This window comes from Brachypodium distachyon, chromosome 5 (assembly GCF_000005505.3).
Source record: "Brachypodium distachyon strain Bd21 chromosome 5, Brachypodium_distachyon_v3.0, whole genome shotgun sequence".
NCBI classification, from domain to species: Eukaryota; Viridiplantae; Streptophyta; class Magnoliopsida; order Poales; family Poaceae; genus Brachypodium; species Brachypodium distachyon.
Window position 1 is genome coordinate 14857069 of NC_016135.3, and position 52409 is coordinate 14909477.

The 52409-nt window shown below is 48.0% G+C and overlaps 2 protein-coding genes across 2 annotated transcripts; both read left to right on the forward strand.

The window, feature by feature from the left end:
• Positions 1-16052: 16052 nt before the first annotated feature.
• Positions 16053-17079, forward strand: LOC100830698. The gene has a single exon (XM_003581226.4). The coding sequence runs from the start codon at positions 16177-16179 to the stop codon at positions 16618-16620; it is 444 nt and encodes a 147-aa protein (XP_003581274.2). The 5' UTR covers positions 16053-16176; the 3' UTR covers positions 16621-17079.
• A 21721-nt stretch (positions 17080-38800) lies between these two features.
• Positions 38801-40140, forward strand: LOC106865579 (protein AUXIN-REGULATED GENE INVOLVED IN ORGAN SIZE). The gene has a single exon (XM_024455516.1). The coding sequence runs from the start codon at positions 39532-39534 to the stop codon at positions 39976-39978; it is 447 nt and encodes a 148-aa protein (XP_024311284.1). The 5' UTR covers positions 38801-39531; the 3' UTR covers positions 39979-40140.
• The last annotated feature ends 12269 nt before the right edge of the window (positions 40141-52409 follow it).

Below are 52409 nucleotides of genomic sequence, written 5' to 3' on the forward strand. Positions count from 1 at the left end.
CACGCAGACGTCGAAGATGATCTTTGATTTTGTCATCCAGTAAGCGTAATCTCTCGTGCAGACCGTGGACATCCTGCCAGGGTATCTATCCTCGATGGAGTCCTGTGTGTACGGCTCCCAGACAACCGCCTCAGAGTGCAACACGTCGAACTGCTCGTTGAATGATGGGTAGCAATTCCTGACCTGATCGTGTGCAAAGCGTCTCTGTAAAAAAAAGAAGTTAGCTTCATTCATGGTTTATGTAAACTAATGTATGAATTTCACATTCGACATACCTTGCTACGTGTCCAAATTGTCGCGAAAGTAGGCAGGTCGATGTGTTCTAAGTCAAACAACTCCTGCTCAGGGTTAGGGTGATCACCCGTAACGTCTGGTCGGCCGATAGAAAACCTCTCCCACGACCAGAGCTGCAACAATAAAGGACATCCAAGCAGGGCTGACTTGGGCGACGCAAGCTGGCAAGCGTTGCACATACCTCGGTACGTAGCAGCTAAGATGGCCGAACCCCAACTCCTCTGTGTGATGTCGTCACCACAAGTTGCATTCGCGATCTCCACTGCAATAGAGATGTAGCGTGCGCTAATGGTGGTGACGTGGTTCTCGGTGAACATCATCTTCCCGAGAAGCCACATTATATATGCCTCAAGACTCCGAGTGATCTGAGGCTCAGTCATTTGGGTCTCTGGATAGCCAAACTTCTGAATCTGCATGCAACAAAAACCAAGTGTTAGTAAACCCATGCAAGTATATGAGCTATGCTCTTAGATATATTAACTTAAAACACATCGATCTAACCTGGTAATTGAGCAACCAATCTAGCTTAGGTCCGTGAGCCTCCGAGGTGAGTGGCCCAGCTCCGGTAAGAATACCTTGAAAACGTAGGGCACAAATTAACACATAGTTCCACATAGAGTACAAATTAAAACACAGGGCACGAATTAACACATACCTTGAAAGCGTAGTGCCATACCCTCCTGCCAATCAGCTGGTGCCTGCAACGGTCCTATGGGATCACCCACCAATGGTAGTCCTAGCAGCATCGACACATCCTGGAGAGTAGGAGCCATCTCTCCCCAACGAAAGTGAAACGTGTGTGTCTCGGGCCTCCATCTGTCCACTAAGCAGCTCAGCAGCGAGTGGTCAATTTGTACCCGTGTAGAGTTGAAGCCTCGTCGCTCGCCCTCTACCATTTCCGCACGAGTTGCCTCAACAAGTCGTGCGAAAGGTAAAAGGCCAGCCCATTTCAAACTGCATAAATAAAGTGGACATGCAAGGGATGAATAAATAAAATATAAATGCAAGGGATTATTGAATGAAATGTACATGCAAGGGATGAATAAATAAAATGGACATGCAAGGGATGATTGAATAAATACCACTGAATCCAAGCAGGGTGTATCATCCAATTTTCCTTAGGAGTGCGCGTGACAAGGGGCTCGACACTCCCAGGATGCGCCACCAATCGAGCAGCCCGATGCTTACTCTCAATCTCTGGAGATAGCAATGATACTCTCTCCATTTTGTGCCTGCAACATTTATAAACATAGTTAGACATACAAATTAAAGTTAAGCATAGTTAAACCGAGAGTACATATTAAAACTTAGTTGAACAAAGCGTAAAAATTAACACACAGTTTCACACAGAGTACAAATTAAAACATAGGGCACAAATTAACGCTTAGTTTCACAGAGTACAAAATAAAACTTAGTTCCACAAAGAGTACAAATTGACTCATAGTTTCACGGAGTACAAATTAACACATAATTCCACATATTGTACAAATTAAAACATAGGGTACAAATTAACACATAGTTTCACATATGCATGATAAGCCTAGTTTCTTCCTCTCCCTCGTCGTCCACGTCTCCCTCTTCCACGGGCAGTAGCTCCACCAGTACCGAAAGTTGGACAATAAGTATCCCTATGGCCAAAATGGTTGCATAGAAAACATTGTCGTGACGGTCCTTCGGCTTCAGATTCATCCATATCATTTCGGATGCGCCTGGACGGGCGTCTGCCTATGCTTGTCCGCAGTAGCCCGGGGTCAGGGATGTACCGCCTTTCACCAGGGGTTACCTTGTTGAAATTGCCCATTGCATGAAACCCTAGCATCTCACCCGTCCATGTGTTAAGCACAGACTCTTTCAGGTAATAGGGAGACACAAATGAGATTGCGTCCATCCCTAGCTGCCCGCAAGCAGCAAGTACATGTGAGCAAGGAAGGTGAAGCAACTTTGGTTTGTTGCAGGTGCACTCACACGTTGGCCACGCTTCATTTTAAATCTTCACCTCCTGTGTCCTCAATTCATCTCCAACGCCGAACTTGTCAGTTGGCAAGCGCACCTCAAACTTGTATTCTTGATTGCCGATGGCGACGACAGTATGCGACCTAGCTTTTTCCATCTTCTTATCCATGTACTTCATAATCTTTTCACAGTACGGTGTATTTGGGTTGTTCATGATATGCATTTCAGCTCTCTGGCGTCTTTCTCTGAAATACTTCACCGTGCCATGGAAAATACCCTCGACGATGGCTGTAAGTGGTAAAGCCCTATTTCCCCTCAGGACAAAGTTGTATGTCTCTGCCAGGTTAGTAGTCATGACGCTGTACCTAGTGCCATGTGTGTCGTGCAGCAAAGACCACCGCTCCAGAGGCTCGTGCTCTATCCACTGCTAGAAGTTTTTAATCTGCCTCCCAACCCTTCTCCTAGTGTCGGGTGGGTCAAACCCTGGCAAGTCACAAAGCCCAGCAGGTTCTTCCTCAGATGGTCCTGTTTGAACTGCTGTCTGTGCAGCCACTGCTGCTACATGTGCTGCTACCTCCGCGTTTCGTGTCGCTGTCCTCTCCCTAACATGTTTCTTCGTGAACTCATCAAGATAACCACGTATCCTGGTGTACTTCCATTGTTGGTTCTGTTTGCAGAGTTTCTTGAATAGATTCATAAGTGACTTGTTCCTGAACTGCGAGAAGAAGTTGGCCCCCAAATGCCGCATGCACCAACGACTCTGCATGTCCTGCCATGGAGTCTGTTCATCAGGCCCAGGGTTTGTCAGTGTCCTTATCGCACTGAGTATGCCTGCATGTCTGTCATGAAGGATGCACACATTCGGCTTATCATGCACAACTGCTCTCTTGAGCTGCTTGAAAAACCATAACCAACTTTCAGTGTTCTCCCCCTCCACGAAAGCAAATGCGAGCGGAACGATTTGATTGTTGCCGTCTTGACCAATGGCGGTCAAGATCTGCCCCCTGTATTTGCCAGTGAGAAAAGTGCTATCTACGCATAACACCGGTCGACAATGATGGAAAGCTTGGACGCATACACCGAAAGTGAAAAACAGTCGTTGCAGCACCCTCACAGTTGGATACTCTGGGTGCACGAAGTGTTGGATGTCGACATAGGTGCTTGGATTACGAGCTTGCAGTGTATGGAGGAGGCGGACAACAGAGTCGTACGAGTCGAAAAACGAACCAAATCTTTCCTCTAGAGCCCTCTGCTTAGCCCTCCAAGTCTTGCCATACGAAATGTTGTACTTAAACCTTACCCTGGCCTTATGCATGATGGCCTTCACTTCCATTGCTTTGCTCTCCACTATCTCCGTGTAAAGCAACCGAGTAAGAAGCGTCGACGAGAGGTTACGATGGTCTTGAGGGATATTGGGAATGACACATCTGTGCAACACCAAGTCACTCACAACCCAATCTGTGTCATACTTAGGAACATAGCCATGCACCCTCCCGGGACAATCTATTTGTTCGCACTCCATTGTCAGATATTTTTGTGAAGAGACTGTTGTTTTGAAAACCCTTTGCGTGGACATTGCCCAAGCAACTATGGCATCCTGCAGATGTTTCTTGTCAGGAAATCTGGCACCCTTCGCAATGTTGTTCTGATGATATTGCCATGCAGAGTCATGCCCATCGTTCACGGTCATAGCTGAAGAGAAGTGCTGATTCCATGATGCAGGAATCGGCACTGCCTCTTCGTCCGATTCATGAGACTCATCGTCATAAGAACTACGACCATCTGTATCTTCATCCTCCATCTCGTTCTGCAAGTGACCATCTTCTTCGTCCGCATCTGCCTCGCCAGTGTACTCATCCTCTCCTATTGCCCCGGAGCTCTGGCCTGATTCATAACCACCACCTCCAGCATTTGACACAGAGTTTGCATTGGACCAGTCATAACTTGATTCACCCTCGCCTTCAGCTGGATTGGTCTCATGAGCGACAACCTGGATTAAAGCAACAAGTGTAGTTCCCCTTTTCTCGCAACTTTCTAACCAGCGCACCCACTTTGATGTCCGGTCTATCGGCCTCAAAACCCAGAAAATATTTGAACTTAACTTGGTCCACAATGCTTGCACACGGACGCTGTATGTTTCAGGATTGACCGCTAAACATCCTACCAACCATTCCTGCAGCTGACTAAACGTCCATGTTTAAGGGGCCGTTAGATCCAACTCCACATACTTAAACTGACTCAGATCAGCTCCGTGCTCGGTTGTTACGACAGTACCAGAACCGTAGTAAAAAACAAACTTCACTACACCGGACATCTCTGATGCCTAAAAAAATGTTTAGACGCGTCAAATACTAAGCAGTACGACATATAAAAAATATTAATACGCGTCAAATAATGAGCAGTACGGCATATCAAAAATATTAATACGCGTCAAATACTGAGCAGTACGCCATATTAAAAATATTAATACGCGTCAAATACTGAGCAGTATGACATTTTAAGAATATTAATACGCGTCAAATACTAAGCAGTACGGCATATTAAAAATATTATGACGCGTCAAATACTCACCAGCACGGCATATTAAAAATATTAATACGCGTCAAATACTTACTAGTACGACATATTAAAAATATTAATACGCGTCAAATACTAACCAGTACGGCATATCAAAAATATTAATACGCGTCAAATACTAACCAGTACGGCATATTAAAAATATTAATACGCGTCAAATACTTACTAGTACGACATATTAAAAATATTAATACGCGTCAAATACTAACCAGTACGGCATATCAAAAATATTAATACGCGTCAAATACTAACCAGTACGGCATATCAAAAATATTAATACGCGTCAAATACTCACCAGTACGGCGTATTAAAAATACTAATACGCGTCAAATACTAACCAGTACGGCATATTAAAAATATTATGACGCGTCAAATACTCACCAGCACGACATATTAAAAATATTAATACGCGTCAAATACTTACTAGTACGGCATATTAAAAATATTCATACGCGTCAAATACTTACTAGTACGGCTTATTAAAAATATTAATACGCGTCAAATACTAACCAGTACGACATATCAAAAATATTAATACGCGTCAAATACTCACCAGTACGGCGTATTAAAAATATTAATACGCGTCAAATACTAACCAGTACGGCATATTAAAAATATTATGACGCGTCAAATACTAACTAGTACGACGTATTAAAAATATTAATACGCGTCAAATACTAACCGGTACGACATTAACCGTTATCCAAAATAATGAGCACTATCAAACGCTAAAACATACTTCTGGCATCACCACCATTGCTCCAATCAAAACATATACATTGAAGCAGTACACACGTATCCTCATAAACATATACATTATAGGATAAATACGTCAGAGATTAGGATTTACCCTTGAAGCGTGTGAACCCAACCTCGAGCAGCCTCACGGTCACCGGATGAGCACCACCACCTCCAAACTCCTCCAAACCACCAACATTGCTCAAACATTGCACCACAAAATTAGCTCCTCATGGCCAATGAAAACAATAGATTGAGGTGTCTTTGGGTGCCAACTAGGTAGGGGATGTGATTTTGTGGGTTAAATGGGATTAGAATGCACTAATTTGGGCTAGAAAATGGGGGCATTTGAGGAGGAAATGAAGAACAAGAAGAGAAGAGAAGAAACGAGCAGAGGAGGAAGAAGCAGAAGCAGTGGGCGTGGCTGGGCTCGCTCGGGCACGGGGCAGATGGGAAGGAAAGGGAAAAAGAAAAAAGGGAAAGATTCCCCGGCCCACCAGCGCGCAGTCGGCCACGGCGAGGCCGACTGGCCAGTCGGCCTGGGCAAAGCCGACTGGGCTTCAGTCGGCCTGGGCCAGGCCGGCTGGCTGGTGGGGGCCCGCGCGGTCGGCAGCTGGCCTGCAGTCGGCCTGGCCCAGGCCGACTGGGCCCATTCGGCCTCGCCCTCGGCCGCATTATTTTTGTAAATTTTGAAAAACGCGTATTATTTTCGGAAATGATTAAAAAATTCATATTATTTAAAATAAATTAGCGCTCCCACTAGTGTCGGAGTAAAGGTTCCTTGATCTCTCGGCCAAACTTGCCGCTTGCATAGCATGCCCTTAAATATTATTATCGTCGATTGTTGTTACCATGGCCAGCCCAACAAACAGAGACCGTGTCATAGCCTACCTATCCCACACAATGAGCATGAGATAGGGTTTGCTTCCAAAAAGAAAAGGCATCGACACTCGATGAATAGGCACACAACTAATGTGACCGACTGGCCGGCTCAACAACAGCGTCAGAACCTGTTTTTTTTATTTTAGAAAAAGCCATCATGGTAGCTTACATTGTTCACAAGAAGATTAATTGGTTTTTTTTTCGAAAAGAAGGAATACCTCCGGCCTCTGCATCGATCGATGCACACAGCCATATATTATTAAAATCATCCGACATCCAAAAACATCCAAAATACAAGTAGCCGGTTACCAAAAGAAAATTACATAGAGTGAAAGGAAAACATCAAAATCCTTCCAGCCTAAGACCTGTGCGCCATCCAAACCGGCTGAATAACTCCCGTGCGACCATTTCCAAACGGTTGCACCCAGAATCCATACATTCCCGAGCCTCCGTCCGAAGCAGTAGGGACCACATACAGAGCCAATGGGACGCCCGAAGAATGACCTGCAAGAAGTTAGCCACTCTCGAGTTATGAAAAACCAAATCATTTCTGCAATTCCATATAGACCAACATATCGCACAAGTTCCTACAAGGATGAGCGAGGCAAAAAATTTCTCAACACCCCTAAGCCACCGCCCAAACATATTAGTAACACAAGATGGCGGTGGTAAATTAAATGTTACAAAGACGGTTCGCCACACCAAACGTGCCATCGGACACTGAAAAAAAAGATGTTGAATGGTCTCATTTTGATTACAGAAAACACACTTCTTGCTACCACCCCAATTCCTTTTCGCCAAATTATCCTTGGTAAGCACCACCCCCCGACATAAGTACCAAGCAAAAAAATTTATTTTAAGAGGAACTTTAAGTTTCCAAATAATCTTATGTCGAAATTGGCAATCATTATCAATAAGCGAGTTGTACAGCGACTTCACCGAATATGACCCAGAAGAATTCAGTCTCCAGGTAAAAGAATCCGCTTGATCCACAAGATTTACAGACTTAAGCTTATGACACAACTCCAACCAAGCCATCAGACGATCCCCAACAATTGCTCTACGAAATGCAATATTAGAAGGATCCGCCCCCAACACTTCAGCAACCGAAGCCTTATGGTTAAGAGCAATCCTATAAAGAGATGGAAGCTGCCGTCGAAGAGGAGAGTCACCAATCCATGTGTCTTCCCAAAAACAAACATCGGCTCCACAATTAACCGAAAAAGAAATATGAGGAAAGAAAAACTGACGAATCCGCAGTAATCCCTTCCAAAAGGGAGAATCATAAGCCCTCATTCGAACTTGGGACAAAGAGCTTGCGTAGAGATATTTATTCCGCAATAACTCCACCCACAACCCCTCACCCGAAAGAATCTTAAATAGCCACTTACTTAGCAAACAAATATTTTTAATCTCGAAATTCTCAATCCCCAAACCTCCTTGATCACGAGGCCGGCATAGGATATCCCACTTAGCCAATCTGTATTTTCTTTTTTGTTCATCGCATTGCCAAAAGAATCTCGAACGATAGAAATCCAATCTTTTAATGACCCCTTTTGGAATTTCAAAGAAGGACATCATAAACATAGGCAAACTAGTTAAGACTGAAGTAATAAGCGTAAGACGGCCACCACTAGACAAAAGCTTTCCTTTCCAACAGCTCAGTTTCTTCTCAAAACGATCCTCGACACCTTTCCATTCTTTATTCATCAATTTACGGTAATGGATCGGAATTCCTAGATAACGAAAAGGAAACGAACCCACCCCGCATCCAAATAATCGAGTATACTGGTCCTCACACTCCTTCGCTTGGCCAAAACAAAATAATTCGCTTTTATGAAAATTAATCTTAAGCCCCGACAGCTGCTCAAAAACACATAAGAGCAACTTTAAAAATTTAGCTTGTTGGAGATCATACTCAAGAAAAATCACCGTATCATCTGCGTACTGGAGTATCGACACACCTCCATCTACAAGATGCGGAATAACCCCATTTAAACGACAAATAACCTTAGCCTTCTCAACCAGCACTGCCAACATATCAGCCACAAAATTAAAAAGCACCGGGGACAACGGATCCCCCTGCCTAACACCCTTCATAGTCTGAAAATAATGCCCAATCTTGTCATTCACTTCGACACCAACACTCCCTCCCTTCACAAAATCATCAATCCAAGCACACCACTGCTCATCAAAACCTTTCATCCTAAGAGCCTGCTGAAGAAAAGACCATTTAACCTTATCGTAAGCCTTTTCAAAATCAATCTTTAAAATCAGCCCATCTAATTTTCTGGTATGCAACTCATGAACCGTTTCATGTAAAACGACCACACCCTCCAAGATATGCCGCTCAGACATGAAGGCGGACTGCATAGGTTTAATAACCGAGCTAGCCACAACATTAGTTCGGTTAGTACAAACTTTCGTGAAAATTTTATAGCAAACATTCAACAGACAGATAGTCCTATATTGCTGAATCTGAGAAGCATCCTCTTTCTTAGGCAACAAAGTGATTATCCCAAAATTTAGACGAAAAATTCTATATTGCTGAATCTGAGAAGCATCCTCTTTCTTAGGCAACAAAGTGATTATCCCAAAATTTAGACGAAAAATTGGGAGAGATCGAGCATGAAAGTCAACAAAAAGAGCCATCAAATCATTCTTAATCACCGCCCAAAACTTTTGATAAAACTCAGCCGGGAGACCATCAGGACCCGGAGCCTTGTTGGGCTTCATCTGAAAGACCACCTCACGCACTTCCTCCTCCGAAAACGGCGCAGTAAGAATGGTATTTTCCTCCGGACGAACACGCTCAAGGTCATCCAACATTGCTTCATCCATAGAAACTGTACTAGCCACTGATGGACCAAACAATTGCTTGTAATAATTTGTGATATACAGTCTCAGCTGATCATCACCAACAATCGTACCTTCCGACTGCTCAAGCTGAAAAATTTGCTTCTTACGATGCTTCCCATTAGCAACCAAATGAAAGTTACGCGTATTATTATCACCATTACGAACACTATTAACTTTCGCCCTCTGTGACCATTTAGACTCATCATCACGGTACAAAGCCGCTAACTGATCATCAGCGAGGCGCTTAGTCGCCCAATCATCACAGGACAGGGGACCAAACTCAGCCCACACATCTAAATCCTCAACCAATCGCAAAAGGCGATCCCTCTCAAGCTTAAAAACACCGCTAAGATTTTTAGCCCAACCCCTTAAAAATTGTCTAATATGTCGAATATGATTTTGCCAACGTTCAATAGCGGACTGCCCCCGAGAAACCTTCCTCCACTCAGCTGCAATAGTCTCGAAAAAGCCTTCTTTCGACAACAAGATTAATTGGTAAATAAGGTTTTTTAATGGAAAGATTGTAAAGGAAACCTTTACAACATAATTATGATCATCAAGATTTGAACCCTGGTGGGTGGAGTTCTGCATCCACCACTCCACCACCACACCAAGAGGTGTTTCTCTAAATAAGCTTATATTGTTCACAGGAGGATCATAAATAAAACACAGAGAATCCTCATGCCAAACAATATGTTGGAATCCTACCGAATGACGAGCTAAATTATGAGCTACCAAATTACTTTCCCTAGGACAATGATTAAACACGACATGATTAAAACCTCTAGCTAAGAAGGAACATTTTTCATAAGTGGCTGTTGCCGGACCAATGGAGCTTGCCATTGTCGTACATAGTTTGCAGCACCTCCATATAATCTCTCTCCGCCATAATGTTGATGCACCCAAGTTCACCTGCAAGAAGGCCATCCTCGATAATATGTTCCCTCTTTGATGTGCTTAGTGATCATGGCAGATTGGATGCATGTTCCGCTTCTTTGTTCCGATTTGATATGGTAGCTAGGTTGGATTGCGGTTTTGCTTCTTCGTTCCAATTCCACATATATGACACTTTTTTAAATAATGGACAATATAGTTATAGGAATATAATAAATCTCTTAGGTGGTCTAGCCATTAATTCTATGTGGCAACGGCCAAGCCAACGAAAATCTCTGTTCGGTTAAGATGCCACCTAGGCGCAGTGGCGGAGCCAGAAAATTACTTTGCATGGGGCCATTATAGTGTATGAGAGTTAAGAGAGGGTAATTAAGGAAGACAAGCCCATGCCAAGCTTAAAATCAGTGTAATTTATCAAAGAAAAAAGATCTCAAGACCCAGCCACAACCCCCCTTGGCTGGGTCTTGTCTTCGCCTATGCCTAGACGGGGTCGAACCAACGAAATTTGATCAAATAAATCAACAAGTCAAACCATGGCCAAACGAAGAAAGGACAATAGGACAAAAAAGGGAAAGTGGCAAGGGGTGGAGGATAAGAAAAATGGTCTACCATAAGGTATTGATCAGTTCCTTCTTTGTCCTCACTTTCCCCGTCCTAATAAGGTATAATCCCTACCCCATGAAAATCGAGATAGAAAAAAAAACATCACTAGGTTGGTTGATCACGAGCAGTCGCCTGAAGACACACCCACAAATATTATTACCAAGACTAATGGGCCAAAGTTGTGTTTAGATGATATCGACATACGAAACGAGTAAATGCTTATTTTCGAGTGCCAGAGGGGCACGTCACGTACGGAGTAGCATAGTCACCGTTCTGCCTGAAGTTGAAACGAATCTTTTCGGTTAAAACGGAACTGGTAGACAACAAGTGCTATAGCGGTTAATATCGACCCAGGATGGCAGGCAGGATCCATGATTTCTCGACCTCTCGAGAGAGCGAGAGGAGAGCGGATTTTCTGTCTGCGGCCCCCGGCCGGCTCCTCTGGACAGCCAGTATGAACTCCACTAGCTAGCAGCGCCGGGCGGGCGGGCCTGAAGGCGTGACGGAACATCGCCACACACGGCCCACACGCAGCTCGCTCTGTACATACGTCTCCCGTGAACAGTGTGGATCGGGCCGGGAAGACGCGATCCAATCGACTTTCGCCAAGCACCCGCGTTCAAAACCTGGATCCTGCACTTTAGTGGCAAACGTACGTACGCTGGCTAGCTCGATCCTCCTCTCAAAAAAAATAAAAAATAGGCTAGCTCGATCCGACATCGCCTTGTGACGTTGCCGTTTCGTTTCATCGTTCAGGCCTTCAGGGTCTCGGCCGCTGCATATGATCAGCGTCGTATGCCATGCCCTGCCCTGCCCTCATTGGTCGGCCTGGCGCGTCGTAGATTGTAGTAGCACAGGGCCGCGCGCGCCTACTGTGACTGTACATTGTGAGCGGTGACAGGACTAAACCAGCGGCACGCACGCATGTACGTACGACGTTTGCTCCGGCCGGCAGCGCTGGCTGTAGCTAGCTGCTGCCATGTGAGACAGCCAGCGCATGCACTCTATACTACCGGCCCCAAGCCCCAGGTGATCGATCCATCGATGTACACAACATGATCGATCTGCAAGGGGATCGATACACGCATTGCATACAGGAACGCATGGGTGGATGTCGATGCCAGGTAGTCTGATCGGAAACAACTGTAATTATGTGTGGCTGTTTATACAGTCAGTTGGCGCTGTTCAAATGTAAACTGGAGCTAGCTCCTGTTAACTTGGCCCAAAAAAAACCGACGAATCAAAACCAGAGCCTGCAGCTATACGTACCTCGTATAGACTACGTTTATGTATGTACGCGCCATGGGACATGCGCATGTTTCGTGTATATCTACGTTGTTCTTGTTCTGCAATGCAATCCAAGAAGTGTGATGTGACAGTACTACTGGATATAGCGGACTGTACGAGCAAACAGATTTGTATACTTTTGAGAATACCGTTTTTTTTTCTGATGTGACGCAGGAGGGCAAAGGCAAACGTACGCTATACATGCATGCATTCCCGGAACAGTAATCGTAGCGGTGTTGTGTATACTACAGTACTCCATATAGTATAGCCACTAGCTAGAAAAGCTCTCTCTAGCTGCTGCGCCTATGCTGCTATAGCTAGTACTGGTATGCTGCATATGCATCCATATAGTATCTGACTCCACGTAGTACGATCGAGATCGACCAGCCCATGTTCGTCTCCATAATTAGCCCGTCCATGGATTCCCAGCGGGTGAGGCGTCCCCTGTTCACTCGCCGTGCAACAGTTCCCGGACTGGTTCGACCGCCCATCCGGCAACTCGCGCGCTGCTGGTGGGACACACACCGCGGCCGGCCTCTCTCGTGCGCAACCTTAAAACCTCCTCGATCTCTACTGCTGCATGCGTCCCGCACCCAACGTTGTACCGTCAGGCCGGCCGGCCGGGCTCTGAACTGTCCTTTCCAGTTTTCCGCCTTCGCATTGCTCTGTCTCCGCAAGTCCGCGTGCGGTCAAATTGTAGCTAGCAGCATGCAGAAACACACATGCATGCGCACAACTAAATGCAACCAGCTACGCGCTCAGTCGCTCTATCCGACCAGTGTATCCACAACCAGCACACAGTACGTGGCTAGGATTACTGTGGTTAACATTTTGAATATGAGATGACCAACGGGCCGTCGTTGGATCTATATATCGCACGGTAAAAGAATGAAAGGTGCAAACAAAAAGGAAATTCTTGATGTGTATGGTAAATAAAAAATCACCAATGTCGAGACCAAAAACGGTGGTGGCTAGGCTCGGTTACTAAGGGTGTGTTTGGAATAGCTCCGACTCCGTGAATTTAGGAGAGCTGGTCTTTCATAGATTTATTTTTTCATGGAGCTAGAGTTGAGGCACCTGAAAGATGTATTTTTCTAGGGAAAATTGGTTGGAGGACACCGTTATTTCGTGGCCTTTATCGAAACACACCGCCGGAATGTGTCTTCGCCTAGTACCATTACAATTTCGTGGACATTTGCCAAAACACATTGTATGGTCCAAAACAGAAAGTTTGACTCTTTTTTCACTTTGAATTATCATTCTACCCTTTAGCAAATGTGTCTAGAATTTTTCAAACTCTTTGTTCGAAGCGTTTCCTCTCATGCAGAGTGCAGCAACACAGGGTACAAATGGCCACCTCAACCAACAGCGAACCCTAGTAGATGTCAAATATCGATTCGTACAAAGGAAAAAAATGTTCAAAATCGGATTTTAGATGGTCGTCGACCAAGTAAAAATGTCAAATTCTCAATTTTAGTCGATGCAGTGTGTTCTAGCAAATGTCCACAAAATTGTAATGGTGCTGGGCAAAGACCCATTCTGGCGGTGTGTTTTGGCAAAAGCCACAAAATAACAGTATCCTCCAGCAAATTTCCCCTTTTTTTTAGAGATCACCGCGGGGGGGGGGGGGGGGGGGGGCATCCCCACCTGGATAAAAGGACAAAGTTACATGGATTGCGAGCCGCGAGGATAGATAGTCACGCCATAGAGCGGCGGCTATCTTTGAATCGGCTTTCCGTAGCCGATGAGACCTAGTTTAAAGTCTTCTAAAATGTTCCTAATTATTACATTGGGTGGTAGAGTTATATTGCGAAAAGCAACACTATTCCTTGAAAGATTTTTAGTAGTCTTATCTTATTATATTCCCAAACAAATTACAACTTTAGCTCCACGAAAAGTGGAGCTATGAATGATCAGCTCCACCAAATCCATGGAGTTGAAGCTCTCCAAAACACACTCCTTTGAGAAAATCTCGATCGACCTAGACTTAAGAAAATCCCAGCGCACTCAGTAATAACAATATTAATAAACCTAACAAAATGGGCATACATAATATTGTCGTATGTGACTATTATTTTTATGGAACACCTCCTGTTAGCTCTTGGTGAAATGGGTTGGAGTGGCATCGCACAGGCATGATATGATGTGTTCTTTATTTTTATCTTCTTGTGTTTATTTATATTATTTTTTTGTCAAGTTTCTCCGACCTCTTGTTTTGCATTGCACACACCTCTTCGTGGCAACTAATAACCACGTACGTGTAATTTATGTGTGTCAACTAATATATAAAAAATTAGTGGTGGAAAACTTTCACAACTCTTTAATTGTAATAACTTGTAATTGTGACTAAGGTGTTTCTGCGGTCTAAAATTTGTTATTCCAGTCCCCCCTTCCACTCTAACAGCCTCTAGGAGAATTCACTTCAAAACATCTTTCGGTACAAGAAATCAAAGTGTGTACATAGTTTTAGATATATTTCCAATATTTATGTAGTCGCTTTGCATGAAAGATGATAGGTGACTGTAAATATGTCAATTAAAAGGGCAATGCATGTTTTTCCAATATATCTTTTTTTTCAATACTCACTCTCTTAGATATAGCGATTCTTTAGTTTTGTGCTTATGGGTCGATGACAGCGAAAGAAAGAGGCATAGTATTAGGCAAACTTTGGAGCGCCGAGGAAGTGCAGTTTAGGATTTTTCGCATGTCAGTCGCGATGCGCTTGCAACTCTCATCGTCAGGACTGTCTCTAGCTGAGTCTGGAGACACCACACTACAGACCAACTCATTTTTTCTGATAGATTACGATTTACCCCCTTTTGATACTCTTTTATCTGGGATGATGTTCCATTATACATCATATATTGGAGTATTAATTAAGGGGTATTAATAATTAATCTACATTCTTACATCAAAGAAAATAGATGGCTCATATTTAGTCCAAGGTAGTTTTTTTTCTTCCGAAAAAGAGGTCAAGACCCCCGGCCTCTGCATCAAAATGATGCACACATCCACTTTTTATTGATTTATTAGAACAAGTCTAGCAAAAAAAAATAGATTGATCAAAGAGCTGTACATTATGACTCAAAATTATAAAACTTACACAAGCAGAGAAGGCTAAAACGACCTAGGTACGTATATATGTGGGCGGATGGAGAGTTAAACTGTTAAAGTGCCCAAATAATTTAGGCAAAAGGGAGGCCTCGAGGATGAGGAGGACAAGGTGAGGTAAGCTAGCTAAGCTAGCACATGTCCGAGAGGAGACAGGGACCATACATGCTTTGCAATGATGCAAAGTCTTTTACACGGTTCAGGGAGCTTTGCTGGGCCTCGTTGCGTACGTAGTACGTACTAGCTAGCTATAGAGCTAGCTAGAAGCTAGACAGATTGATCCAGTGGTGCATTCCTAATAGGACATGAGCCATGTCTGTGCCTCTATGAAAGCCTGCCCCTCGGATCGACCCGTGCCCGTGCTGCATGCACCACGACTACTGCATGCGCAGCCCAGCACAGTGCCATGCACATACACATCGAACAGTTCCGAGGTGAAAGCGCTAAGGTATAGAGCTAGCCATGTCGTGGGTGTAGCTATCTATAGCCGGAGACATGTAGATCAGTCGTAGATCAGTAGCTAGGGTGGCCAACGAGCTGAGATCGGGAGATAGATAGATAGCACCGATCGAGGAGGACCAGGGCCAGGAAAGAGAGGAGCGGATTAACCATCCTCGGCAAGCAAGCACGCATGCATGCAGCGCAGGACGCAGCGTCTCAGGCAGAGTCGGACAGATCGATCACAGTCAGCCGGCCGTTGCGCCGAGTGCCGTCAGTTTCATAGCTAGCTGGGTTTTTTTTACACTGCAAATGAACGTACAGTACGTGTCTTTTTGTGGATGGTGCACTGTTCGGTTTCCGACATGGGCAGCCCCACGGCCACACCAGCCGCGGCCATAATATCACGGCCGGCACCTCTCCGTTGGAGCTGAGCTGAGCCGAGCTAGCTGCGTCACTGATTGATTGATTGCCACATTTTGTCGAACCAGTGACCCAGTGAGCTAGTGTCATTTGGCGCCGGCCGGCCTCTCGTGTGACATGGACATGGGGATGGGGATGGGGATGGAGAGGGAGGAGGGGCTCAACCTGAGCCTGTCGCTGCAGCAGTCGCCCACGTCGCCGCCGAGGTTCCAGGCGGTGTTCGCCTGCTGCTACTGCCCGAGGAAGTTCAGGAGCTCGCAGGCGCTCGGCGGCCACCAGAACGCGCACAAGCTGCAGCGCAACCTGGCCAGGCGGGGCCGGGAGGCCACCACGGCGCTGTCTCTTGCGGTGCCTCCCGGAGACCAGCAAGCAGGCAAAGCAGCCGGCGCCGATGATCCGCCTCGCCCCGCGGATCCCGACGAAGCGTGGCGAGGAGACGGCGGGAGGATCCATCGCCATCGTCTGCAAGGAACTGGCTCAGGAGCAGCCTCCTCTGGTGGTGCGGGAAGGGGCAACGAAGAGCTTGCGGATGAGATGATTGACCTGTCCCTGAAGCTATGATCGATCGATGCAGGAGCAGGAGTTAGCTTGCCCCAGATCGAAGCACGTGTACTCTTCCTCTCTCTTCCATGTGGTTCATTTCTTCGCGTCATTTCTTGTGTTCTCTCCTGCGCTATCTCGTTTATCAGGTTAATTGCGCTGGTCTTCTGATTTGGGCTTGCCAATGTACTCGACCTTCAGGCCAGGTTTCATCCATTATGCATGGATTGTACGCGTTACTCTCTCCGTTCCATAAAAATTGGCACGGAATTAAACTAACTCTAGTTTAAATTCATGTCAATCTTTATGGAACAGAAGAGTAATTAGGTACACTGATCATTAGAAGTCATTTATTTGAACCTGCTTGCAGTAATCTACTTTCTACTACTATCGTATAAGTACCGGCCGGTTTGAGGTTCTTATTGCTTCAAGGGTTCATCTTGAATTCTTGATCTGTGTCAAGAATTCTGGTTTAATTAATGATGCGTTGTCCTGGAACTCCTGTTAATTATTACCACTACATGTTAAAATCTTCTTGCAGTGATGGTTTTTCCGGTAGTGAGCGCCGTCTTATAGACAAACATCTGTATCAGGTAAAATAAATATGTCAGTTTTACGTCTATACTCCCTCCGTTACTAAATTCTTGTCGTGGTTTTATTGCAAATTTATACTAAAACCATAACAAGAATTCTATACTCCCTCCGTTACTAAATTCTTGTCGTGGTTTTATTGCAAATTTATACTAAAACCACAACAAGAATTTAGGAAACCTGCGTATGATGTGCTTTCTATGGCCACATTGTCACATTTGGCTGGGTCTCATTCAGTTGATCTTGGACATAAGCTCGTACTGTCACACTACCCACAGGTTCTGCTTCTGCCACCTGCAAGATGCTACCGGGTAGACGGATGAAGTGCAACACTATACGTACTTGAATATGCAAGAAATTAATATAATAGAAAGACAATTTTTTTGCATGCAGTGCATCTCAGTTCAGCAGCCCGCCAGTGTACGATATATATATATATATAATTATAATTATAATATCATGAAAGTAATGTTTTGGCCGAACAACTCAACTCATATGATTCTGAAATGCGATCTACATATTTTAGACAATCTAGATATATAGTCAAAGTTTTGATTTTTTTTTGGACGAAATGAACACAGCATGCTTTTCATTGGCAAAGTGGTCGAGAAGAACTCAACCAATAAGTAATACAAGATTAAAAAGGAAGAAAAGAAAGCGAACAAAAAACAGACACAATAATCTAAGGAACATCATCACTAGCAGAAAGAAGGGCACATCGGCGCCCTAATCTGTCTGCCTGCTTCCATAATCTAGCGTCATCATGGATGATATCAACAACGGCCGTCGCAGCGTGCCGAGAAGCTTTGACGTATTATGTACTCATGTCGACCCAAGTGTCACCTGATCTCGTGAAGGTGGAGACTGGAGGGAGTAATAACTAATACTACAGTAACATACGTTGATTAACTATCGTGCTAAATTAATGTTGACTTGCTACTGCTCCAGAAAACCCCTCCACTGACGGTCAAAAAATGGGGATGGTGGCGGTGATCACGCCCGCCACCAACTCTGCGTCACTGGAGATTTTGGTACCGGTGGCGGGTAAAATACCCGCCACTGCTGCTCCAAGATCAACAATGGTGGGTAAAATACCCGTCACCGAATACCCACAAACCGCCACTGTAAATCCCTCCGGCACCATCCGAAGAGTGCGTGGAGTACATCAGTGGCGGGTACTTCGCCACTCGAACATTTTCCAGTGGCGGTCTATGGCCACCGCCACTTGAACTTTTTCCAGTGGCAGTCCTGCCTAACCGCCACTGCTATGTGTTCAGTGGCCGTGGTTCTTAACCGCCACTGCTACTATTTTTCCCCAAAGATTAATAAATGAGTTATTTATAAAAATAAATATTCCTGTAGCACAGAAATAGCAGGAATACAGCACAGCACAGATAATAACAGCAACACAATATACAACACCAAAGAAACAGAAATAGCAGCAAATATATTACAAAGTTCCACACGAGTTAAACATTCAAGTCACATGCATGTGTATACAAAGTGTTTGAAAGAATGAGCCACAAATAAAAGTATTCCACACAATTTAGCCACTTTTGGCGACAATCCCGCCGCCGTAGTAATCCCCGCTCGATTTGAGGACCTCCTTGTTGAGGATTTCGCCGATGTCCTTCTGGATCTCGTACACGAGAATTTAAGAGTTGTGCCCTAACTCGGCGTTGGCCAGAAACCAATTCCTCACTTCTTCGAAGGTCTTCTTCCCCTTCGGCTTGAAGTCGTTGATCATCTACTGAATAGTGTGCGTGCAGTAGTAACCGCAGTAGACGGATCCTTCAGGCTGTTGCTCGCAGGGGAAGTTGAAATTGTGCCTGAGGGGAGCGTTAGGATTGCGGCTGAAGCCAGTCATCCCGTACCATTTCACCGCGTCACGATAGGCTGAGTCGATGACATATTTGATGGGCCCAAAGTCGCGTTGTGGTTCATTCCCCTTGCGTCTTAGTGGATCAAAATATGTGACCGCTTCCATATCGAGGCAGATGGCGATTGTCACCCAATGGCCGCTGTTTCACAAAAAGAGCACATTGTATCAGCCAAATAATATAACAAGCAAGTCTTCCGACGGAAAAAGATTTATGTATTCATGCGAATTGAAAACGACTTACTGTAGATGGTACAATATCAATACGAAATGGCGGTCTCTGTGCTTCAAGATGAATTGAGTGAGGTATTCAATCGCCAACCTTCTACTTTCGGCCAACAATGAGTCTGGACCAAGCAAAGTGGCGTTGAAGAGTAGGGGGTCGGCGACGGCCATCCCATATTGCGTCACTCTATAGGGCTCCCTCGTGTAGTGTACACACCACCGTCTTAATATGGCGTTGTCGAGGCACTTGCAGTTGAAGAGGTGAAACAAGTCGAGGAAGTCAATGCCGAAGGTGACGTCGTTTTCCTTCTGGATTTCCCCCGTATTGGAGTCGAAGAAGCCATAATGCTTTGGCACTCGAACCCTGATTTCCAGATTCTGGAGGTCTGCGCCTGATGATGCCACATTCATGTATTTATCATGGAGCTCTTGCATCTCCCGTGGCAGGCGATATAGGTCATCCTGGCTCACCATCGGTTGTCTGGGGTGTAACGACAAAAATTGGGAGAATCGCCTGTCCACGAAGTAAGACCCATCAGGCAATTTATCTCCAACACGGGGGTGGGTGGGCATCTTCAGAATGTCTGGCCGCTCTTCCCAAATCCCTTCTTTCTGCGGCGCGGTCTTTGGTTGTCTTCCCGTAGAAGACGACTCTTTCGCCTCCTTGGAGTAGCCCTTACTTGCCTTGCCGCCTGTCCCCCTTTTGTTTTTCCTGCGTCTCAGGAAATCGGAACTGTCCGGTTTCTGGGGGACCTGCATCCCAGCAGGGGCACTTGGACGGCTCTCCAACGGGGCCGATTGTGCTGCAGCTCACCGAGGGACGGGTCTTGGTACGGATGGCTTCGGGGCTTCGGGTTTGGGCGGCGACAGAGGATTTTGGCTTGCATTGTCGTCGCTGCACTCCACCACAGGTGAGAAGTCTCGTTCCGCGGGCTCGTAGTCGAAAGGACCGGGTGAGGCGCCAAGCGGCGACGGAGATGTCATGCGCCGGGCGGGTGGAGACGGACCGAGGCGGGGGGACGGAGATGGAGACGGCTCCGTAGCGAGGACCACCAACCTGCTAGGCCAGATGAGGTAGGAGTTGATGCAATCCCTTAGGGTCGTCGCCTCTTCGTGTGGAGGATAAGGGACCGGTTCGTCCTCGAAGCTCCTGAGCACAGAGTCCAGCTGCACCCTGACCATGTCATCTCGCAGGGTCACGTGGTGCACCACGGCCGTACGCGGCATCAGCAACCCGCGCCCGCCCAGAGGGTTCCCCACCGTCGGCATGTGTAGCCGGCATTTGACGTCCTTCTGCGCATGACAAACATGGCAACATCATTAATGGATTGGAGCATGATAGTGGTATTTCTCAATTTTTGGTAGCGGGCGAAGACGCTTACCGTGAGGTTCTCGTGGGGTGGCCCAAGCGGGTCAAGCTGGCACTCGGTGCCGGAGCATGAGGTGCTCTTGTTCCCTCGCGGGGACGGATCCGATGTGGGTGGGGTTGGTTGGATGGGCGCCTCCGGGAAAACACCGTGATCGATGAAGTTGTCCACGTCACGCTGGTCCCTTGCAAGCCGCATGAGCTTCCTGAGCTCCTCCCTCGCCAACACCCGGATCTTCTCATCTATGTCCTCTGAGCTCTATTCTTTGCTGGACTCCCTTCTACGTTTGCGGGAACCTTGCTCTTTCGCCATTTGCCTGCGAAAGGGCCCGGAACCGACACCTCGCATATGGCCCCTGTGCTCATTTCGTTGCAGAGCGTAGCTGATGGCATCATCCCACTGTTGGTTGATAGACGAGTGGGAGCCATCCAACTCCCACTCTGCCATTGCACCCTGTATACAAAAAATAACATGCTCGGTGTTAATGTTATATGTGAGTATAAGAAGCCCAACCGATAAAAGAAGATGTCAGGACGAGGCCTTACGAGTGCAGCCTCTTGCTTCTCTGACATAGGCTCCAGGCCCGCCCACTGATTTGCGGTCATGGACGACCACATCCAATTGATGGAGCGCTCACCGCGAAGCAAAGTTGGGACCCTCGGCTGTATACCGGCTTGGTCCAATGCGGCGTTCTCCTTCGCACACACCTTCTCCTTTCCGGGGCGTCCACGACTGCCGAGGCGGTGGTCGAAGGGCCTTTTCTCACGAAGCTCCTTGTACCATTTTTGGCTGGCCTTGAATTCATCTGAGCTGACCCACTCCTTGAACCTCTCCCAGTCCTCCTCCAAGATCCCCTTCCAGTGCTTGTTCACCTCTATCTTTCAGTCTTTGCCGATGAGCTTCCGGCAGTTATACTGCCACGTGCTCTGGCCCTTCCTCATGACTTGGTGCATCCGCCACTCCAACCGTCTCCCGATCTCATCATTGGCAGGCACGAACCGCTTCCATGCCGCCTCGTAACAGTCCTGCTTCACAGCTTCCGGGACGTCGCTCCATCTTTGATAGATCCGAGCGCGTACCCGTACGATGGCATTGCATGTGTTGGAGAATCTTTCTGCGGCCTCCACCGGTTCCTCCGGGTAGTTTTCTTTGTTCAGCTTGGTGACGACCCACGAGTCCGTCGGCACCTTGTTCTCCCCCTGCTTGGACTTCGACTGAGTAGTCGCCTCCGTAGCCTGAGCTTCTTCCTCGTTAGCTGCTCCTTCAAGGAGCAGCTGCTCCTTGGCTCCTTCAAGGAATAGCTGCTCCTCGCTCATGGCAATTTCCGAGCCCGAGGAAGATGCCCCCGCTTCAACGCGAGCCTGAGGTTCCTATCCAACACTTACAAAAGTAATTTAAAAAAACGGAAAAATTCGGCATGACCTATGCTATAAAACAAGAAAATTTTGGTATGACCATTGCTGTAAAACAACAAATGAGTCTACCCGAATGTTATACTTGCATAAAAAAAACTCCCACCCACATATACCCCCTCGGCATGATGGCCGGACCCTTCTCAACGACCCGGCACGATGGCAGGTCCCACATTCCTCATATCAACCGACACAATGGTCGGGATTACATGCATGTATTATTAAACAATAAACAACAATAACATCAATACTTAACCATAAACAACAATATTTAAACCCTAACTAAACATAAACAACAACCCTAATTAAAAAAAAACAGCAAGATTCAACCGTAACTAACTATAGAACTAAACATAAACAACAATATTTAAACTGGGGCGGGGGCCACGGAGACGGCCGGGGCAGAGGGGTTCGGCGGCGGAGTCAGCCGGGGCGGAGGCGGCAGGTGGAGGTGGCGGCGTCGAGGCGGCCTGGCCCGCCCCCGGCGATACGGGCCGGGCGGCGGCAAGGCGGGTCTGGCGGCCAGCGGGGGGGCCTGCGGGGCGAGGGGCTTCCCGCTCCTCGTCGTCCGTTGCGAACCCCCGGCCCCAGATTTGTCTGGCTGCAACATGGCGGCGGCGGGGAAGGGTGGCAGCTGCGGCGGCGGTGGCGGCGGAATTGGGCAGGGCTTCGCCTAGGGTTTCGGGGATGAGCGTTGCTGGTCTGTGAGAATGACGCGTGTCTCGGATACAAAAATTTCGCGAAGTCTCGCCCTGAAATATATATAGGAAGGGTTTCCAGTGGCGGGTATTTCGCGGATACCCGCCACTGGAGACCCTTCCTAGGGTTACCGGTGCGGGAGACCACCGGTGGCGGGTATTTCCAGATACCCGCCATTGGTGAACCACCAGTGGCGGGTATGTAAAATCCCCGACACTGGTAATTGGAACAGGAGTGAGGGTTAGCCACATCCCTGTTCCACGCACCAGTGGCGGTGGTATTGTATATACCCGCCACTAGTTATTATTTTGGCTCTAGTATTATATTTTTATTAATTCTGTGTCTCTCTGAAAATTATGGCACCTGTACTTTCAAGTGTATAATAATTATTTATTGTATTACTAAATATTTCAATGCTAAATACATGGCTGAAATTGAAATATTTATGCTTTTGTAGTGTTTACCGTGGTTAAAAATTGTTATAAATTACAAAATTACTCAGAATGGTCTGATATTTGGCATGGAGGCTTCTCACATAACAATATGCCTGTATATAAAGTTTGGTGTCAAAATTCCAAATGAAGCCCATAAGAGTAACATATTGGAATCATCTAGTTAGATATCTATGATACCTTGTAAGCCAACATCCAAATTGTAACATTATAACAACTTTGGGTTTGATTTTTTTTCCATATGGCTTCATTAGACTGAGGGGTGTTTCCATGCCAAGTTTCAGCTCATTTTGATGAAAATTAATTTTTATGGAATTAAATTAGCATGAAATCCACACATAATGACAGAAATTTGTATGAAAGACTATGAATTAATGTCTAAAACTAGTATTGGGAACAAAAAATATTACTATACACCCAAAAGTACAACTGCTATATTTTTTGAGAACGCAAAGAATATAATAGGATTCTAATAGTGCATTCTGAAATAATTATCAGTGGCGGGTTTCAGGAAAATAACCGGCACTGGTGAGTTGGCTTTGCTCAGACTGTAACACGCAGGTTTGCATCGCGTATATATCGTGCGTTCACCATCCTTGTTTTCCTGCGGCGCCTCTTCCTCTATCGGCCACAGCTTCTCCCTTATCCCCATCCACTGCAGGTCCTTCCGTGCCTTTGGTCCATCTTTTGACTTGCCCGCGTGGTGCATCATCAAGCCCAACAGGCTGTCGCACACGTTCTTCTCGACATGCATGACGTTTATGGTGTGACGGCTCTGTAAGAACCTCCAGTAAGGCAGGTCCCAGAACACGGACCTCCTCGTGTATGTAAGGCCGCCGCCATCTGGACCTGCAGCCGGCTGTGCTTTCCCGGCCATGACTTCGAGGTCCCTGACAATTTCGTATACTTCGTGTCCAGTCAGCTCCCTCGGTTTGTGCCGCCTCTCTGCCCTCCCGTTGAAGCTTTTCTTATCATCCCTCCACGGGTCCTTCATCTCTAGCCACTTACGGTGTCCCATGTACACAATCTTTTTTGATTCTGGCAGGAACAACCCGTCTGTCTCGTCCCCGCACTTTGTGCACGCTTTGTACCCATGTGTTGACTGGCACGAAGAGTTCCCGTTCGCCGGGTAGTCATGCACACATGTCAGGAGAGCTGCTCGAAGGGTGAACTCCTCCTTCTTATGAGCGTCCCAAACCTTTTGACCTTCTCCCAAAGCTCCTTGAGCTCATCCTTCAGCAGTTCCAAATACACGTTTAGATCAGTTCCAGGCTGCTTAGGGCCCTGTATGAGCATTGATAGGTGGATGTACTTCCTCTTCATGACAAGCCACGGGGGGAGGTTGTATATGAACAGGATCACCGGCCATGTGCTGTGTTTGCTGCTCAAGTTTCCGAATGGATTGATCCCGTCCGTACTCATCCCGAACCTGATGTTCCTGGGCTCTGTGCCGAACTCGGGGAATTCGTCGTCCAGAGTCCTCCATGAGTTACATCTGCGGGGTGTCTGAGGACTCCATCATCGTTGCGGTACACGCCCTCAGGATCGATATCCGCCTGAGTCGCGTCGTGGTAGATGAACCACCTGGCCTCCTTCTCGTTCTGGAACCAATGCTCCAGCCTGGTGCCACACGGGAGATACCAGACCGTCTTTGCCACCGCACCACGCTTCAATTCTTCCTCCTCGCCGCCGTCAGGATTGGGGTCTTTCTTCCTGTATCGGGATGTGTTGCATACTGGACAGCTGTGCATGTCTTTGTAGTCGCCCTTATATATGATCCAGTCCAGCGGACAAGCATGGTATGTGATGACCTCTAACCCGAGTGGGCATGTAACTTTCTTCGCCTCGTACGTGCTCTTAGCGAACTTGTTGCCCGGAGGAAGTACCGTACATAGGTAACTCAGAATCTCCGTGAATCCCGAGTCCACGATGTTGTGTTTTGCCTTTATACGCAAAAGCTCGAGTGTCAACACACATTTAATATGTTTACACACATAAGAAATACATGGCACGAACGCTTACACACATAAGCTTAACCCTAGGGCTAACCCCAGGGGCTAAGCTGCCCCATACCAGCTATATAGAGAGAGAGCTAGAGAGAGAGATCTAGAGAGAGAGAGAGGGAGCTCATCCGAGCAAAATTAAAGCAAGAGAGAGAGGGAGGATCATCACTAGGGTGAGGGGGAGCTCCAGAGACAGCGGGGGCAGCCCGGGAGAGCCGCCGGAGAGAGATCGGGGCCGAATTTCCCGCCGGCGGCCAAGACACCATTAATGGCCATTTTGCAAAATTGGAGAAGAATAGGAGGAGGAAGAAGGGAGAGGAAGAGGGAGGAGAAGGGGGAGAGCTACCTTCTGGCAGCCGCCATCAAATTTTTGCAGGGCTTCACCGCCGGTGAGAAGCAGAGCCGCAGCTGGTCGAAGATAGACGCCCGGGCTTGAACAGCTTAGCGCTCGTATAGGGGTTATATATAGGGAGGTCTCCAGTGGCGGGCAAACTGAATAACCGCCAATGGTGACCTCCAGCGGTGGGCGGAGAAATAAACCGCCACTGGAGCCGCACCAGTGGCGGGTAAGATTATACCCGCCACTGGTGATCTCCCACCAGTTCCCCAACTTTAGTCCCACCTCGCTTGTTTACAAACGATCTGACCAGCATAAAAGGGATTCGGCCGCCCATCTTATCGGTGGCTACCCAGTCAACAATGTCTTCCCCTTGCGCTGGAGTACCAAACGCGTTCAGTTTGGTGCTGCAGCGGCTAAGGGAAGATCACTGTTGACTGGGTAGTCCCATAACGTGCCGACTCACCAGTGGCGGTCATTTTATTGGACCCGCCACTGGAAGACAGCCAGTGGCGGTGACAAAGAAACAACCGCCACTGTTGAGAAATTTAGTCCCACCTCGCTTGTTTACAAACGATCTGACCAACATAACATGGATTCGGCCGCCCATCCTATCGGTGGCTAACCAGTCAACAGTGACTTCCCAGGCCGTTGGAGTACGAAACGCGATCAGTTTGGTGCTGCAGCGGTCAAGGAAAGGTCACGGTTGGCCGAGTAGCTAACCCATTAGGTGCGGACTCACCAATGGCGGTTTTTTCAGGTGCCCGCCATTGCTAACATATGAGGCATCCACGAGCAACGCCAGTGGCGGTGATAGTCACTGCCACTGGTGCTACAGCATCAGTGGCGGCCCTCATGGATGCCTCGAGAGGCCTCTAGTGGCGGTGTGTTTTTTGGTCCATTTTAACCGCTACTGGAGGGGGATCACGGATGGGGTTTTCTGTAGTAGTGTGCTGATGGAGACGTGAGAGCTAGGGAGGCAACTAAGCTTGTATATATACCCATGAGGAAACCGCATTGGGGTCCATTAACAATTGACAGTGTTAGATGTAATACTTGTAACCCATTTTTTTTTTTACAAAAGCTCCATTCATTACTTAAGAAGGAGAAAAGTACAAGGAGAGCTGAAAAAAAGAAAATAGAAAATTAAGACAATTAGACAGCACTTCGGATGGACGAATCGCTTGGGACCAGATGCAATCAATCATGGAAACATGGCAGCTCCTTTGAACCAGCAAGCTCCTTGGAACCAGATGCAACCAACAGCCTTCCAAGCAGCACGCTCATCCCAGGCAAGGAGACACAATTGAGAGACAGTCTCTGCGCATTGTTAAAGACTCTAGAGTTTCTCTCAAGCCAAATGAACCAGCAGCCAAGCATGAGGAAAGTGCCAATCTTCTGCTTCAGACCAGCAGCAAGAGATAGCTCAGTGCACCACCAAGAAGTAAGATCATTTGGCAAAGGCGGAGCAAGGGCAGAAAGCTGCAGCTGGCACCACCGAGCAAGTGCATTCGAGAATCTTGTCGAGAAAGAGTAGTGGAGGAAGATATGGCTTGCCGTTTCAGGATGGATCCGACAAAGCTGGCAGGTGGGATTATGCGAGATGCCTTTGATAGCAAGCCGATCAGCGGTGAGGCATCTATTTTGGGTTGCAATCCATAGAAAGAACTTGATTTTGGGTGGCACCCGGGATTTCCAAATGAGCCTAGCGGCCTTAGATCGAGCCCTGCCCAAGAACTGCAGATGGTAAGCACTCGCAGCCGAATAGGAATACAGTGTAGTACACCGATTCCTATATGAGTCTTGTATTGCCACACCTGGGGTTCTTCCTGGCCTATATAAACACGCAGACCGTACCAGACCTAGGTACGGTTACACCCAAAATATTCACATGGTATCAGAGCGGTTCTTCCCCGATACCTAGCTGCCCACAAAAATCGCCGCCGCCGCCGCCCACAAACCCTACCGCCACTGCTCCCTTGAGCCGCCGCCGCCTACAACCTACATATACGACCTACGACAGATCGATTCTCGATCCTCAAACAGCCCAAAACACATCCCAGTTCGTGCCTCTCTTGCCGATCCAAAAACCAGATCATGTTCATCCCGATCCCAAAACCATAACCCAGATCGTGCCTCCCTGCCGATCCTCAACCCAAAACTGCGATTCCATCACCAGATCCTTGCGTCGCCGCCGTCATGTTGTCATCGTCATCCACCGCGGCTCTGGCCACCGCCCTCGGTGCTCCTCCTGCCCAACCCCTCACTCGTGCCAATTTCCTTCTGTGGAAGGCGCTGATGATTCCCGCGTTTCGCGGTGCTCACGTGATGGGGCTTCTGGACGGCACTGACGTCGCCCCCCTGCCAAGATGGAGTCTGAGGATGAGCACAAGAAGAAGATCACCATTGACAACCCTGCCTACATCACCTGGATTGCCCGGGTTCAGCAGGTTCATCGGTTCCTGTTGAACTCCCTTTCCTCGGACATTCTCTCGCATGTCCTTGGGATGAATTCCACCGCTGAAGCATGGGCATCCATCAACGCCATGTTCGCCTCCGCCTCTCGGTCCTAGGTGCAGCGACTACGGTCCAAGCTCCAGGAGACGAAGAAACTCAGTATGTCGGCAGATCGGTATTTCACGCTGATGAAGGGCTTTGCATCTAAGCTCAACGCCCTCGGCAAGACCATTGAAGATGATGAGGTCCTTGGCTACATCCTGCAGGGTCTCGACAAGGTCCACGACAACTCGCTTATTACTTTTGTCACGGGCAACACGGAGACCCCACTTGATGATCTGTATGATCAGCTGTATGCTTATGACATGCGCAATCCCCTGGAGGATGCTGGTTCCTTCTCCTCTTCGGCCAATGTTGCTCGCCGTGATGAGGTGGTGGTAGCGGCAGCGGTGGTGGTGGCTATCGCCGTGACTGCAGTGATGATGACAGGCGTGACCGCTGTGATGATGACAGATGTGACCGCCGTGATGACCGGCGTGATCGTCGCTCTGATGGTGGTGGAGGCAGCTACAGGCGCCAGGGTCGGTCTCGCCAGGACCGCGCCCCCACCCCCTACGTCAACGTTGATTGTCAAATCTGCAAGATACATGGCCACCCCGTGAGTGACTGCCGGTGGCGCTATTCTGATGACAAGGACAATGATGGTGATCATGATGAGAAGACTGCCAACACCGCATCATATGGCGTTGACACCAACTGGTACTCTGATACGGGTGCCACTGACCACATCACTAGCGAGCTGAACAAGCTCCTCATAGCCAACAAGTACCATGGGCAAGACAAGGTCCGCACTGCTGAAGGCACATGTATGAACATTAGTCATATTGGTAATTCAATATTACGCACCCCTCATGGTTCGTTTGATCTCAAAAATATTATGCATGTTCCTAGTGCATCGAAAAATCTACTATTTGTTCATAGATTTACCCTTGACAACCATGTCTTTATTGAGTTTCATCCTTTCTTCTTTTTAATCAAGGACCAAAAAGACCCGAAGAATTCTGTTTAGGGGCCCCTGCTATGGTGGTCTCTATCCCTTGGTGCCTATGTTCAATGAGGCCTCCAAGCATGCATTCATCACAATAAAGCCGTCATCCTCTACATGGCATCGCCGTTTAGGCCATCCGTCTTCATTTGTCGTTCAACAAGTTCTTAGAAGGAATAAAATAGCTTACATCCCAGAAAGTACTCCCTATGTTTGTGACTCTTGCCAGTTAGCCAAGAGCCATCAGTTGCCATACCCTATATCCACCAGTGTTTCCGTTGTCCCTTTGGAGCAAGTTTTCTCTGATGTACGGGGTCCTGCCCCTCTTTCTGTTGGGAAACATGCCTACTATGTAAGCTTTATTGATGATTTTAGTAAGTTCACATGGATTTATTTGCTCAAAAAGCATTCTGATGTTTATCAAGCTTTTCTTAATTATCAGCAGTATGTTGAACGAAAGTTTGATAGGAAAATTGTTACTATGTAAACTGATTGGGGGGGGGGGGGGGTTGAATATGAGAAACTCAATAGATTCTTTCAAAAAGTAGGCATTACTCATCATGTCTCATGTCCACATTCTCATCAACAAAATGGGTTTGCCGAGAGAAAACACCGTCATATGGTTGAAGTTGGTATTGCATTACTTGCAAATGCATCCATGCCCATCAAATTTTGGGATGAAGCCTTTCTTACAGCCACCTTTCTCACAAATATTCTCTTTAGCAAGGTTCTAGATTTTTCCACACCCACTGAACGACTTCTCAATATTACACCAAATTATGATGCTCTTCGCACCTTTGGTTGTGCTTGTTGGCCTAATCTTCGTCCCTATAACAAAAGAAAACTCGCTTTCCGCTCCACACGATGTGTGTTTATTGGCTATAGTCCCCTCCATAAAGGTGTTAAATGCCTCGAGGTATCTACATGACGTGTTTATATTTCCCGTGATGTTGTGTTTGATGAGAATGTTTTTCCCTTTGTATCTCTTCATCCAAATGCCGGTGCCCTCCTTAAAAAAGAAATCCTTTTACTTCCTTCATCAACATCTCATGAGGGTGCCTCTAATATTGATGATCATATGACTTGTGTTGTTCCTATTACTAATGTGCATCAAGTTGCAGCTGCTGCAGAACAAAATTTCAGCTCAAATGATGCAGAAAATGATCCACAAGTTCATGTTGAAAATCAGCCACAAGAAGACAAAACAGGTGCAGAACACGAGGTAGATCCTGGGGAACATTCCCCTGCCTCGTTCGATCCCGAGGCACCGCAGGCCGAGGAGGATTCTTCCACCCGTGTCGTGTCGCCGCATGCTGCCGAGGAGGATTCTCCCGCCCGCGCCGTGTCGTCGCACGATGCCGAGGACGCAAGCCCCGCGGCCACTCCATCCCCGCCACGTTCCGCGACACGCCACGTCCCAGCTGCTCCCTCTCCCGTGCCGTCGGCTGGCCAGGGATCCCCTGCTGGATCCTCTATGGCCAGTGACAGTGTAGCCAGCTCTACAGCACGCTCAGATGATGAAGGAAATACATTGTCCCCTTCACCTTCTCCTGCGCCTACGCCACCGCCTCCACCGCCTGAGGCTCGGACTCGTCTTCAGAAAGGTAGACGACAGCCTAAAAAGTATACTGACGGCACTGTTCGATATGGTATGCTTTCATCCACAGGAGAACCAAACAAAATTGCTGAGGCTCTCAATGATCCTAATTGGCGTCAAGCAATGGAGGAAGAGTACAAAGCATTGCTTGAGAACAAGACTTGGCACCTTGTTCCTCCGAGTAGCAGTAAAAACTTAATTGACTGCAAATGGGTATATCGCATAAAAAGAAAGGCTAATGGCTCTATAGATCGATACAAGGCACGACTGGTTGCAAAAGGGTTCAAACAAAGGTATGGAATTGATTATGAGGATACCTTCAGTCCTGTAGTCAAAATTGCTACCATCAGGACTGTATTATCTCTCTCTGTCTCTCGTGGATGGAGTTTACGGCAGCTAGATGTCAAGAACGCGTTTCTTCATGGTGTTTTAGAAGAGGAAGTCTATGTGAAACAACCACCAGGTTTTGAGGACTCTCACTCTCCGCACTATATTTGCAAACTTGACAAAGCTCTGTATGGATTAAAATAGGCCCCTCGAGCATGGTATTCACGGCTGAGTACCAAGTTGTGTGATCTTGGGTTCTCACCATCAAAGGCTGATACCTCTCTGTTCCTTTATAACAAGTCAGGTATCACTATGTTTGTCCTAATTTATGTTGATGACATTATAGTTACAAGCTCATGTGATCATGCTATTAATGTTCTCCAAGATCTCAATAAGAATTTTGCAATCAAAGATGTAGGTAATTTACGTATCTTTCTTGGCATTGAGGTGAGAAAGATACAGAAGAGTTTGCTCTTGACTCAGGAAAAGTATGCTACAGAGTTGCTTGATAGAGTGAGTATGCGCAGCTGCAAGCTGGCGCCTACTCCTTTGTCTTCCACAGAGCAGTTGTCTCTCATAGCTGGCACACCCCTTGGTCCTGAAGATAGCTTTCAAGTACAGGAGCATTGTTGGAGCATTACAATACTTGACTCTTACACGCCCAGATCTTTCCTTCTCAGTTAACAAGGTCTGTCATGTTGGAGATATGCCCTAGAGGCAATCATGTGATGATGTTATTTCCTATGTATTCATGAGTTATTGTTATTGTTCTTGAACATCATCACTGATATGTATCAATAAATACGTGATTTGTTTGTGAGACTATGTATTCTATGATGTTGTTCTAATGGTCCCTAGTCATTGAGGTTATGCGGACACATAATCTAGACTAGCAATGTGAATCAGTATGATGACTATGTTTCACAAGTCATAGGGCAAGGTGTTGCCGACTGATAGCATGGACTCGACAATGAGATTGTTGAGTCGGACAGACCCGCACTGAGACACAACGAGATGATTGTCATTTGTTAGTCTCAAGTACGATGTATATGCCAGTCCTAGACCTGAGGTCATCGTATGAGCTTGGGATGTGAATCGGTCTACTTAGGGGTTGCCAAACGCTACTCCGTAACTGGGTGGTTATAAAGGTAGCTTTCGGGTTTGCTGAGAAGCATGCTGCGAGTCATGGTTGATCAAGATGGGATTTGCCCCTCCTGTTCGGAGAGATATCTCTGGGCCCTCTTGAGTGATCAGATTCGGAAAGCATGGCCATGCGACTTGGGTTAAGTGTTAACCCGTTCGGGAATCTGTATCACAGGAACGAGAAGAGACTCGAGCTATCCACAAGGATGACACGCACTCGCCTTGAGCTCGACACACATATCGCGAGGCAAAAGGAATGTTGCATATGACACATTGTATGGTTCGTCAATATACCTTGTGGTTACTCGGGAGTTGGCACGTGCTGCTAGGCGCCGCTACCAACTATCGACTTGAGTCGGTGCCAGTGGACGAGTAAGGTGTTACTCGGGCCCGCAGTCCGAGCTCGTAGTCGTGGCCGACTGACCGCGAACCTGAAGGGTCACACGCTTAAGGGGTGGGAACCGAGTTGGATCGGATCCAACTCGTATCGGGCTTGGACTCCTAATGGGCCTCAAGTGTTGAGCCCACTAGGGACGTCTATATAAGTGGAGGAGACCAACCCGTCTAGGGTTAACCCGAGTTTAGGCGCGAGTTAGACTCGGCCGTCGCACCTCCACGCCCAAAGCCTTGCGATCGGATCTAGCAGTCCGCCGCACGGAGTTCCTCCCTGTACGTGTGGATACCTCGGAGGCGCTGCACCTGCGGCGCTTGGACAAACTGTTCGTGGGATCGGCGAGGAGGAGCAGGCTGTTCGACTACTCGGCATCGACGCGCTACATCGACTCTACTTCCTCTACGGGTCTGCGCGTCTAGTGGTAATGTCGTGATCCATTATTTACAGCATTGTTCCGGGCGAAAGCGGTAGAAAATTTTATTTTGTGCTAGCGTAGCATACCGCGTTCCCCAACATGTCAGTATCTTCATGCTCCAACTACAGAACATTGGTCAGCTGCAAAACGCATTCTCAGATATGTGAAGGATACATTGAAACTTGGAATTACATTCACCAAATCTTCATCCACTTTTCTCGGTGCTTTTTCAGATGCAGATTGGGCAGGATGCCTTGATGATAGACGTTCTACAGGTGGTTTCGCCATCTTTGTTGGTCCAAACTTGGTCTCATGGAGTAACAGAAAACAGGCCACAGTGTCTCGGTCTAGCACTGAGGCTGAATACAAAGTCTTAGCCAATGCCACAACTGAGTTGATTTGGGTTGAAGCACTTCTCATAGAACTTGGAGTAAAATTAAAGGAAAAACCAAGTCTCTGGTGTGACAATTTAGGTGCTACCTATTTGTCAGTAAATCATGTGTTTCATGCTCGTACTAAACACATTGAGATTGATTTTCATTTTGTTAGAGAACGAGTTGCAAGTAATAAGTTGGCTATTCGCTTTGTTTCAAGCAAGGATCAAGTTGCGGATGGATTTACAAAGGCCCTTCCATTCGAGATGCTAGATGAGTTCAAGCATAATCTCAACCTTTCTACAGGCTGAAATTAAGGGGGGCTGTTAGATGTAATACTTGTAACCCATGTCATGTATGTATAGGAATACAATGTAGTACACCGATTCCTATATGAGTCTTGTATTGGCGTGGCTCTTCTTGGCCTATATAAACACGCAGCCCGTACCAGACGTAGTTACGGTTCCACCCAAAATATTCACAGGCAGTTGTACAACATTTTAGGCCACCAAATTTAAAACGTTGCATTTGTACCATAAACTTGGCGGGCGGGCACATTTTAGGTCCAGATCGTGACTCGCCGTGTGGCCTTCGAGAAACTTTGGAGGGGGTTTTAGCATGCTTTTAGCTTGGAACTTATCCAAATCTCCCCATCAACCTTCTATTCTTCTCACCCACGTGCCTAACAATATTGAGCACACACTGGATCCACAAATTCAGCATATATAGGTATCCGTATCCGGTGCTCTTGACCAGCGAGACCCACTCCACGCCATCAGTTCCCGTAGTTGTTGTACGCTACTTGCGTCGCGCCCTCGCGGAGCACCCACGGCTCGCGCAGTTCCGTCTTCGAGAGCCCGAGCATGGCGCTAATCCCAAGGCCTCCTAGCACCTACAATTCCGAGACGGTGAGCGTACTAGATGATGCCGCAGAGGAGCTATGATTAAGGATTTGGTTGAAAATGGAGAATGAGGAGGGCTCGGACGAGTAATTGAGATGGTATGATGCATGGATCACGGGAGAGAACGAACGCTACTTCATGTGGGAATCTGCCAAAAAAAAGCTAACCCCCCGCCCTCCCTCCATAGTGAACTCCATATTTTGCAGAGGAATTAAGCTATGATACACAATTTGGACCCAAAATACTACCGTCTGCCAGGTTTATATGTACAAATGCAGTTTTTTCAAGTTGTTGGCCAAAGTATTTTTTTTTAGGAAAAGAACGGTCTCCATCATTCGATTAAAGACAGCACCGTAGAGAAGAGGGGATCAAATTAAGATTGATTCCCAATACAGGAGGGGGAAGAAAAGCAAAGTAAAAAAGGAGAGGAGGCGACACGGCCTATCCTCCCGCATCGCGCGAGAGCACGCTCTAACCCTTTCCTGAAGTTTTTGGCCAAAGTATTTCCATCTGTGAAGGTTTTTTTTTGTTTGACCAAGATAAAACAAGCCCATCTGCGAAGTTTGTTTTTAACCGAGTCCGTCTACGAAGTTAATGGACCGCCAATGTGTATTCATAAGAACACGGCCCCAGAAAACCTTTGCCCATGGGGGAGCGATTCCCCACCGCGATCCTGCAGTTCGCACTTCGCAGCAAAGAGCCGAGCTGAATTCCGAACGTTCCCTGATTATATTTTCCGTCCATGTACTCCGTATATGATATTCTTACATCCGTGAACGAATTAGCTTACAAGTAATCTCGCCCTACGGCCCAGCTACAGCCCACGAGCTAACACGCTTATACAAGCCCAACAGACAAGATGGATAGGCCCAACCAAAATTACAAGAATGGACATGCAGTAGACGGTTTAATCTTCACGTGTTTACATCGGCAGCAATACCAAATGTTCATTCGCTCGTACCTCCTCAACAAAATCTGCGCCAGTTGGTACGTACCTAGTCTTCGTCTTGACTGTGATTTGAGGTGTTGATTTTACAGTTGTTGGAGGCAGTTATTTTTACCCCGGGTTGGGGGTGGTGGATGCAGATCTGACTGATTGCACCGGCAAGGGTTGAGGCGTCGCGGTGATGCAGAGGCAGGGGCGGCACTTCGAGCGGTCGGGCTCGAGGCGAAAAAAACAAAAGTACCATGGGTGCTTGATTTAGAGCTACTGCCGCTAGCAATTGGTACAAAATATCTTCTAAAATATGCAATTCACAGCATTAGAAAGACCATTAATATATACTCTCTTCGTTTCATAATTTTTGTCAAAATATTAAATGTATCTAGACACTTCTTAAAAATAGATACATACATTTTGGTCAAATTTGAAACAAGAATTATGTAATGAAGGGAGTAATTGACAATGGAACACATCCCTACAAAGGAAAAAAATTGGAGCGAACGTTAGCTCCACTGTCTTCAAGCGCCGCATGCTGTTGAGCTGAGAGTCTATACTAATATATTAAATTAGAGTTGGTGGTGATGGTACGGTCGTCGCGGTATGTCATTTCACCAAAATTACGAATCTGCCACCGTTGTCCCCACGCGCCTTTTAATTCCGGCTCCCGTGGTTCTCAAGCGCAGAAAAAACACGTACTGTCCAAAAAAAAAGAACAACAAAGCCCTTCTCGCTCCTCCTATCCTACGAATCTCACCCCCACCCGATCCGGATCTCGCCAGCGCCCACCGCCGCTCTTGGTCGCCTCCACCAGCTCGTGCGCATTGGCGGTGTCCGTGTGTGGACCCGTGGCTCCGTCGCACCCCCGACCGCCGCCTCCACTGGCTCGTGTGCGCCGATGGCTCCCCGCGGGACTTGGACGGCGATGGGATGAGCCTGAGGCCAGGATGGCGGTGGCCTCGCGCAAGGCAGCAAGGACCGCGTCGGCACGAGCCATCGGTGGCCCTCCCGACGGGCAGTGGCGCACAGCGACCAGTGGCCGGACGCGATGTGTGGGCGGCGCGCGTGGCGAACGGGCGGACAAGGCTGTGAGAGGGCGCACACCTGTACCGGGAAGCAAGTGGGAGCAGGCGGCGTGCGGGAGCGGACGGGCAGCGGGAATCTATGGGCGGAGGCGGTGCGCACAAGCGGGCGGCCACGTAATGTTCGGTGGCGCGATGAATCGGGACGGGGAGAGGAGAAGTTTGCACTCAGAGTGGATGGAGAGGATAGTCAGAGGGAGAGCGAGAGAAATTAGGAGAAGTGATTTGAGAAATAAAATAGGGAGTGTGAGTAATAGGAGAGCAAGAAAACTGCTTTATATGATGGCTGCTGGTGCTTACTGTCTTGATCGATATACTGATGCTTGTTGTTTAAATTATTGCCACACGGGAGGTTGAGCGGCTTGGACGGATGGAAGTGATAAACGTTATCGTTGCTACATGTTCTTCATTATTCATGATTATATTGAGAATCACTTCATGAATTCAGCAAAAAAGTTAAAAAACGCTCACACATGACTTTTCAAGTGTGGTGTATGTGAGAACTGTGATAACCTGGAGGTAGAGAGCAATAGGGTTGAGCATGTGTTACTTTCTCTTTACACGAGATATAAAAATAAGACATGTACAAAAGAGAAAGAGACCAGAGTATAGCCTAAAAAATAAACATATCATAATCGTTATATACATATGTGCTCATGAAACACATCAACATTTGATTTGACGTTTTGATACAATTTTCCGTTGTTCCGTAGCAACGCATGGGTCTTCTGCTAGTTGAGATAATTTCTCAGATTGTTTTGGAATAATTTTCACAGAACCACACTTTTTGAGGCTAGGGTTCCATTCAGGCAGTCTTTCTCGCAAAACCCAAATCAAGGGAATTAAGGTGTCTAACGGTATTTCTGACAGGTTGGTCCCACCTGTTAGAGGCCATGTGGCCAAAGCTGCTCGTTTTTGTCGTCACGTCCCATTAGGACCCAACCTGACCCGTTAAGGGATAAGTTGCAGGTGCTGACGTGGCAACAAAAACGAGCCAGTTTGGCCACGTGGCCTCTGATATGTGTGGGCCCGACCTTCCAAAAATACCATCAAACGCCTTAATTCCCCTTAATTCTTCCAATTTGGGTTTTGAAAAAGACTGCCGGAATAGTTGTGACTTTTAGAGACTATTAGTAATAATCATGGTTTTCTGAAACTCTGGCCTCAAAGGATGTGGTTCTGTGAAATTTACTCTCTTTTTTTGTGACGCTTTCTCAAGCGCGGCACTGTTGAGTTGGGAGTTGAGATAGGTTTCTCAAATATATTTTTTGAGACACCAAGCTGCCTTGCTCTGTTGTGGCATTTGGCTGCCGGCGTGGTATGTCAGTTCTGTTGTCAAAACATGCTCAGTGTTTTATTGGTGCTATTAGGCTGCCCTGAACTACGGGGTTTTATGGATGGATAGTTCTCAAAATGTTTGTTAGTCTCATTGACATGTCACATTGTCACATCTAGATGTACAAAAATAACTACTACCGTCATTTCCCTTTTATGAGGCATGTGTTTTAGCATCATCAATTTAACTAGCAAAATATAAGTTATATAACATATAATAATTAAGATGTGTCATTCAAAACTTCATCTGATTACGAATCTAATGGTATACTTACTGTGTAATATAATACATATTTTTTTAGTTAAATTGATGATCTTGCAACACGTGTGTGCCTAATAAAAATGGACGGATGCATATCAACTACTCTCTCTGTTTGGGCTTATAAGGCCACACGGAATTTATGCCAAACTTTGACCAAAAATTACATTTATAATATGAGATTATTATGGCACAAAAGATATATTGTCGGATTCGTATTAAAAAACTATTTCTAATTGTATATCTTTTATATACATACATATATATATATATACTAAATATAATTTGAATAATTGTTGATTAAAGTGTGGCACAAACTTCAATAGAAGAACAAAAAAAGGAAGTAGCTAGCTAGGTACAGCTGACATGTAGGACCAGACTGGAGATGTCCTTAGCTAAGCTATCTTTGCGACGGATGACAATGCGCGTCGAGACAATCAAGATCCGTCTTAACCCTAAACAAAAGTGTTAGGCGCCCCTAGATTTCCGCTGCGATTAACAAAGCCCCACTGCACGCACGCATTGGCCGGTCTCGATCCATTCTTACGTGTGTTCTCCGACCGATGCTACAAGGGTGGTGGGGCAGGTGCGCATAGAAAAAGCCCAGAAGGAAAAGAAGGGGCAGCAAGATACACGTACGAGGGCAGCCAGGGGAGACGAACCCGGCTCCCCCTGCCTGGTTTCCGCTCCTTTCCATCCCCTCCCCTGCTTATTATACTCGCCCACCATCGCCACAACTTGCTTGGGTCGCCATGACTAATAGCACTCGATGCATTGCATCTCTCCCCCCTTCTCTCTCTGACTCTATCTCTCTCTCTCGCCTGCCGGCTGTCTGTATCTCTCAGTTCATGCAGCGCGGTCGTGAAAGTCAGTGATGAGCTGCTGATGTGTGTGTCAAAAGCTTGATGCGCATGAAACGACGCTCCTGACTGCTCCCGTCGATTTCATTTTCACCAGGTATACGTGCTAATTTCGTTTCTACGTATGACCGATCGATCGGTTGACATCTGGCTACCTTGATTCGGTGCTGACTCATGCATCGATGCATGTGTTTGCATGTGATCGTATGTCTGCGTTGTCGGTTAATACCCTGCTTTATACGTATATGTGTGTGTAAACTGTAAAGGCTTAATCATTTGGACATATGCTTGGCTTCTTCTTGGCATGTTCTTATTAGAACGATCGATCCAGCTATATATGAGTATCTACTATCTAGTTGCTATTATTGGTTGTTCTCTGTGTCTTGTTCGTTTTTCGCTGGTGTATTAGTAGGGCGCCCGTATTAGTAATTGTCCTATTTAAGTATATTTATCCTTGAGAATATGAACGAGCTGGGTCCCTTTTCTGAAAAAACAAGGAATGCCATTTTGCCTCCTTTATGATGCTTTTTTCTCCCGTTTTCTATGGCCTTACCAACTTTTCTTCTTGAAATGGAGTAAAACGTAAAGCTTACGAGAATGGAAAAGACTGGTCATTAGCTTCGATTGCTTCACAAGCTGATGAGATCTTTTTTGGCAATCCATGCACAGGGATAATTGGAAGAATGCTAGATCTGATTTGATTAAATTCAGCAAGAGTTCAGAGTCATCAAAGGTTCAAATCCAAGCTCTAACTGTGCAGTACTACTCACCATAACTTGGAGTCTTGGACTTCAAAAAGGCTCACAGAAAGGGAAAGATATCAGTCAAACTGGATATATGCTCCACATGTTATTCAGCCCAACAAACGAGTCCTTGGAGTCGGAAGACATCCAAGAACTGATCAAGAGTAGTCCCAAGTGCGAAGCATCTACCTCAGCCAACGACATGGAAAGTGGAAGAGGCGCCCGAAGCACGTCGTCGTCGCCGCCGTTGATTCCCGGCGGCAGGTCCGACCAGAGAGTATGGTACCGCGGGGAGGAGGATCCCACCAGCTGCAGCGGCAGCTGCAGCTTCTTCGCCAAGTACTTCTCTGTGGAGTCATTCCTCCTGCTCATGTTGGTCACCGCGTCGCTGCTGATCCTCCCGCTCGTCCTGCCGCCGCTGCCGCCGCCGCCGTCGATGCTGATGCTCGTGCCGGTGGCAATGCTGCTGCTGCTCCTGGTGATGGCGTTCATGCCGATGTCAGGCGGCGGCCGCGGCGCGACGGGCCCGGCCTACTTGTAACTAGTGTACGTCCTTTTCTTGTTTGTTCTTTTGGATTTTGTGATAGAGAGCTAGCTCATGGAATCAAGCTTTCCCATCAACTCAAGGTCCCCTATCAGTTTGTTACCATGACATTTGTTCGCCTAAATTGAATCTTCCAGAACACGAATAGATTGACAAACACACATTAGTACGATTGACTAATTTCTGCCTTAATTTACTGCTTGCTGTATATATTAACACAGAAATCTTATACACCGTCCGTCCCAAAAATAAGTGGCTTGGATTTATATAGATCCTGTACAAATCCAAGTCACTTATTTTAAGATGGTTGGAGTAGAAAAAAATCTATATATTGACATTTTTTTCTATCATGAAGTCTTCCCATGTTTACACTATTTCACCATGCTACTTAATTAATAATGTTTCTTAATTCCTAACAGTACAAAAATATGCTAGAACTTATTAGTGGTTCAGATCAGTTTCAAGGCCACCCGGCGTCTCCCATTCTCAACAACAGCCATTTTCCAAACTTGATAAAACTCTTGCAACTGTACGGTGCGTCAGCACCTCTCTGTCGGCTCCGGGGATCCGGGGGCTTAGGAGCACGAGACGTGTTGGAAATTTCGGGTTGGTCTGCCCCTATTCCTCTGCGCTTTTTCGTGGTGCCGCTCACAATTCCGCAATCTGAGGCCAGAGCATAAGTACCTTCTTATACTGCATCAGCAGATAAAAGTTCTAGTTTTAAATCCTCAGATTTAAACTAGTTTTTAGATAGAGTTCAGATTAAACTACCAACCACGATATAATTCATTCGTTAAGGGCTTTAACTGTAGGTCTTTGGAACACGCAACTGTGAATAATGCGTCATGATCATGTTTAAATTTCACTAATCATGTAGGTCGACATTAGGACTGTAATCAAATCAATGACCTATCTTCTTCCGATTATCAACGTGCCCAGCCAGTCTTTTCAATATTCATACGAGATATATTGTATTCCATTGATAACCGCCAGCTTCCTTAAAACACATAAGTGTATTTAAGTACTCACTCCGTTTCATAATTCTTGTCTCAAATTTGCCCAAAAATGGATGTATCTATTACTAAAAAACGTCTAGATACATGTAATATTTCGATAAGAATTATGGAACGGAGAGAGTACCTTCCAACAAGTATACATTCCATGCATCACATAACCATGAGCACATGATTCCATAATGAGTTAACCGAGTATTAGAATTCCAATAAATTATAAAGTTGCAAGACACAAAAATCCTACAAGACGCGGCCCCACAATGTCAACGTAAGACTCCCCGGGGACGGGGTACCCCGAGGACCACCTTCCCGGGATTGTCTTCTCAGGAGACTTCTGACCGTTCTCTCCTCCCTCGGGTCCAAGGCCGAAAGGCTCCGCGCGGGTGCCTAGTCTGGCACCCGGGGAGGGAATGCGTCACTGCTTATTTCAACCGAGCCTGGGCTGGTACGAATCTGTCCGTTCAAAGGGCGTCCTCGGGACAAAGCGACTGCGGCGTGACGATCGCCGGCGAGGACGACAAGCAGGACGCAGCAGGTCCCTTTACCTTTTGGCCGGCTAGCTTCCTTGTCATGCCAAGACTATCACCGTTTCGGCCCAGACAGGGCCGAAAGGTTCTCTGTGCCCTTGGCAGGGTACAGATCACTTTGGAAAGGAGCCACAGAGCAGGCGGGCAGCTTCATATTTGTCTTGTAGCGGGGATGTTCCCCTGCAGCAGCACGCATGCCGTGTGTCCTAAGTTCGCCACTATGGTGACCCCATGAACTATAAAAGGAGGCCCAAGGCTTCACTAAAAAGGAGGTTGGCATCAAGGATAGACCAGGCATAAGCAGTTCAGGTAGGAGAAGAGCTGGTGTTCCGACCGCCGGAGAAGAGCGGCGTCTGCTTCTCCCTCCTCACCGGGCCGCCGTAGTTTAGGCTAGCTAGAGCTCGCCGCTCTGGCCGCTCATTGTAACCTCTCCTTGTGCCATCCACCACCATCTATACACACAAAGCAGGACGTAGGGTATTAAACCTTCGGGTGGCCCGAACCTGGGTAAATCGCCGGAGTCGGAAGTCCTTACCGGTGAGGCTCAGAGCACTCTCCCCACACCCCACTCTACCTAAACAAAAGGTAGTGTCCGCACTTCCGGTGTCCGCGTTCGCACACGCGACACTCTCCTTCCAAAATCACAACATACATGAATTAATCTCCTGACGCCTGGTCATGAACTTATTATTGCTACCTCAACACCAGTTAAACCCATGAGGTCCACCAACGCTTGGTCACTTTTTTTCTGAAAGAAAACTGTGAAGAATACACCTGCAGTATAAATATAATAGGAATCTAAATTTCCATCCGTGAATACTTGAACCCAGCCGGTGGGATTATACAGTCACTACCAACCAAGTGAGCTCCAACGCCTGGTCATCAGGAACCTGCTATACTCCATCTAAAAAACCCATTATATACTTAGTTTCTTTTGTCTGAACGTTTATGGTGGTCACATCATGTTAAATTAACAATACAAAGAGACAAAATCGAAGTGATCCTTGTTTTGATTTACTCCTAAATTTTAGTGGGTGATTTATAATTTGTCACTTCATTCTACTCCCCATTCCGTGTATCTATGACATGCGATGTCTCGTACCAATGGCCCACGGGGTCCCACTAATACGGGACGCGTGGGTCGCCAGTGGCAAAGCCCGTCAGGTTGGCCTCCCGGAAAAAGATAGGTCCGGGAAGCACGCCTCAAGGAGACGGTCCTTGGTGAAGGCAAAGCTAAGGACCGGAATAGAAGAAGCACCTGGGAACCTCGGTCCCGGGAAGTGGAAGGAACGCATCCCGGCGACTGGCCGGGTGCACTAGTCAGGAAGGGGCACCCTAGCAACCCACGCTCGGGCATGCAAGAGGGGCCCGCAGAACAGTGGAGACAGGATAAGACGGCGGACGCAATGCATTTTTTTAATGCACCGAAGGAGTCCTATCAGCAGGCCTAGCCTTGCTAAGCAAGGCTAGGGCGTCTACTCAACAGATCATTTTTTTCTACTGTGTACAGTGAACCGGGCGTTGCATGACGTCACGCTGCATGCATCGGCACATGTGGTATCTCCTTGTCTATATAAAGAGGACCATTGCCACCGGTCAAAGGGTTCGGTTCTGATCAGTCTTAGTTCTAGCTCTAGTTTGAGTCATAGCCAAGTAGCTCCCCGGGAACCCCTGGGGCACCTTGTAAGCCACATACATAATCTTGAATACAACTCTAAGCAGGACGTAGGGTGTTACACCTCCGGGTGGCCCGAACCTGGGTAAATTCACGCGTCAACACTTCGTGTCTATCGTCACACCGGCGATCGCCGGGGCAATCGCCTCGCCCTCCACCTAACCAAAAAGGGGGTGCTCGGCATCCCCGGTGCCGGAGACCCATGCTCCGACATCTGGCGCGCCAGGTAGGGGGGCGTGCAGAGAGCTTCGGGTGACCGCCGGCGTCATCGTCTTCACTACTGACTTCTTCATCCGCGACATCCTCAACGACTAGCTCGCCATGCCGCCCATGAAGGCGGACGAGCCCCGGGTCGACTTGCGCGACACCCTCGCCATGCGCACTCGATCCCACGACGCCGCGCGCACGTCGCAAGTACAAGGGGACCAGGGTTCCCCTCCACGGCAGCAGCAGCAATCGCAACTGCCACCTCCACCTCCTCGGCCGTCGGCGAACAACCGACTGAGGGGGCCTGCGGTGCCTAGCACCGAAGTCAGCCGCGTGAGCCACCACAACGTCGCGCACGCCAGCCAGCGAGTCCACTCGCGGGCTGAGGACGACGCAATGATAGCTGCGCCACGACCACAGCGCGTCGCGTGCTACGCCAACGGAGTCTCGCCCCACACATCCATGGGCACCGGGTGACAGGGCGGAGGGCAGTTGGTCGGAGAACCGGCAGGCTCCCGCCCAAACCCCGGCGGAAGCTATCATTGTTGTGCGTGTCATGGTGCGCTATGAGCCACCGCAAGGCACGCCAGCGCATGACGTGTGGAGGGCAGAGCTGGACGCGCTCCTCGCGCTCGCTGCCCAACAGCCGCAAGGCGAGGGCGGCTCGGCCGGTTCAAGCCGGGGACAGAACCAGGGACGCGGAGACGCGCCCCGCGTCTCGGGGCACGGAGCACCCTCCTCCGTCGGGAGGGCAAGGAGGCGAGGATCCTGAGGGATACTCGGACTCATCACCGACCGTCACGTCAGGTAACGCGTGAGGCATCCTGAACGCCCACCAGCAGGAAGACCTCCGCCAGAGCTTGTAGCGCCGGCGCCGGCGCCGGCGCGAGGCAGAGCGCCTGCGTCCAGAGGAGCAGAAAGATGCTCCCATGGGCGCCGATGAAGGCTGCGCCACGTTCACTCGCGAGCTGCGCCGGGTGACATGGCCCCACAAGGTCTGAGCACCAACGCTCGGGACGTACGAAGGGACCGTGAATCCCAAGGACTTTCTCCTGACCTACACATTGGGCATGCACGCTATCGGTGCCGATGACAAGGTCAGGGCCAACTGGTTCCCGATGGTCCTCAAAAGATCCGCGAGGACTTGGTTGCTCAACCTGCCCGCTGGATCCATAGCCTCTTGGGCTGACCTGCGCGAGCAGTTTGTGAACGCGTTCCAGGGCCGCCAAACCAACGGCAAACCCACCCGAGGGCTCCGGGAAGAAGGGCTCCCGGAAACATGGCGGGAAGCAAGTGCTTGCGGCGGAGCCGGGGGCTCCCCTGAGGCCCACTGAAAGATCGAGTACGTCACAGAGGGGGGGTTGAATGTGACCAGTTTTAATTCTTTTTTCAAAATATGAAAACTGAAGACCGGAAACAGTCACAGTACTTCAACAACAGAACTTACACTTAGCAATTTTAGAGTAGCAGCGGAAAAAAGAAAGATGAACAAGTTTATAGCAGCAACAGTGAAGACAAAACACAATGAATAAGTTAAACTTCAACAGAGAGTAAAAGTTGAGGAACGAAATCATCAGGACTGAAGACACAAGAATTTGTTTTCCGAAGTTTAGATTGTTGGCAGATCCTACATCTCCGTTGAGGGGGCTGAGTCACACAAGACTCGCGGACACACAAGTCCACCCAATCCTTCTGAGCTAAGACCTAAGTCTCGCCCAGTCACTCGTGGTAGATCTTGAGGTGATCTCCGGACTTTTACAGACTGGTTGATACCAAATCACAATCTTCGATTGCTCTTCAACACTGACTCCTAGCCGTCTAGGTGATGCCAATCACCAAGAGTAACAAGCTTCAAGTGCTCGGCTAGAGAGGGGATCCCATTCTTCACGCTCAGTTCAGCTCTAAGGGTTTTATCAGGTGTTCTTCAAAACAATTCACTGGGGATCACCACCGAACTCCTTTGGGGTGGGTCGTCTTATATAGCCTTGGCCACGGCTGATCTAGCCGTTGTGACCCGTTGGATAAAGTGATCCCTGAGACTCCAGCTCACACTTTATCTCTTTGTCTCACAATGGTTAGATTAGGTGGTCAAGCACGAAAGCGACAGATTTTCAAACACATTTGAAATCAGAGTGAAGACTTCACGCGGAAGTTCTGTGAAGCCTGAAATGCTTCATTCTTCACTCCGACAAAAACACTCACACAGAAAATAGTTTTCTCCTGAGCTGAACATGAAGAATAGGTTTCACCTGAACCAGCTCCACACTTCAAACTCCCCTTAATAGTATGGCGTTTCTATACTCAAGTGAAGAAAAAGGTACAGAAAGATCTATGAAGAATGCTACGCTTCATGTTCTTCACCGTTCTTCACTGAGTTCTTCATACTTCATGCTGGTACCTGTACTTCAATTTTTAGGGGTCATCGATGCTGGTTAAACCAACTCTTCTGAGGAACTAAAACCTAAAACACTCCGTGTAACTCATTAGTTCCCTTTCACCCACCAAGAAGGCGGCGTCGCCGGGAGCATCGGGTAGCAAGTCGGCGGTGGCCGCGCGCTGCCCCATCCACACCAACGCCACCCACGACGTGCAGGACTGCCGCACTCTCCAGACCAACAAGGAGAAGCGCGGGCAGCGTCCCGAGGAGCGCCGCGCTGCCGGGGCTTGCTTCAACTGCGGGGACATCGGGCACCTCTCTCGGGACGGCCTGAACAACCCCCGCAGCGGAGCAGGCCGGGGCGCAGCCGGCAGAGACAAGGGAGAACCCGCGGGGGGTCACGGTCAAGCCCGCGGCGGAAAGGACCGGCCTCCCCGGGGACGCGACAAGCCTCGCGCCAAACAGCGCGAGGATGATTGCAGCAACGACGCCGACGAGCCTGGCTTCCAGGAGCCCCGCGACGTCGCCTACATCCACGGGGGAGCATACGCTCTCACGTCTCACGCTGTCGTGAAGCGGGTTACGCGTGAGGTCTGCGTCCTCCACCCCAGCATGGAGGCGCAGTAGCCGTTGAGGTGGTCGCATGTGCCGATCACCTTCAACTTGGACAATCACCCGATCCTTCCCTTTGGGCGGGTACTCCCCCTCGTGGTGTCGCCGATCATAAACAATGTGACGGTGACCTAGACAGGGTGATCCACTTTCACCTCTGCCTTTTGTGTTGGGTGCTGATTTGCTTCAGAGTATTGTTAACAAGTCTTTTAGGGATGGTCATTTGTCTTTGCCAATTCATGGGATTATGCTTGATGATTTTCCCATTGTTCAATATGCTGATGACACTTTGTTGATCATGAAGGCGTGTCCTGTTCAACTTGAGCACTTGAAGTCTCTGTTGGAGGATTATGCTGCTTCCACTGGCCTAAAGGTCAATTATCATAAGTCCTCTCTAATTCCCATTAATGTTGGCGCTGATCTGGTGGGGCAGCTTGCTTCTAATTTTGGCTGTGTGGTTGGTACATTGCCCTTCAACTATTTAGGCCTGCCTTTGGGGGTTACTAAGCCTCGCATTCAGGATTTTTCACCCCTCATTGATCGGGTGGAGCGAAGGCTTACGGCAAGTGCTTGCTTCCTTTCCCAGGGTGGTAAGCTTCAGTTGGTGAACTCTGTTTTTTCCTCCTTGCCAACCTATTTCATGTGTTCCCTACAATTGCCACAAGGGGTTATTTCAACTATTAATCGAGCTAGAAGGCACTGTCTTTGAAGTGGTTCTTCCAGAAACAGGCAACGCCAATCTTTGGCTTCTTGGGAGATGGTGTGCAGGCCAAAGGATAAAGGTGGTTTGGGAATCTTGAATCTTCGGCTACAGAATGAATCTCTTCTGATGAAGCATCTTTACAAGTTTTATAATAGGGCTTCTGTTCCTTGGGTCTCTCTTGTTTGGGAGCAACACTATCAGAATGTGGTACCACATCTTGCCAATCTCTGTGGTTCCTTCTGGTGGCGGGAAATTATGAAGTTATCTGATAAGCTTTTACCCTTGCTGCGATGTAAGGTTGGGGCTGGCTCCTCTGTTAGCCTCTGGAGTGATCCTTGGTCTGGTCAGCCGCTTTGTGATTCATATCCCAGAATCTTCTCTTTTGCCATTGATACTGATATTTCGGTGGAGAAGGCTACCCAAACGGTGTCCTTTCTTGATCTGTTTAATTTGCCCCTGTCTTTGGAAGCTTACGGGGAGCTTGGTCATCTGCTTCAGGCTGGCACGCTTGATAGTGTTGATGCTGCCAGTAAGGATGTGTGGTCCTTCCCTTGGGGTGAAACCTTTTCATCCCAATTCATTTATCAGATGAACTTTGATCATTTGCCCAGACGCATGGAGTTTGTTTGGCTTTGGAAGTGCAGGTGCATTCCAAGGATGAAGGTCTTTGCCTGGCTTCTTATGAGTGACAGGATCAACACAAAGGAGATGTTGCAGCACAGGCATTGGAATGTTACGATGACCATTGTTGTGTTCTTTGTTGTGCTCATGTCTTGGAGAATTGGCAACATCTCTTCTTTGTTTCTCAATTCAGTTCTCGCTGTTGGACTTATCTTCAGATTGAATGGCCTGGTGGTGGTGATCTTTATGATATTATTTCCTCAGCTAGAAGGGATTTTCGTCGGTCATTCTTCATTGAAGTGGTGATCATCTGCTGTTGGAATATTTGGAAGCAAAGGAATGATTTCATTTTTGATGGTCTTATGCCCAGCTTTAGAAGTTGGAAGTATGGATTCAAGGAAGATGTGGCTCTGCTTATGCATAGAGTCAAGCCAGCTGTGGCTGATGCTCTTAAATCTTGGATGAGGAGTCTTCTATAGTCTAACTTTTTGTATATTCCCTGTAGCTCCTTGTAGTCCTTTGTAAATATTTGTACAGTTCTCTTATATATCAATAAAAGGCACTGTAGGGAACTCCCTTACAGTTTTCAGTCAAAAAAAAAATGTGACAGTGACCAAAGTACTGGTGGACAGCGGGGCGAGCCTCAACCTGCTGTCCGCCAAGCTGGTGGAGAAGCTTCAGCTGCCCCTGGAGCAGATGAAGCCCACCGACCCGTTCCGAGGGATCAACCCCGGAGTGGTGCAGCCCATGGGGCGAATTACGCTCCCGGTGACCTTCGGTTCCTGGGAAGCATTCCGGACTGAGCACATCGTTTTCGATGTGGCTCACACCCCGTTGCCGTACAACGGGATCATTGATTGGCCGGCACTGATCAAGTTCGTGGGGGGCAACCCATTGCGCCTATGGCGTGATGAAGATGCCGTCAACATACGGCGTACTCTCCAGCAAGTGCGACCTGAAGGACGCTGCTTCGTGCGTGGGCGAGGTCGTGAAGACGTCCACGATGGCGGATCCCGGCGACTATGACGTCGCCGAGAGCGAAGATCCACTTGCGGGTGAACAACCCGCACAGAAGAAGGCACGAGCCGCTCCCGGGCAGGACACCGGGGGCAGCTCCAGCTCCAGCCCGCGCGTTAGCAAGGTCGCAAAGCTGAAGAACGAGGGCACCAAGGTCAAGAAGGTGCCCTTGCATGCCGGCAACGACGCACGCACCGTCTCCATCGGTGCGAGCCTCGGCAACAAATAAGAAAGCGCCCTCGTCGCCTTCCTTCGGGAGAACTCTGACGTGTTCGCTTGGGAGCCGTCAGATCTTTCCGGAGTCCACAGGGAGGTGATCGAGCATCAGCTGGCGGTACGGCCAGACGCGAGGCCCGTCAAGCAGAAGGTTTGCCGGCAAGCACAGGAGCGCAAGGACTTCATCCAGCAGGAAGTGGAGAAGCTCAAGAACACCGGGGCAATCAGGGAAGTGTTGTACCCTACTTGGTTAGCAAATCTTGTTGCAGTCCCTAAGGCAGGAAATAAATTGCGCATGTGTGTAGATTTTACTGATCTTAATCGTGCATGTCCTAAGGACCCCTTCCCTGTACCCCGAATCGATCAAATAGTAGATTCTACAGCAGGTTGTGAGTCTTTGTGCTTTCTGGATGCCTTCTCCGGCTACCATCAGATTAAGATGGTAGTCGAGGACGAGGAGAAAACAACGTTTATCACCCCGGTTGGCTGCTACTGTTACACGTGCATTCCTTTCAGGCTGAAGAACGCGGGCTCGACATTTCAGCGCGCCTGCGCGAGTGTCCGGGGCCCCAGCTAGGCCGGAATATCGAGGCATACATGGACGATATCGTCGTCAAGTCGCGGCGTAGGGACTCGCTCGTCGGCGACCTGCAGGAGACGTTTAACAACCTCCGCAGGATCAAGCTCAAGCTTAACCCCGAGAAGTACACGTTCGGTGTGGACTCGGAGCACTTGCTGGGCTTCCTGGTGTCTCATAGGGGAATCGAAGCCAACCCATAGAAGATCGAGGCGATCGAGAAGATGGAGGCACCCCGTAAGGTTAGAGACGTCCAACGCCTCAACGGGTGCGTTGCGGCGCTTGGGTGCTTCATCTCAAGGCTGGGTGAGCGAGCCATGCCTTTCTTAAAGGTGATGAAGAAGAAGGGTCCGATCAATTGGACTCCCGAGGCGGAAGCGGCGTTTTAGGACTTGAAACAGTACCTGAAATTGCCGTCGGTCCTCGACACCAAGCCGGGCGAGCCGTTTCTTCTATACCTGGCAGCCACGGACCAGGTAGTGAGGTCCGTGCTCGTTGCCGAGAGGGAAGAGCAAGTCCCGGGGCCTGAGGCGGAAGAGTCGGGGGCTCCCGGCGAGCTGGAGGAAACCCCCGGCTACCACCTCTTCCCTTGGGCCCAAGGGACAGCCCATGCAGGCTGCCCCCCGCAAGCGGCTAGTGCAGCATCCTGTGTACTTCGTCAGCACGGTGTTGCGCGATGCCCGGGTATGGTACCTGCAGGTCTAGAAGCTTCTGCTTGGGATCCTGCTCGCTTCAAGGAAGCTGCGCCATTACTTTTAGGCGCACAACATCACGGTGGTATCAGGGTTCTGCCTAGAGCGGGCCCTCATCAACCGTGAAGCCACCGGGAGGGTGGCCGAGTGGAGGATGGAGCTAGCAGAGTTCAGGCTGCGTTTCGCAAACACCAAGAGCATCAAGAGCGCCACTCTCGCCGACTTCGTCGCGCAGTGGGACGGGCATAGAGGAAGAAGAGCCGGAAGCGAGCCTTCCCGACAGATTGGACGAAGGGTACTGGGTCATGTACTTCGACGGCGCCTTTTGCTTGCAGGGCACCGGTGCCGGAGTGGTGATCGAGTCGCCCCCTGGAGATCAGCTCAAGTTAAAGAGACCAGGGCAAGTGCAGCACCAGCAACAGGCAAGAAGGCAAGAGATGTCGCAGAGAGGCGATGGTGGTGCATCCCTCTACGCTTGTCGCTAAGGGTGGGCCCACCATCGCGGCCCTGCCACATCTCTTATGGAATGACACCAGAAGTGGCGATGAGACGAGCGAGAGGCGTCGCAAAGATGCGGTGGTGGTGCATGCCTCCGCGGCTCCGAGGGTGCCGCTGGAGGGTGCACTGCCACTGCGTTGTTGCCACGGCTCTCAACAAGGTGCTACAAGACCAAAGAGAACGGAAAGCTAAGTACCTCGTTTTGGGTCCTTGGTTTTTCCCTTCAGTAACGCTGGCTTGCTAATAAGGTAAGCTCGGTCCTCGTGTTGCCGGAGCGTAGGAAGGACGCTCGCGGGGTGAGGACGCCCCCCGCACATGGCTCGCGGGTCCGTCCCGGAGGCATGCCCGCGGGGGTAGTTAACCCGCAGGCGGAGTGACTAGCCGCTGTTGTTTGGTCCTAGGTCGGCACCGCGGGTCCGTCCCAGGTCCCTAGTCTGGCCAAGCATGCGGTTGGCGAGTCCCCAGATACGCAAGGATAAAACACGAGAAGGACATAGCCCCTCCCCGGCAAGCTAGTTTTAGACAAAGAAGCAAGTAAAAGTAACATTGGATATAATAAAGCTTGAGCAAACGAGTTCACAAATAACACTTATGATGACAAGGGAAAGCTAACACAAAACGTTCTAACGCTTGTAAACTAGTGAGGTGGGACTAAACTCCCACCTCGCCTCGCGCGGCAGCCCGCAGAAGGCTACCAGTGGCAGTAACAAATAACACTTGTGATGACAAGGGAAAGCTAACACAAAACGTTCTAACGCTTGTGAACTAGTGAGGTGGGACTAAACTCCCACCTCGCCTCGCGCGGCAGCCTGCAGAAGGCCACCAGTGGCGGTGACGTCAAAGGAACACGCCATGGGTGCCTTAAAGCACCGGTGGCGGTGATTACAGGGAAACCCGCCACCGGAAGGGGTCACCCGTGGCGGTGATGTTCCTGAAACCCGCCACTGGTGAGTGCTACAAGGCTTAAGGATTTTCCAAATCTTATTCCACTCACCAGTGGCGGTGATTTGTGTGAAACCCGCCACTGGTCATGATTTCAGAATGCACTATTATATTCCTATTATATTCTCTACGTTCCCAAAAAATATAGCAGTTGTACTTTTGGGTGTATAATAATACTGTTTGTTCCCAATACAAGTTTTAGACATTAATTCATAGTATTTCATAGAAATTTCTGTGATTATGTGTGGCTTTTCTACTAATTTAATTTCATTAAATTCAATTTTCATCGAAATGAGCTGAAAGTTTGCATGGAAACACCTACCAGTCTAATGAAGCCACATGGAAAAAATCAAGGTCAAAGTTGTTTTAATGGTACAATTTGGATGTTGGCTTAGAAGGTATCAGAGATATCTACCTAGATGATCCCAATATGGTATTCTTATGGGCTTCATTTGGAATTTTGACACCAAACTTCATATGCTGGCATATTGTTGTGTGAGAAGCTTCCATGCCAAATATCAGACCATTCTGAGCAATTTTGTAATTTATAACAATTTTTAACCATAGTAAACACTACAAAAGCATACATATTTCATTTTCAGAGACAAGAAATAATTATTATACACTTGAAAGTAAAGGTACTATAATTTTCAGAGAGACACATAATATAATAAGAATATAATACTAGAGCCAAAATAGTTTGCAGTGGCGGTTATTTAGTAAGTCACCGCCACTGGTGTGTGGAACAAGG

Bases quoted from the DNA above. Each gene is read 5' to 3' on its own strand.
- LOC100830698 (XM_003581226.4), top strand. From the start codon at position 16,177: ATGGACATGGGGATGGGGATGGGGATGGAGAGGGAGGAGGGGCTCAAC.
- LOC106865579 (XM_024455516.1), top strand. From the start codon at position 39,532: ATGCTCCACATGTTATTCAGCCCAACAAACGAGTCCTTGGAGTCGGAA.